Source organism: Triticum urartu, chromosome 4A, assembly GCF_056163025.1.
Source record: "Triticum urartu cultivar PI428250 chromosome 4A, HENAU_Tu73, whole genome shotgun sequence".
NCBI classification, from domain to species: Eukaryota; Viridiplantae; Streptophyta; class Magnoliopsida; order Poales; family Poaceae; genus Triticum; species Triticum urartu.
Genome location: NC_141876.1, coordinates 67,730,211 through 67,802,299, shown reverse-complemented (window position 1 = coordinate 67,802,299; position 72,089 = coordinate 67,730,211). Strand labels below are relative to the sequence as shown.

General features: G+C 47.2%; 1 protein-coding gene across 17 annotated transcripts; it reads left to right on the top strand.

Annotated features, from left to right (window-relative positions):
- Positions 1–27,628: 27,628 nt before the first annotated feature.
- LOC125550700 (uncharacterized) lies at positions 27,629–46,426 on the top strand. 17 transcript variants are annotated; one of them, XM_087517806.1, is made up of 12 exons: positions 27,629–28,040; positions 30,792–30,920; positions 31,267–31,325; positions 31,586–31,721; positions 31,918–32,046; positions 32,134–32,271; positions 43,995–44,325; positions 44,442–44,723; positions 44,836–44,894; positions 44,980–45,016; positions 45,107–45,329; positions 45,562–46,426. In XM_087517806.1, the coding sequence occupies exons 7-12, from the start codon at positions 44,294–44,296 to the stop codon at positions 46,000–46,002; spliced, it is 1,074 nt and encodes a 357-aa protein (XP_087373932.1). In that variant the 5' UTR covers positions 27,629–28,040; positions 30,792–30,920; positions 31,267–31,325; positions 31,586–31,721; positions 31,918–32,046; positions 32,134–32,271; positions 43,995–44,293; the 3' UTR covers positions 46,003–46,426. The 17 variants fall into 17 exon arrangements, 4 of the variants coding, with proteins under 4 accessions (XP_087373932.1, XP_087373934.1, XP_087373933.1 ...); XM_087517808.1 differs by lacking the exon at positions 30,792–30,920 and having other exon boundaries at positions 31,267–31,289; positions 31,626–31,721; XM_087517807.1 differs by lacking the exon at positions 30,792–30,920.
- Positions 46,427–72,089: the final 25,663 nt, after the last annotated feature.

Genomic DNA, 72,089 nt, shown 5'->3' with positions numbered 1-72,089 from the left:
AGGCACAGATTGACAGGTCCCTAGAGGCATATATTCTTTGGCTGTTCGGCAAGACGGTGTTTACAGAGAACCACGTGACCACTGTCGATGCACGACTCATCGGTATTGCACGAGAGATAGCTGATGCACATTGCCCTGGGGATATTCTGCAGAGGAGTTTTGGTTCTGCTGTGTTAGCGGCTACGTACAGAGGCCTGTGCAAAGCTTGCTTGTTGAAGTCTAGAAAATCTAGTCTTGTTGGACGTCCATTATTGTTGCAGCTCTGGTCATACGAGAGAGATTCCCTATTGAACGCCCCTATGTCTACATTGATAAACCTTTTGGTTTGGAGGACTTAGCTAGGGCATATGTGCCTGCTATCGGCGACTTGCCTACTACGGGATTTGTTTGGGCACGACGAGGGGTACTTTTATATTAAGTAACAGCTAATTCAATTATTTCTTGCCATTCAATAGTATTACTAATGCTTAATTGTTGTCATGCATAGAGACAGTATGCGCATAGCCAGGTTAGGGGATGCTACCCGTCCTTCATGGCGCAGTTTGATAGTTTGCACGAGGATCAAGTTATCTAGGAGCCATACTCGCCTCAGGCTATATCATCAAGGTGCCCAGTTGGGATTTCTGGATTGTGCACTAGAGATCGACACTATTGGATGACCAAGGCCAAGTTGGTGTTCGATGTGACGGTTGAGGAGATGGCTCTTCATAGGGTGATGAGACAGTTCGGTCTATATCAAGAGCCCGAGACTCCAGATATTCCACATTTGCCAGAACACGTGCACAAGTAAGTACTAATACTATTTTAGTTGTGAGCTCTGCATTCATAATATACCTAATCATGTATCGTGTATGTCAATCTCAGGGACAGTCACCTAGGAGGAAACAAGTCCATGGCTTATTGGCTTAACAGCATTACCCCTTACGTTGACGAATGGACTACCGCGCCGACAAATATCTGGGGTGAGGTTCGACCCTTTAACTGGGAAATGTTCGGGTTGTATCTGCAGCGTTACCGACATACAACGAGGATCTACTTGGTTCCATCGGCTGCTCCTGATCAGATCGAAGCCCCTCTCACCAGCGATATGTACCCAACTACCTCTGTTGTGGGAACCAGACACCATGCTGTACGTGCCTTGGTTCTCATATGTTAATTCTTTTGTTAACCTGGACATATTCGCTTAGTTATCTATTCGTGGTGTCTATCATACAACAAGAATATAATTGGTTAACTCTTCGTGTACAGGGTGACTTGACAGTACAGGCGCGAGAGGAGGTTTCCGCCTTAATGCAGTGCTTTCAGAGGGGAGAAACTATCCCACCGTGAGAGGGCGTCTCATGGTTGAGGTGTCTTGATGACAAGCTATGCGGGATTTATGCAGCTGTGACGTGTAGACGGTCTTCGGATGTTGCACTTCCTCCTCCAGCACATCGTCCGCCACGTCCCTCTGTACAGCATTCGGAACCACGACCCTCTATGCACCATTCAGAACCACGACCCTCTGTGCACCGTGCAGAACCTCATCCTTCACAGCCAGGGAGCTCTTCCTGGCATCAGCCACCTCCTTCACAGCCAAGGAGCGCTTACTGGCATCAGCAGATGGAACTAGGTAACATTACTCACTACATTCTTTTTCAATAGTGTAGTAATCGTTCCTGCATTCTCAGCAATCCCTGATGCTTACTGGTGGTGCTTCGTTCATGCATTTGTATCAATTTTACATGTTTTACTTTACCGCAGGCGGCAACCAGTCGCAACCGTTCATGCATTCAATGCAGTCACCGATGCTTAGTGGTGGTGCTTCGTACTTTGAGGGCGAGGGCGAGGATGATGACCAAGCTACAAACATTTATGGTTTCTCGCAGACAGTGTTTCACACCCCACCACCACCACCACCGACGCAGGAGACACAGACCGTGATAGACGAGGTTAACTATGGTCGTGGTTATCGCGATCCTCGTCCACCGCCTCAGCGCTTATCGCCTTCCGGTCCTCGCCCGAGGAAGACCCAAACTCGTCGTCATCCCCCGCAGTGATATGCTTATCTATCTATGTATGACTCATTATCTATGTTAGTTTCAGACTATTCGCAGTTGTGAGTTAGTATTTATGTATGAGACATGCTTCATGTATGTGTTACTATCGCACTTGCTTTTATCTTATCAGGAGACATATATTGTTTTATGTATGCGAGAGACATATTACTATTAATTCGCATTCTTATTCCAGTTACATTTCCAAAGAGACTACAACCGAAATTCAAATGAAATTCAAATAGAACATAATGCCCTACAATAATACAGTACAAACTAATAATGCAAGTACATCTGAATGAAACGGTACAACTGGAATACATCTTACATACTACATGAAGTCATCATCGTCATCCTCCATTGATGCATCCCTCTTGCCCTTCGACGATGCGGTCCTCTTGCCCTCCATCGATGCAGAACTCTTGCCCTTGGTCGATGCAGAACTCTTGCCCTTCAACGATGCAGAACCCAGAAGCGGCGGCATGAAGATATCATCTTCGTCCTCGCTCTCCTCAGTCCATAAAAATGTATTCTTTGTTGTAGTCCTTCCGAGAGTTTCACTCTTCGGCTCCACCACCTTCTTCCACCTTTCATGCAACCTCAGAAGTTCTTTACATACCTCCTCATAGGTCCTTTCAGGCCACCCAGACGTACGTAATTCGTGAGCCAGCTTATTCATTATGGTGTCACTACCGGTGAGTTCGTCCCATGGAACTATCCTATTGTCCATCCTGAAATCGGTAGCTAGACTCGGAAGATCTTTTTCATCTCAGGGTGAAAACTATGATCGAATGGATAATGGGACATCTCGACTACACTACACTGGAATGCTTATCCACCTCCGCCTGAAGGGGGTTTTATAGATAGAGAGGAGAAAATGGCGAGAAAGAATGACTGCGGTATGGCGGGAATGTATGGCGGGAAACGGGTGGCGGAAAATAGATTTGGGCCTAATGTATTGTAACACCCTCGATGCGACTATATCTCCCACGTGTCGAGGCACGACTTAGAGGCATAATCGCATTGAAGGCATATGTCGCAAGTGAGGTAATCTTCACACAGCCCATGTAATATATAAGGGAAAGAGATACATAGTTGGCTTACAATCGCCACTTCACACAAATACATGAATAAAGCATTACATCAACCAAATACAAACAGGGTCCGACTACGGAACCAAAATAAAAGAAGAACCCCAAATGCGACAAAGGTCCCCGATCGACCCCAACTGGGCTCCACTACTGATCAACTAGAACGAAACAACACAATGACAAGATCTTCATCGAGCTCCTCCTGAGCTTGGCTGCGTCATCTGCACGGACTCATCGGCACCTGCAAGCTGGTTTTGGAAGTATCTGTGAGCCACGGGGACTCAGCAATCTCGCACCCTCGCGATCAAGACTATTTAAGCTTATGGGTAAGGTAAAGGTATGAGGTGGAGCTGCAGCAAGCGACTAGCATATATGGTGGCTAACATACGCAAATGAGAGCGAGAAGAGAAGGCAAAGCACGGTCGATAAAAGTATGATCAAGAAGTGATCCTAGACTACCTACGTCAAGCATAACTCCAACAACCGTGTTCACTTCCCGGACTCCGCCGGAAAGAGACCATCACGGTTACACACGCTGTTGATATATTTTAATTAAGGTCAAGTTCAGGTTTTCTACAACCGGACGTTAACAAATTCCCATCTGCCCATAACCGCGGGCACGGCTTTCGAAAGTTCAAATCCTTGCAGGGTGTCCCAACTTAGCCCATCACAAGCTCTCACGGTCAACGAAGGAATAGACCTCCACCCGAGACGTTCCGATCAGACTCGGTATCCCGGTACAACAAGACATTTCGACAGGGTAAAACTAAACCAGCAACACCGCCCGATGTGCCGACATCCTGATGGGAGCTGCACATATCTCGTTCTCAGGGCACACCGGATTGTCTAAACTTCCGGTAGGCCAGCCCAGAGTTGCCCCTGGTAGCCACCGGCGGCTGACAGTTTGGACCAACACTTAGACAAGCACTGGCCCGGGGGGGTTAAAAATAAGATGACCCTCGGGATGCGCGACTCCCAAGGGAAAAAAAGGCTGGGTGGCAAATGGTAAAACCAAGGTTGGGCATTGCTGGCAAAGCTTTACTTAAGGCGAACTGTCAAGGGGTTCCCATTATAGCCCAACCGCGTAAGGGACGCAAAATCCGGGAACATAACACCGATATGACGGAAACTAGGGCGGCAAGAGTGGAACAAAACACTAGGCATAAGGCCGAGCCTTCCACCCTTTACCAAGTATATAGATGCATTAATTAAATCAGATATATAGTGATATCCCAACAAGTAAATAAATATTCCAACAAGGAACGGCCTCCAATCTTCACCTGCAACTAGCAACGCTATAAGAGGGGCTGAGCAAAGCGGTAACATGGCCAATCAACGGTTTGCTAGGACATGGTGGGTTAGAGGTTTGACATGGCAATTTGGGAGGCTGACAAGCAAATGGTAGGCATCGTAGCATTGGCATGGCAAAGAGCGAGCAAACTAGCATAGCAAAGATAGTAGTGATTTCAAGGGTATGATCATCTTGCCTGAAATCCCGCAAGGAAGAAGAACGAGTCCATGAAGAAGACAAACGGACGAAGTCGAACGGATCCTCACAACATGACGTTATCGGAACCAACCCGAAGAAGCACACCGAAAAGAAGCAAACAATCATGGTAAACAACCATCACATAATCATGGCATGATGCACAATCAAGTATGATGCATGTCCGATTTAAATATGCATGGCATGGCAAAGTGCACAAGCAAAACTACAAATTAAGTGGAAGCTCAATATGCAACGAGTTGCATATTGACGGAGCACCACATCAATTATTTAGTTCTCTCTCGTTTATGTACCCCAACAATATTAAATGTTGATTAACATGGCAAGAGGTGAAGCACAACAGAACTACCTATCTAGGCAAGTTTAAATGAGGCCGGAAGCAACGAACAACAATTCCGGTAAATCCTCATATGCATATTTTAAGGTTTGGTACTGTTCGGCCCTAAACCAAATTTTAGAGTTGTTAAACATGCAAGAAGATTCCACCACGTTAAACTAGGCAAAATTCTACCCCATTTACATATAAAGATTATTAAAAACGGAGCTATGATTATTTAGTTATGAATTAAATCATTTTAGCATGGCATAGGAGCAAATTAATGCAAACAACATTTTAAATATTTAAACATGGATGAAAATGACATATTATTAATCTACGCAAAATTCTGAGCAAGTTTCATATATAAAACATTTTAATCCGATGCACGGTTCATGAGTTATTAAATGCATGAACATGAGGGTCTAAACTGTAAAACTGCAACCTCCGGAATAATAGACAAATCGTCCACACACTGAAAAAAACATCACGGGCCAAATCTGGCTTAGCCCAGCAGCAGGGAAAAAAATAGCAAGAGGAGGGGGCGCTGGGGCGGCTCACCCTGGGCCTCGGCCCGTTAGCAGAGAGGAGGAGGCAGGAGCTGGAGATGGCCTTGGGAGGCGCTGGGCCTCGAGGCGCGGACCGGGACGCGTAGGAGGCAGGCCAGGCGCGGGCGGCGCACTGGGTCGGACGTAGGGGAGCTGGGCCTGGACGAAGGGGAGTTGGGCCTGGACGAAGGGGAGCTGGATCTGGCGAAGGGGAGGCGGGCTGTGCGAGGGGGATCTCTTCCCCGACCTCCCGCCGAGGCCGAGGCGACCCATGGTGGCGGCGGCAGAGTCCGGTGATGGCCTGAGGCGGCGGGGCGAGGCAGATCCGGCAGGCGGGCACGGCGGGGCCTGCGGGAATGGACGGATCCGGGCACGGGGAGCCCGGATCTGGCCGCGGTGGTGAAGATCCGGCGACGAACGAGGTGGCGGCGGGGAACTCCGGTGATGACCAGCAAAGGGACGGCGGCGCTGCGCTGATCCGGCAAGGCGAAGGGGAGGCGGGCGCGCGTGGGCTGCGACGGCGCTGCAGATGGGCTCCGCGGGCCCCTCTCGAGCCTGGCAGGGCCGCGGGAGGTTGGGGGAGGACAGGGGCGACGTGGCGGCTTCCTGGTGGTGGAGGGCGGCGGCTGCGGCGGCGCTGGCCGCACAGGTGGCGCCAAGTGGCGGAGGCGATGTGGTCGGGCGCGGAAAACGAGGCAGAGGGGAGAGGATTAGGGTTGCACCGTGAAATTTTGGAAGGGATCACGTATTTATAGGCATAAGGAGCTAGGAGAGTCCAAACGAGGTGCGGTTTTCGGCCACGCGATCGTGATCGAACGACCGAGATGATGGAGCAGAGTTAGATGGGTTTTGGGCCAAATTGGAGGGGTGTTGGGCTGCAACACACACGAGGCCTTTTCGGTCCCTCGGTTAACCGTTGGAGTATCAAACGAAGTCCAAATGATACGAAACTTGACAGGCGGTCTACCGGTGATAAACCAAGGCCGCTTGGCAAGTCTTGGTCCAATCCGGAAATGTTTAACCCCCACCCAAGAAAGAAAGGTAGAATGACCACCGGAGGAGAATGAAGCGCCGAATTGCAAAACGGACAACGGGGCAAATGCTCGGATGTGTGAGACGAACACGTATGCAAATGAAATGCGCATGATGACATGATAAGATGCAACACGCAAGCAAATGACACGACAACGAAAACGAATAACTGAACGACACCTGGCACATCGGTCTCGGGGCGTTACAACACTCCACCACTACGAGAGGATCTTGTCCCGAGATCTAGAATGGCACCGGAGGGAAAACGGAGGAGAAAGAGAAGAGGGAAACTAAGTTGCTTCTTTGACAAACGAGTGAAACCAAGAACCTTGCAAGGTTGAACAAATTCGAGAAAAGAATACAATGAAGGTGAACAAGGTCGAAAACACTCCGTTAGAAAAGAGGGACAAAGAGCATTGGGAAAACCTTGAGGTTGAAGGGAAGATATATATATAGAAAAAACACTCCGGTTAAGACAAGATAGAGAAGGAATAAGACTGATATAATTTGGACAGCACTCCGGTTGAGAAGGGATGCAAAATTTGATAAGATGAGAGAGCCCGAAAGAAAAACACGACACTCCGGTTGAATGGATAAGCAAAGAAAAGAATACTATCATGACAAAACAAGAAGATGGGTAGAAGAGAGCAACATCACAATGCCTCCGGAACAAACGAATAGAAGATAGACAGTTGAGACAGGGGAATGGAGAAGAAAATGCCAACTTTTGCCATAAAAGAGCTTGAGAAGGCATCCTTAGAAGAAGGGTCGAACGGTGTTGTTGTGAAAACCCACAACGAAAAGAATAAGCTTGATATGGTCTTGTGAAATGCATCTCAACTTATGAGGTGACAACCTGCCAAACAAGATTGGATTGACAAGAACAAGAAGACGAGAAACTATCTCACCGAGAGGATAAAGAAGAACTTGGGTCCTTTATAAACAACATAGATAGCAACAAGCCATAGGGAAGGCTTTAGGTGAAGTATAACCCAAGATAACTCCAATGGCAAGATTGATGAATTTAAAATACCTCATTCTTAACAACGTGTGAATCATGAAACATGAACTCAAATTATCAAGAATGACATAATACCATCTCCAATGATACGGAAGAAAGAATTGCACTCCGGATTACAATATGAAGAAAGCTTGAGCTCCCTAGAAATGAATCTTGATGAAAACTTTGAGAAGGAATTAAATCCTTGATGAATCGTCCTGTAGAACATCCATGAAGAACTCCAGTAAACAAAATGAATGAAAAGAAAGAGAAATTGAAAACACAAGGTGAATCCTTGCAATGATTTGGATGAACCTCCGTGGTGATATAATTGCGAGAGGTAGGAACTCCGGGAAAATATAAGATGAACAATTGAGATCAAGAATTTTGATGAGCCTCCGGAATAGGGAATTAATCATTAGGATGAAACAAGAATAAGAATTACATTATGCGTATCCTTCACCAATTAAATTGTGACCAACAACGGCTTCCACATATTACTTATACTCTTTGAAAAGGATTAAGATAGATATAGCATAAACTCAATGGACCACCGGTAGGATTTGAAAGAACAAAAGAATGCATTGATATGATAACGAATGACGAGAGCTCTTGAATGAACCACCATAAGAATTTAAATGAACGAAGTAAAGATAAAGAAATATCGGGAAGAATTAGAAAATAAACGAAGATGCTTGAGAGAATTTCGATCCATGAGAACGAAGAGATCACGAGCTGATTAAAGATCACTTGAACAAAGCACCGGTAAAATTGGAGAACGAGAGCTGAAAGCTGAGAATGAACAAGTCTTCTGAAATGATGGACTCCGGATAATCAAACTGAAAATACCCTTGAAATGCTCCGGATGGGTGAAAAGAATTCTCACAATCGAATATAATTATGAGAGGATGGCAACAAGGTGGAATCACGAATCTTGAAGAGAATGGAGCAATATATGGAGGAACAAACCTTCTTCGGTCTTCAAAATCTGAGAATGACGATGAGAAATACCATCATGACTTATTTAGGCACTCCGGAAGAATCAAAATGAAGAGGTTGAGCCCGCGATGAAAAGAATTTGAAAGGTTTTAGAGGAGGACATTTGACTGATGGCAATTCATTCTTACGTCAAAACTTTTGAAAAGAATTTGAGAATAACTCCGGGAAAATAAGAAGAGTCAGGTAAGATCCTGGGAAAAAAAACCTATGGGTTAAGGCCCACTCAAAAGAAGCACCGTTGAAATGATTTAAAGAGAGAGATTGCACCGGTTGAATTAAATGGCTTGAATGAGATAACATCCTTGAAAGAGTTTGAACGAAAGCAGAGTGTAAGCACGAATCTTCGGGATTTCTTGAGCACTCCGGAACAATTGAATAGCAAGCGGGGAAGATTAAGAGGTGCACCGGCATAAGAAGGTATTTGAAACGAGGAAAAGATATGATCAACACCGAAAGCTTGAATTGGTTCCGCCAGAGAAGAAAATGAGTGACGCGAGACGAATTTGAAGCTTCGTTAGCATCTTGATGAGAATCACCGGATAAGAATATTGAAGGAGAAGAATGGAGAGACTTCACATTAATAAGATGGATACTCGATTAAGAGATCTGAATCCTTGAATAAAAAGGGTGGGAGGGTGGTAAAAACAAATGCAACTTGAGATGGATGAAACGAACACCGTTGAGAAGAAGAGATAATTGATCTTACTGATGTTGAAATGATTGGATCCACTTGAGGAGGAGCACACCGGTTAAAAAGGATTGACAGCACAATCTCGATGATCAAGAAGGATTGGTATTCACACCGAAGTATGAGAACACCATTTGGGGAAGGTATGGAATCAACATTTGACTTTGAAGCAACTCGAATACCACAACTCAAAACAAAACAAAGGATTGGCTTGCAGAATAAGCCAGAACAAACATATGATAGAGATTTCGTCCGAAGTTTTCGTGGTGGGGCCTACACGGGCTCGATCATACAGCACCATCATGTACAAGGCAGTGCACATGACATATGAAGCGTCCCCGAGTCGGCATAGCCAAGGACTCTTTAAGACACAACGAGACCACTGTAAAACCGACCGTGAATAGGCGGACCACTAGACGTCGAACCCCAATTTCATATCATACATCTGTCGGAAAGAAATCCTAAGAGCTACTTGAATTCCCACCTATGAAACTCCCGAACCTTTCCGGTTATGCAATCAGGTGTTGGGGATACAGGGGAAGCATAATATCTCACCCAAATCTAGCAAATCCTACATCCAGCTGTATCCATCCTTCAACACATAACCAAGAAACCTTCGGAAATCATCTACCTCAACCTTCGAAAAGCATCTGTTATACAAGTTATGGCGATACTCCCGAACTCCCGCCCCAGTACTGGGTGGCGTCGAGGTTATCTCACCAACGAACTGCATAAAAGAGATTTTCGATGTCGGCATACTAAACTCAGGTATTCCAGAATTGCAACGATAAAATTATGACGACAACACCTCAGAGCTCAACTCCCCGGGACACTTCCACAAAACCCCTGACAGGAGGCACCAAGACAATGTTCTCATCATAAAACCATCGGAACGATTCCAAGATACCCGCGTGATCCTAAAAAAAATTTAGTGAAATTTGAGAAGAGAAGAGTCAAAACTCTACGTCAGGATGCCTTACCAGAGCGATGAGGAGACTGGGAAGTAAAAAGAATTCCTAAGCTCTCCGATATATAATTCCTAAATGACTCAAAACATTTTTCTAGACACAACTCGGCTGCTAAAAATGATCAATCAATGGGGCTCCTAAGGCCGGGGAAGGCTCTGATTACCAACTTGTAACACCCTCGATGCGACTATATCTCCCACGTGTCGAGGCACGACTTAGAGGCATAATCGCATTGAAGGCATATGTCGCAAGTGAGGTAATCTTCACACAGCCCATGTAATATATAAGGGAAAGAGATACATAGTTGGCTTACAATCGCCACTTCACACAAATACATGAATAAAGCATTACATCAACCAAATACAAACAGGGTCCGACTACGGAACCAAAATAAAAGAAGAACCCCAAATGCGACAAAGGTCCCCGATCGACCCCAACTGGGCTCCACTACTGATCAACTAGAACGAAACAACACAATGACAAGATCTTCATCGAGCTCCTCCTGAGCTTGGCTGCGTCATCTGCACGGACTCATCGGCACCTGCAAGCTGGTTTTGGAAGTATCTGTGAGCCACGGGGACTCAGCAATCTCGCACCCTCGCGATCAAGACTATTTAAGCTTATGGGTAAGGTAAAGGTATGAGGTGGAGCTGCAGCAAGCGACTAGCATATATGGTGGCTAACATATGCAAATGAGAGCGAGAAGAGAAGGCAAAGCACGGTCGATAAAAGTATGATCAAGAAGTGATCCTGGACTACCTACGTCAAGCATAACTCCAACAAACGTGTTCACTTCCCGGACTCCGCCGGAAAGAGACCATCACGGTTACACACGCTGTTGATATATTTTAATTAAGGTCAAGTTCAGGTTTCTACAACCGGACGTTAACAAATTCCCATCTGCCCATAACAGCGGGCACGGCTTTCGAAAGTTCAAATCCCTGCAGGGTGTCCCAACTTAGCCCATCACAAGCTCTCACGGTCAACGAAGGAATAGACCTCCACCCGAGACGTTCCGATCAGACTCGGTATCCCGGTAAAACAAGACATTTCGACATGGTAAAACTAAACCAGCAACACCGCCCGATGTGCCGACATCCTGATGGGAGCTGCACATATCTCGTTCTCAGGGCACACCGGATTGTCTAAACTTCCGGTAGGCCAGCCCAGAGTTGCCCCTGGTAGCCACCGGCGGCTGACAGTTTGGACCAACACTTAGACAAGCACTGGCCCGGGGGGGTTAAAAATAAGATGACCCTCAGGATGCGCGACTCCCAAGGGAAAAAAAGGCTGGGTGGCAAATGGTAAAACCAAGGTTGGGCATTGCTGGCAAAGCTTTACTTAAGGCGAACTGTCAAGGGGTTCCCATTATAGCCCAACCGCGTAAGGGACGCAAAATCCGGGAACATAACACCGATATGACGGAAACTAGGGCGGCAAGAGTGGAACAAAACACTAGGCATAAGGCCGAGCCTTCCATCCTTTACCAAGTATATAGATGCATTAATTAAATCAGATATATAGTGATATCCCAACAAGTAAATAAATATTCCAACAAGGAACGGCCTCCAATCTTCACCTGCAACTAGCAACGCTATAAGAGGGGCTGAGCAAAGCGGTAACATGGCCAATCAACGGTTTGCTAGGACATGGTGGGTTAGAGGTTTGACATGGCAATTTGGGAGGCTGACAAGCAAATGGTAGGCATCGTAGCATTGGCATGGCAAAGAGCGAGCAAACTAGCATAGCAAAGATAGTAGTGATTTCAAGGGTATGATCATCTTGCCTGAAATCCCGCAAGGAAGAAGAACGAGTCCATGAAGAAGACAAACGGACGAAGTCGAACGGATCCTCACAACACGACGTTATCGGAACCAACCCGAAGAAGCACACCGGAAAGAAGCAAACAATCATGGTAAACAACCATCACATAATCATGGCATGATGCACAATCAAGTATGATGCATGTCCGATTTAAATATGCATGGCATGGCAAAGTGCACAAGCAAAACTACAAATTAAGTGGAAGCTCAATATGCAACGAGTTGCATATTGACGGAGCACCACATCAATTATTTAGTTCTCTCTCGTTTATGTACCCCAACAATATTAAATGTTGATTAACATGGCAAGAGGTGAAGCACAACAAAACTACCTATCTAGGCAAGTTTAAATGAGGCCGGAAGCAACGAACAACAATTCCGGTAAATCCTCATATGCATATTTTGAGGTTTGGTACTGTTCGGCCCTAAACCAAATTTTAGAGTTGTTAAACATGCAAGAAGATGCCACCACGTTAAACTAGGCAAAATTCTACCCCATTTACATATAAAGATTATTAAAAACGGAGCTACGATTATTTAGTTATGAATTAAATCATTTTAGCATGGCATAGGAGCAAATTAATGCAAACAACATTTTAAATATTTAAACATGGATGAAAATGACATATTATTAATCTACGCAAAATTCTGAGCAAGTTTCATATATAAAACATTTTAATCCGATGCACGGTTCATGAGTTATTAAATGCATGAACATGAGGGTCTAAACTGTAAAACTGCAACCTCCGGAATAATAGACAAATCGTCCACACACTGAAAAAAACATCACGGGCCAAATCTGGCTTAGCCCAGCAGCAGGGAAAAAAATAGCAAGAGGAGGGGGCGCTGGGGCAGCTCACCCTGGGCCTCGGCCCGTTAGCAGAGAGGAGGAGGCAGGAGCTGGAGATGGCTTGGGAGGCGCTGGGCCTTGAGGCGCGGACCGGGACGCGTAGGAGGTAGGCCAGGCGCGGGCGGCGCACTGGGTCGGACGTAGGGGAGCTGGGCCTGGACGAAGGGGAGTTGGGCCTGGACGAAGGGGAGCTGGATCTGGCGAAGGGGAGGCGGGCTGTGCGAGGGGGATCTCTTCCCCGACCTCCCGCCGAGGCCGAGGCGACCCATGGTGGCGGCGGCAGAGTCCGGTGATGGCCTGAGGCGGTGGGGCGAGGCAGATCTGGCAGGCGGGCACGGCGGGGCTTGCGGGAATGGACGGATCCGGGCACGGGGAGCCCGGATCTGGCCGCGGTGGTGAAGATCCGGCGACGAACGAGGTGGTGGCGGGGAACTCCGGTGATGACCGGCAAAGGGGCGGCGGCACTGCGCAGATCCGGCAAGGCGAAGGGGAGGCGGGCGCGCGTGGGCTGCGACGGCGCTGCAGATGGGCTCCGCGGGCCCCTCTCGGGCCTGGCAGGGCCGCGGGAGGTTGGGGGAGGACAGGGGCGACGTGGCGGCTTCCTGGTGGTGGAGGGCGGCGGCTGCGGCGGCGCTGGCCGCACAGGTGGCGCCAAGTGGCGGAGGCGATGTGGTCGGGCGCGGAAAACGAGGCAGAGGGGAGAGGATTAGGGTTGCACCGTGAAATTTTGGAAGGGATCACGTATTTATAGGCATAAGGAGCTAGGAGAGTCCAAACGAGGTGCGGTTTTCGGCCACGCGATCGTGATCGAACGACCGAGATGATGGAGCAGAGTTAGATGGGTTTTGGGCCAAATTGGAGGGGTTCTGGGCCAAATTGGAGGGGTGTTGGGCTGCAACACACACGAGGCCTTTTCGGTCCCTCGGTTAACCGTTGGAGTATCAAACAAAGTCCAAATGATACGAAACTTGACAGGCGGTCTACCGGTGATAAACCAAGGCCGCTTGGCAAGTCTCGGTCCAATCCGGAAATGTTTAACCCCCACCCAAGAAAGAAAGGTAGAATGACCACCGGAGGAGAACGAAGCGCCGGATTGCAAAACGGACAACGGGGCAAATGCTCGGATGCGTGAGACGAACACGTATGCAAATGAAATGCGCATGATGACATGATAAGATGCAACACGCAAGCAAATGACACGGCAACGACAACGAATAACTGAACGACACCTGGCACATCGGTCTCGGGGCGTTACATGTATGAGCCATGCAACTTCGGCCTACACTAGAACAAAAAGGACTTTTCAGCCTACACTTGACCAAAAAGTGTATTTCGGCCTACAGTTGACCAAAAAGTGTATTTCGGTCAAGAGGTGGCCGAAAACAGCCTTTTCGGCAAGGTCCCCACCATTTCGGCCAAGGGAAGGCCGAAAAGCCTACTTCAGCCTAGAGGTGGCCGAAAACTCCTATTTCGGCCAGCGCGTGCCCGACGGGGTGCTACTTTTGATTTTTATCCAAATCATGCTATAGTTTCCGAAAATGCTATAAAATATGTCATAGTTTTGAAAAAATCTGAAGATTCAGGAGGGGCATTGCGACTACGGCCTCTTGCCCCTTCCGCAACAACTCCGAATCTATCAACACCTGCTTTTCACGTGCGCCCAAACTCGTCAGATTTGGGCTGAGCTCAACTCTCTCTGCCATACTACGCCCAACTCCATCACAACCTGCTGGGGGCTCACTGATGAATGACGAAGTCCGATCTACGGTGATCATCGCTATCCTGTGGAATATCTGGAAGCGAAGAAATGCTAAAGTGTTCAGAGCTGAAATACAGGATGCGTACAAGCTGCTCCGCGCCTGTGCAGACGATCTCATGTTATGGTCTAATAGATGCTCCTCCGAGCTAAAGAGGTCTCTTCTCCTAGAGTGGAGATCAATGATGTTGCTCTTAGCTAGGAGAATGTAGCTTTTCTATTTTTTCACCATCCTCTTCACTTGGTTGTAAGTTTCACATTCATTTAATATATTCATTCATGCCGGCGTAAGCCCGCCATTGCAGCGTAAAAAAGTGCAACAGAGGGTACAATACATGACATGAACGCCAAAGGACAAAATCATGGAACCCGGAGCAGGGAGAAAGGGATGCTCAACCCGAGTAAGGGAAGATGCTGTTGGGTTTCGTAGTAATTTCAAAAAAATTCCTACGCACACGCAAGATCATGTGATGCATAGCAACGAGAGGGGGAGTATGATCTACATACCTAGTAGATCGACAACGGAAGCGTTTGGTTGATGTAGTCGTACGTCTTCACGATCCGACCGATCAAGCACCGAAACTACGGCACCTCCGAGTTCTAGCACACGTTCAGCTCGATGACGATCCCCGGACTCCGATCCAGCAAAGTGTCGGGGAAGAGTTCCGTCAGCACGACGGCGTGGTGACGATCTTGATGCACTACAGCAGCAGGGCTTCGCCTAAACTCCGCTACAGTATTATCGAGGACTATGGTGGCTGGGGGCGCCGCACACGGCTAAGGAAAAGATCACGTGGATCAACTTGTGTGTCTCTGGGGTGCTCCTGCCTCCGTATATAAAGGACTAGAGGGGGGAGGCTGGCCGGCCAAGGAGGGCGCGCCAGGAGAGTCCTACTCCCTCTGGGAGTAGGATCCCCCCCCAATCCTAGTTGGAATAGGATTCGCGGAGGGGGGAAAAGAGAGAGAGGGGGCGGCCCCCTCTCCTTGTCCTATTCGGACCAAGGGAGGGGAGGGGCGCGCGACCCATGTAGGGCTGCCTCTTCTCTTTCCACTAAGGCCCATCATGGCCCATTTAGCTCTCCGGGGGGGTCCGGTAACCTCCCGGTACTCCGGTAAAATCCCGATTTCACCCGGAACACTTCCGATATCCAAACATAGGCTTCCAATATATCAATCTTTATGTCTCGACCATTTCGAGACTCCTCGTCATGTCCGTGATCACATCCGGGACTCCGAACAACCTTCGGTACATCAAAATGCATAAACTCATAATATAACAGTCATCGTAACCTTAAGCGTGTGGACCCTACGGGTTCGAGAACAATGTAGACATGACCGAGACACGTCTCCTGTCAATAACCAATAGCGGGACCTGGATGCCCATATTGGCTCCTACATATTCTACGAAGATCTTTATCGGTCAGACCGCATAACAACATACGTCGTTCCCTTTGTCATCGGTATGTTACTTGCCCGAGATTCGATCGTCGGTATTCCAATACCTAGTTCAATCTCGTTGCCGGCAAGTCTCTTTACTCGTTCTGTAATACATCATCCCGCAACTAACTCATTTAGTTACAATGCTTGCAAGGCTTAAGTGATGTGCATTACCGAGAGGGCCCAGAGATACCTCTCCGACAATCGGAGTGACAAAACCTAATCTCGAAATACGCCAACCCAACATGTACCTTTGGAGACAGTTGTAGTACTCCTTTATAATCACCCAGTTACGTTGTGACGTTTGGTAGTACCCAAAGTGTTCCTCCGGTAAACGGGAGTTGCATAATCTCATAGTTATAGGAACATGTATAAGTCATGAAGAAAGCAATAGCAACATACTAAACGATCGGGTGCTAAGCTAATGGAATGGGTAATGTCAATCAGATCATTCTTTTAATGATGTGATCCCGTTAATCAAATAACAACTCATTGTTCATGGTTAGGAAACATAACCATCTTTGATTAACGAGCTAGTCAAGTAGAGGCATACTAGTGACACTTTGTTTGTCTATGTATTCACACATGTATTATGTTTCCGGTTAATACAATTCTAGCATGAATAATAAACATTTATCATGATTATAAGGAAATAAATAATAACTTTATTATTGCCTCTAGGGCATATTTCCTTCAGTCTCGCACTTGCACTAGAGTCAATAATCTAGATTACACAGTAATGATTCTAACACCCATGGAGCCTTGGTGTTGATCATGTTTTGCTCGTGGAAGAGGCTTAGTCAACGGGTCTGCAATATTCAGATCCGTATGTATCTTGCAAATCTCTATGTCTCCCACCTGGACTAGATCCCGGATGGAATTGAAGCGTCTCTTGATGTGCTTGGTTCTCTTGTGAAATCTGGATTCCTTTGCCAAGGCAATTGCACCAGTATTGTCACAAAAGATTTTCATTGGACCCGATGCACTAGGTATGACACCCAGATCGGATATGAACTCCTTCATCCAGACTCCTTCATTTGCTGCTTCCGAAGCAGCTATGTACTCCGCTTCACATGTAGATCCCTCTACAACGCTTTGTTTAGAACTTCACCAACTTACAGCCCCACCATTTAATGTAAACACGTATCCGGTTTGCGATTTAGAATCGTCCGGATCAGTGTCAAAGCTTGCATCAACGTAACCTTTTACGATGAGTTCTTTGTCACCTCCATATATGAGAAACATATCCTTAGTCCTTTTCAGGTATTTCAGGATGTTCTTGACCGCTGTCCAGTGATCCACTCCTGGATTACTTTGGTACCTCCCTGCTAGACTTATAGCAAGGCACACATCAGGTCTGGTACACAGCATTGCATACATGATAGATCCTATGGCTGATGCATAGGGAACATCTTTCATATTCTCTCTATCTTCTGCAGTGGTCGAGCATTGAGTCTTACTCAACTTCACACAGGCAAGAACCCTTTCTTTGCTTGATCCATTTTGAACTTCTTCAAAATTTTGTCAAGGTATGTGGTTTGTGAAAGTCCAATTAAGCATCTTGATCTATCTCTATAGATCTTAATGCCTAATATGTAAGCAGCTTCACCGAGGTCTTTCATAGAAAAACTTTTATTCAAGTATCCCTTTATGCTATCCAGAAATTCTACATCATTTCCAATTAGTAATATGTCATCCACATATAATATCAGAAATGCTACAGAGCTCCCACTCACTTTCTTGTAAATACAGGCTTCTCCAAAAGTCTGCATAAAACCAAATGCTTTGATCACACTATCAAAACGTTTATTCCAACTCCGAGAGGCTTGCACCAGTCCATAAATGGATCGCTGGAGCTTGCACACTTTGTTAGCTCCCTTTGGATCGACAAAACCTTCTGGTTGCATCATATACAACTCTTCTTCCAGAAATCCATTCAGGAATGCAGTTTTGACATCCATCTGCCAAATTTCATAATCATAAAATGCGGCAATTGCTAACATGATTCGGACAGACTTAAGCATCGCTACGGGTGAGAAGGTCTCATCGTAGTCAATCCCTTGAACTTGCCGAAAACCTTTTGCGACAAGTCGAGCTTTGTAGACAGTAATATTACCATCAGCGTCAGTCTTCTTCTTGAAGATCCATTTATTCTCAATTGCTTGCCGATCATCGGGCAAGTCAACCAAAGTCCACACTTTGTTCTCATACATGGATCCCATCTCAGATTTCATGGCTTCAAGCCACTTTGCGGAATCTGGGCTCACCATCGCTTCTTCATAGTTCGTAGGTTCATCATGATCTAGTAGCATGACTTCCAGAACAGGATTACCGTACCACTCTGGCACGGATCTTACTCTGGTTGATCTACGAGGTTCAGTAGTATCTTGTTCTGAAGTTTCATGATCATCATCATTAGCTTCCTCGCTAACTGGTGTAGGTGTCGCAGAAACAGTTTTCTGTGATGTACTACTTTCCAATAAGGGAGTAGGTACAGTTACCTCGTCAAGTTCTACTTTCCTCCCACTCACTTCTTTCGAGAGAAACTCCTTCTCTAGAAAGTTTCCGAATTTAGCAACAAAAGTCTTGCCTTCGGATCTGTTATAGAAGGTGTATCCAATAGTTTCCTTTGGATATCCTATGAAGACACATTTCTCCGATTTGGGTTCGAGCTTATCAGGTTGAAGCTTTTTCACATAAGCATCGCAGCCCCAAACTTTTAGAAACGACAACTTTGGTTTCTTGCCAAACCACAGTTCATAAGGCGTCGTCTCAACGGATTTTGATGGTGCCCTATTTAACGTGAATGCGGCCGTCTCTAGAGCGTATCCCCAAAACGATAGCGGTAAATCAGTAAGAGACATCATAGATCGCACCATATCTAGTAAAGTACGATTACGACGTTCGGACACACCATTACGCTGTGGTGTTCCGGGTGGCGTGAGCTGCGAAACTATTCCGCATTGTTTCAAATGTACACCAAACTCGTAACTCAAATATTCTCCTCCACGATCAGATCGTAGAAACTTTATTTTCTTGTTACGATGATTTTCCACTTCACTCTGAAATACTTTGAACTTTTCAAATGTTTCAGACTTATGTTTCATTAAGTAGATATACCCGTATCTGCTTAAATCATCTGTGGAGGTGAGAAAATAACGATATCCACCACGAGCTTCAATATTCATCGGACCACATACATCTGTATGTATGATTTCCAACAAATCTATTACTCTCTCCATAGTACCGGAGAACGGTGTTTTAGTCATTTTGCCCATGAGGCACGGTTCGCAAGTACCAAGCGATTCATAATCAAGTGGTTCCAAAAGCCCATCAGTATGGAGTTTCTTCATGCGCTTTACACCGATATGACCTAAACGGCAGTGCCACAAATAAGTTGCACTCTCATTATCAACTCTGCATCTTTTGGCTTCAACATTATGAATATGTGTGTTACTACTATCGAGATTCAACAAGAATAGACCACTCTTCAAGGGTGCATGACCATAAAAGATATTACTCATATAAATAGAACAACCATTATTCTCTGATTTAAATGAATAACCGTCTCGCATTAAACAAGATCCAGATATAATGTTCATGCTCAACGTTGGCACCAAATAACAATTATTTAGGTCTAATACTAATCCCGAAGGTAGATGTAGAGGTAGCGTGCCGACCGCGATCACATCGACTTTGGAACCGTTTCCCACGCGCATTGTCACCTCGTCCTTAGCCAATCTTCGCTTAATCCGTAGTCCCTGTTTTGAGTTGCAAATATTAGCAACAGAACCAGTATCAAATACCCAGGTGCTACTGCGAGCATTAGTAAGGTACACATCAATAACATGTATATCACATATACCTTTGTTCACCTTGCCATCCTTCTTATCCGCCAAATATTTGGGGCAGTTCCGCTTCCAGTGACCAGTCTGCTTGCAGTAGAAGCACTCAGTTTCAGGCTTAGGTCCAGACTTGGGTTTCTTCTCTTGAGCAGCAACTTGCTTGTCGTTCTTCTTGAAGTTCCCCTTCTTCTTCCCTTTGCCCTTTTTCTTGAAACTAGTGGTCTTGTTGACCATCAACACTTGATGCTCCTTCTTGATTTCTACCTCCACAGCTTTCAGCATCGCGAAGAGCTCGGGAATAGTCTTATTCATCCCTTGCATATTATAGTTCATCACGAAGCTCTTGTAGCTTGGTGGCAGTGATTGGAGAATTCTGTCAATGACGCAATCATCTGGAAGATTAACTCCCAATTGAATCAAGTGATTATTATACCCAGACATTTTGAGTATATGCTCACTAACAGAACTGTTCTCCTCCATCTTGCAGCTATAGAACTTATTGGAGACTTCATATCTCTCAATCCGGGCATTTGCTTCAAATATTAACTTCAACTCCTGGAACATCTCATATGCTCCATGACGTTCAAAATGTCGTTGAAGTCCCGATTCTAAGCCGTAAAGCATGGCACACTGAACTATCGAGTAGTCATCAGCTTTGCTCTGCCAGACGTTCATAACATCCGGCGTTGCTCCTGCAGCAGGCCTGGCACCCAGCGGTGCTTCCAGGACGTAATTCTTCTGTGCAGCAATGAGGATAATCCTCAAGTTATGGACCCAGTCCGTGTAATTGCTACCATCATCTTTCAACTTTGCTTTCTCAAGGAACGCATTAAAATTCAACGGAACAACAGCACGAGCCATCTATCTACAATCAAACATAAACAAGCAAGATACTAATCAGGTACTAAGTTTCATGATAAATTTAAGTTCAGTTAATTTACTTAAAGAACTCCCACTTAGATAGACATCCCTCTAATCCTCTAAGTGATTACGTGATCCAAATCAACTAAACCATGTCCGATCATCACGTGAGATGGAGTAGTTTCATTGGTGAACATCATTATGTTGATCATATCTACTATATGATTCACGCTCGACCTTTCAGTCTCCGTGTTCCGAGGCCATGTCTGTATATGCTTGGCTCGTCAAGTATAACCTGAGTATTCCGCGTGTGCAACTGTTTTGCACCCGTTGTATCTGAACGTAGAACCTATCACACCCGATCATCACGTGGTGTCTCAGCACGAAGAACTTTCGCAACGGTGCATACTCAGGGAGAACACTTCTTGATAATTAGTGAGAGATCATCTTATAATGCTACCGTCAATCAAAGCAAGATAAGATGCATAAAAGATAAACATCACATGCAATCAATATAAGTGATATGATATGGCCATCATCATCTTGTGCTTGTGATCTCCATCTCCGAAGCACCGTCGTGATCACCATCGTCACCGGCGTGACACCTTGATCTCCATCGTAGCATCTTTGTCGTCTCGCCAAGCTTGTGCTTCCACGACTATCGCTACTGCTTAGTGATAAAGTAAAGCATTACATCGCGATTGCATTGCATACAATAAAGCGACAACCATATGGCTCCTGCCGGTTGCCGATAACTCGGTTACAAAACATGATCATCTCATACAATAAAATTCAGCATCATGTCTTGACCATATCACATCACAACATGCCCTGCAAAAACAAGTTAGACATCCTCTACTTTGTTGTTGCAAGTTTTACGTGGCTGCTACGGGCTTAAGTAAGAACCAATCTCACCTACGCATCAAAACCACAACGATAGTTTGTCAATTTGACTCCGTTTTAACCTTCGCAAGGACCGGGCGTAGCCACACTTGGTTCAACTAAAATTGGATAAACTGTCACCCACAAGCCACCTCTGTGCAAAGCACGTCGGGAGAACCGGTCTCGCGTAAGCGTACGCGTAATGTCAGTCTGGGCCGCTTCATCCAACAATACCGCCGAACCAAAGTATGACATGCTGGTAGGCAGTATGACTTATATCGCCCACAACTCACTTGTGTTCTACTCGTGCATATAACATCAACATATAAAACCTAGGCTCGGATGCCACTGTTGGGTTTCGTAGTAATTTCAAAAAATTTCCTATGCACACGCAAGATCATGTGATGCATAGCAACGAGAGGGGGAGTATGATCTACATACCTTGTAGATCGACAACGGAAGCGTTTGGTTGATGTAGTCGTACGTCTTCACGATCCGACCGATCAAGCACCGAAACTACGGCACCTCCGAGTTCTAGCACACGTTCAACTCGATGACGATCCCCGGACTCCGATCCAGCAAAGTGTCGGGGAAGAGTTCCATCAGCACGACGGCGTGGTGACGATCTTGATGCACCATAGCAGCAGGGCTTCGCCTAAACTCCGCTACAGTATTATCGAGGACTATGGTGGCTGGGGGCGCCGCACACGGCTAAGGAAAAGATCACGTGGATCAACTTGTGTGTCTCTGGGGTGCTCCTGCCTCCGTATATAAAGGACTAGAGGGGGGAGGCTGGCCGGCCAAGGAGAGCGCGCCAGGAGAGTCCTACTCCCTCTGGGAGTAGGATTCCCCCCCCCCCAATCCTAGTTGGAATAGGATTCGCGGAGGGGGGAAAAGAGAGAGAGGGGCCGGCCCCCTCTCCTTGTCCTATTCGGACCAAGGGAGGGGAGGGGCGCGTGGCCCATGTAGGGCTGCCTCTTCTCTTTTCCACTAAGGCCCATCATGGCCCATTTAGCTCTCCGGGGGGTTCCGGTAACCTCCCGGTACTCCGGTAAAATCCCGATTTTACCCGGAACACTTCCGATATCCAAACATAGGCTTCCAATATATCAATCTTTATGTCTCGACCATTTCGAGACTCCTCGTCATGTCCGTGATCACATCTGGGACTCCGAACAACCTTCGGTACATCAAAATGCATAAACTCATAATATAACAGTCATCGTAACCTTAAGCGTGCGGACCCTACGGGTTCGAGAACAATGTAGACATGACCGAGACACGTCTCCTGTCAATAACCAATAGCGGGACCTGGATGCCCATATTGGCTCCTACATATTCTACGAAGATCTTTATCGGTCAGACCGCATAACAACATACGTCGTTCCCTTTGTCATCGGTATGTTACTTGCCCGAGATTCGATCGGCGGTATTCCAATACTTAGTTCAATCTCGTTGCCGGCAAGTCTCTTTACTTGTTCTGTAATACATCATCCCGCAACTAACTCATTTAGTTGCAATGCTTGCAAGGCTTAAGTGATGTGCATTATCGAGAGGGCCCAGAGATACCTCTCCGACAATCGGAGTGACAAAACCTAATCTCGAAATACGCCAACCCAACATGTACCTTTGGAGACACCTGTAGTACTCCTTTATAATCACCCAGTTACGTTGTGACGTTTGGTAGTACCCAAAGTGTTCCTACGGTAAACGGGAGTTGCATAATCTCATAGTTATAGGAACATGTATAAGTCATGAAGAAAGCAATAGCAAGATACTAAACGATCGGGTGCTAAGCTAATGGGATGGGTCATGTCAATCAGATCATTCTTTTAATGACGTGATCCTGTTAATCAAATAACAACTCATTGTTCATGGTTAGGAAACATAACCATCTTTGATTAACGAGCTAGTCAAGTAGAGGCATATTAGTGACACTTTGTTTGTCTATGTATTCACACATGTATTATGTTTCCGGTTAATACAATTCTAGCATGAATAATAAACATTTATCATGATTATAAGGAAATAAATAATAACTTTATTATTGCCTCTAGGGCATATTTCCTTCAGATGCAACTAACCCACTAAGCCTAGAACTAGAGAGGTAGGCCGAACCAACACAACGATGAACATCTTCAAAGCCAACACCGGGGACGCCCTGAGCGAGCAAGATAGCACTTTCAAGAAGGGGACGATGTTGTGATGCCACTGCCATCCGATCCGGAGAAGCAAACCTAGGGTTTCCCCCGATGCTCGGAGAGGGGCATGGATAGAGGCCATGGCAGCGCCTCCAGGAAGGGAAACGACACCCACGAGTGCCGCCGCCACCATCATCGGCAAAGTGAGCATGGATTATCTCCTAGCCTGAGTCTGAGCAATCCCATAACCACCATATCAGGGGTCGAAATATGAGGAAGTCAGGGTGTCGATCGGCCGGCCCTCAGAAGGTGGGAGGTGGGGCTGCAGTCACCGGAAAACACGAGCTCTAGAACCGACTTGGCGTGTAGGTGACGGGGTCGGGAAGGCAGCAAGGTAGAGAGCCGACATGGAGGGATGGGTAGCGACTTATACCGCCGACAAGTCAATAATCGGAAGGGAATGCGGTTCTGAGCCGTCAGAGACGGAGCCGCCGGGACACCGGCGAGGCGAAGTAGCTAGAGGAAGCGTAGCAACCGGAGCGCCGGGGGCAAAAACTGCATCGGCAGGCGACTCCGTCAAGCCATGAAAGCTGGAGAACACAGGTCCATGATTGACGGGATCGGAGTGGTGTCGGCAAGAATCCACCGCTAAGCTTCAACTTACTGCTGCCAAGAGAAACAACCGTGACCAAACACCCGCAGAAGTCGCCATTTTAAATATAATAGACTTCACATGGTACAATATACCTAAGCTTCAACTTACTGCTGCAAAGAGGAACCACTGTTTTTATGAATGAAGTTATCGAAGAGAGTGAGTAACAAATGACAACTAAACAAATATTATGCCAATAATATGTATTATCTCAATAATGAATCTAACCACACCCAAATACTCCAGGAAAAATGGAATGTACTTCTCCCTCCGTTGCTAAATATAAGCCTTTTTAGATATTCCAATACATATTACATACACATATATATAGACATATTTTAGAGTGTAGAACTCATTTTGCTCCGTATGTAGTTCGTATTGAAATCTCTAAAAGGGATTATATCTAGGAATGGAGGGAGTAGAAGCGAATGTGTGCCTTGTTGCTCCGTCGCTTTTTCTTGTCGTTTTTATGCGGTTCTTCTAAAACGTTTGTCCTCACCCTTGATTGGTTCAACATGTGCACTATACTTGTAACTTGTAAGATGGTAATCCATTTTGTAAGGCGGTAATCTATATATGAGTTCATGCTCATCTGCTCCCGATGATCACTAATTCAAAAAAGTAGAAATATATCAAAAATGGCATCCAAGATGCTCGGGTGTGCAATGCTTGGAGATCCGAGGCGGTCGTGCAAAAAAGAAAGAATCGAAGCAATGCATTTTCACCCTAAGTTTGCTACACAACATGGTCAAACCAAAACCCATTGTTTTCTTTTCTTTTTGAGAAACAACCAGAACCCATCGTTACAGAGATAATGAATCTAATTTTCCGTTGCAACCTTTTACATTTTCCATTACAACCTTTTACTTTATAACCGACTACTACATGCAAGTTGAATCATGAAGGGGAATCGACCTCCCAATCATCTTTGAAAAGTGAAGATCTATGCTCACGCACACACCCTAAGAGGAAGACTTCTTATAAAGGCTCTTAAAATATTCCAGAACCATCTAGAAGGGGACCCTGGAAGGTTGTCCCCCTTTTCTTGGGGGCCCAGCCAGCCCGCACGGCAGGTCTTGGCTGATCCCCACCCCTCCCCTTGCTTGGGGGACAAGCCAACCTACAGGTCTTGGTGACTTCCCTTTCTTAGGGGCCAAGGCATGGCACCCCTGGTCGACCAGCCTCCTCCCGCACCTTTATACAAATAGATGCAGGGACACTTCAAAGGCACAAGAAGCCCTAGACCAATCCCCTCTCTCCCATGTAGAGCACGTTGACTCGCTTCTTCTTCCTCTTCTTCTTCCCCATAGCCACGAACTGCTTGTCAAATTTTGACTCCAACCTCGATACCTTGAAGGCATCGTCCACTTCGACGCTAGATCGGGCAGATCTTCTTGGAGGAGAAACTCTTGTGGTCGAGAGGTATAACCTAGCCGCGGGAGTTAGTAGTCCTCAATAACATCTCCTCTTCTTCCTACTGTGTTGAGTTGATCATTAGTATGACTTCGTTACCCACACCTCGATAATGATCTTGGTTGGATCTTGTGCGTTTTTTGTTTTGTTTTACGCAACATGTCCCCCTACAACATACTAGTGGTCGCGTGTTCTGTGGCATGCCACTAGTAGCACGTTATTAGTGACGTGGGTCGTTCGACGCACGCCACTGGTATTTTGGGCACATACCAGTGTTGTGGCTCTTTTTCGGGTGCACTACTAATATTGTTCCTCTATAAGCTTTTCTTCACCAGTGCCAGAGGGAATAACCGGAGTTGGCAACTCCATAATGTCACCATTCGACTAGAGAATACAACTGTTGCGCGTCGGGGGCCGACTGCCAACTACCCAAACAAGATCCTCCCCGAAGGAAGTGGCACTCAGGCGAGCGCCAAGGCTTCAACAAGCGCGATGAAGTTGATGAGCTCTAGGAGGGAAACATATTTTGCAGCTTGTTGGGCCCTCCATCTTCTTCCATCTCTCCTTTGCTTCTACTGCAGCTAGAGAGAATCAAATTGGCCAAAGAGGGGAACTCTAGATCTGGGATGGTATCAAGCAAGGGTTCATATCCTACAAGAAAGCCAACTCTGGCTACCAATACTCTTGCCACTATATATGACCACAATAAGAAGTGGAAGATCTTAACCAAAAGTGGCTTTATTTGAGAAGCTACCTAATCTAATACCCATACTATCAAGATCCGGGCCCTCTCCCCACATCTCGAGCCGCCGAAGCTATCGATGGAGGGAGGACGAAAGGAAAGAGAGCGGGGCAAGCTCAGAAGAACAACAACAACAAAGCACCAGTCACCCAAGGCAAGTCTCTAGTCCCAAAAGGATTCCCAAATGGGTTGTGCTACGCGTCGTGAGCCATCCGATCTGCTCATAGTGTGGTCTCATCACCGCAAACAAGATCATTGTTGCAATTGCAACTTGATCCTTACAAAAGCATCTTGCAACAAGAGCCTTGTTGCAAAAAAGCATTTGCGGCTCCGCAACAAAAGTTTTGTTGCAATCGCACATGACCCTTGTTGCAAAAAAAAATCATCCCTGCTCTCGCCACCGCCAGCTATGTTGGTCGATTCCGATGAGTACTGGCGGCAATCGACGGCGTGCGGCACGCTCCCTGAGGTCGCCTCACTCTGCTCCTTCCTGCCCTCCGGCTAGATGTTGAAGTAGCCGCCGAACACCCACTCCAGCCCGCCCATCTCGACACCCTACCCTCGCCCAGGTCGGTGGCCGCTGCCTCCCCTTCGTCGATTTGGAACAGACTAGCTATTGCGGTGGAAAGGATTGCGACAATGACCCAGTTGCAAACTTAGACGACGGAAGAGGTTGCTCTCGAGCCGTTCGATCGAAATCAGATCCGACGGCCAAAGAGGTGGCCGGCAGCAAAAATGCTAGACATACAAAGACTTACACGCTTTTACACGCTCCTTCCATCTAACAACCAATCACAAACCTCTCTTTCTCCCTGATTTTCAGGAGGGTGGGCCGCCCCGCTCACCTATTGACCAATCAAGATTAACCATCCCGTAAAAGCCTGTAAATCGTTTGTACGTGTAGCATTGCCGGGCCGACACAGATCAGCCGGGTGAGCCGTAGCGTTTCCGTCTGAAAATAGTACTCCCGTTAAATGTTACACGTTTTCTGTTGGACAAAATGTGAATAGCTTGTCGTTGTTTTGGTATTCCGGAACTACCCCTGTCAACATCATCCCTACCTCTGTTCCAGTCCGACCAGACCATGTCCTTCCAGTCGCCCCCAGCCAACCACAGCGGCGCGCGGAACCTCGTCGCCAGCGCTGGCCGGCTGCTCCTGCCTCCGCCACCCTCCCCTGGCTCCGCGGACCTCCTACACCCACCCCCGCAACCTCCACCGTCCTCCCCCGCTCGCCCGCCACTGCGCCACGACCTCCCTTGCTTGCCCCCCACGGCCGCTGCTCACCCCACTCCCCTGGATCGGCTCCGGCGACCTGAAGGTACCTGATCGGCCGTCCTCGCCTGCTCCGGCCGGCGGGCTCCCTTGCCTGACTCGGCCCCGGCGACCTCGACGGCACCGCCCTTCTCCGGCGACCACACCGGCTGGTCCTGCTCCAACGATCGAGTCACGCCGGTACTGTCACGCCCCTGTCCCTGCTGCTTGTGTTGCTGATTTTTTGGTATTGATTGAAGTCGCTGCGTGATTCAGTCAATTCCTTCATCAGATTTCATCACCAATTGGACGGATTTGGTTATATCGGCATGAATCACTTTGGATTTTTTGAGGGAGGGAGTGTATCCCTGTACCTATCTCTTCGGTTTTGTCCCTGAAAAAAAAGTTTTTAATCGAAAATTGGGTCGAAACATGCTGAACGCCGTATACGTACTGAACTCTACCGTATACGTATTCGGGCCCAGACTAAATAAAATGTTGACTTTATTATCGAGAAAGAAAAAAAAATCCAGCAACGTGACATAGAACCAGCCTGATCTTGATAGCGTGCGAGAAAAAAAAAGAGATCGACGCTCGACCACGGCCCACGGGCAGACCCGAAGGAACAGCTGGCGTCGAACCCAAACCTCGCTGCCTCGGTCGGTCGGTAGCCTGTACACCCTATACGTAGAAAATACGCTACCGTATGCGTAGAAAATACGCTACCGTATGCGTAGCGAACACGCTACCATATACGTACCGTAGTCGGACCCGATACACCCTATAATACAGGTCGTCGACGCCCTAATTTGGCAAAAGCTTTTCCGCGCAATCGATCGCAGAGTTTTCGCGCGAACAAGAAACCTCCAGCTCCCCGCTCCGCTCGAATCGCCCCGCCGCCATGGCGCATTACCGGCGCCGCGGCTGCCTGCGCCGTGCCCTCACCATCGCCGGCGGTGTGTCGGCCGGCCTCCTCCTGCTCGCCGGCGGCCATACCTACGCCCACGGCCAGCTCTTCTCGCCGGGCTTGCTGCCCCTCGGCCTCGGCGCCGACTGCTCGCCGTCCTTCGCCCCGCCCCCCTTCGCCCCGCCGCCCTTCGCCCTCTCGCCGCTGCCGCCCTACCTCCTGTCAGACTTGGAGGCCGACGCCTCACCGCCGCAGCCGGAAGCCAACCTCCCGCGGCGCCTTCTGCCCATCCACCGCTCGCCGCCCTGCCTCCCCTCGAACTCGGAATCGGGGGCCGACCGCTCGCCGCCGCAGCACGACGACGCGGATGCTGTCTTGCTCCCGGACTGGGAGGTTCTTGTCCTGACTGACGCTGAGCCTGACGCCAAGGCGACGTGCGCCTTCCAGGGTGGAGCGTCGTCCCCGGCGAGCGCGCTTGGGAGGCTGCCGGGGTCGGGCCGCCACGCCTACATCTGCCCAATGCCCGAGCCTGCCCGGAGCCTCCAGCCGCTCCAAGCGCCCGTGCTGCTCCCCACTTCGGCTTCCTCTGCCGATTGCCCTGGCCGCGCATTGCTGAATTGGACCGGCCGGATCGCGTTCAGCTCTGCAACTCTCGACAGTGGCGATGTTCTTGTCTTTGCAAAGGGCGTCAACCATGTTGCTGGCGGTGTCCAATGCCTGTATCGCTACTGTGGCGAGACCCATGCCGTGGTGGCCTCCTTCCCTGCCATCACGTCCGTACAGCAGGTTACCCGGTGCCCCGCTCCACCGATCCATCTGAACTCTAGGAACACAGAGTTCCGTGTCACCGTGGCAGCCACAGGCGAGCATCCAATCCCCACACTCGTGACTTATCGTCCATGGCAGAGTGAAAGTGGCTTGCCGGTGGCACCGGAAAAGAACCTGATTTGTGCATGCACTATGATTCACAACGTCTCAAAGTTTCTTCGCGAATGGGTGCTGTATCATGCCGCTGTCGGGGTGGACCACTTTATCCTGTACGACAATGGAAGTAAGGATGACTTGGCAGATCAAGTTGCCCAGTTGAGGTCAGCCGGAATCAGCATCTCCACCGTGCCTTGGCCGTGGATCAAAATGCAGGAAGCCGGCTTCTCCCATTGTGCCGCAACGCACCAGAGCTCTTGCAAGTGGATGGCCTTTATTGACGTCGACGAGTTCGTTTTTTCGCCCAACTGGGAACGATCTGAGAAGCCGTCAAAATCGATGCTTGAGGCGATTGTTCAGGTTGATCCAGATGTCGGGCAGGTACATCTGTGGTGCTTTGATTTTGGCCCCTCTGGCCAAACATCACACCCACAGGAGGGCGTCATCCAAGGATACACATGCCGTCTGAAGAGGTTTCTGAGGCACAAATCGCTGGTTCTGCTTGCTGCAGTGGACCATTCTTTGGAGAATGCAATTCACCACTTCACACTGAAGGCTGGTTTCAAAAGTATACGGAGCATGCAGGCACGTGTGAACCATTATAAGTACCAGGCATGGACCGAGTTCAAGCATAAGTTCAAACGACGAGTGTCCGCCTACGTGGCTGACTGGAGAGATCCAATCAACCTTGAGTCCGCTGACCGGGCCCCCGGCTTAGGCGTTGATGGAGTCGAACCGGTTGATTGGGCGCAAAGGTATTGCGACATCAAGGATAACCTGCTTCAGAAATTGAGCTCAAGATGGTTCGGTAATGGATTGGGAAGTCCGGGATCTCAGGATACTTAGGCTTGGCAGTATCTGTAACCTGCGACTGTCTAGAAGGATCCAGAGGTATTAGAGATGGAACTGTAATCTAGTTTAAACCTGTCTCCTTGCCTCCCAAGATCAATCTAGATACCAATCTGTACATCGCTTGCCACGTTCGGCACCTATAAATAAACATCACGCGGCCTCCAATGGAGGTAGAGACGCTTCCACAATTCTCACATGATATCACGAGTCATCTTCCTCTTTTAGCAATTCATCTACATTCATCTGATTATGGCGAGCTCTTCCTCCAGCTGTAGCATTTCATCGACACCGCCACCACCATCTTGGAGGAATTCCTGTCCAGCGCTGACAAGGATGGGAAGCAGCACTGACAAATCCTTTCATAAGGTTCACAGGATGGCAGTTTAAGTTTGTTGAAGGTATTTTTTTGGATTGGTTTCTTGCTCTTCGGCTATTCTCTTAAAATGCTTGGCCGGATTCCGTTGATAGTTAATATATCAATAACTTTAACTCTTCAAGAATTATAATGGAGTATTTTCTAGGTTGTCTTGATCTAGAGCTTCTATCGCCTCTTCAACAATTTATTGGCATAAACTTTTACCTGAAGCTGCCCATCAAATATCTATTCCTAATAGTACTTATACCTGACATCTGTCATGTGTACTGCATACTGTTTGGTACGCTGTCCACTTATCCAGGATTCCATGGTCTGCAGTAATAGTGGATTTGTATTAGTGGAAGCATTATCTAAGTGATATTTTTCAGGTTTGGTATCACTTCTGCTCCAGGTAGGACATCTTTGAGCAGGACACCATGCACAAAAGGTAATAACTGAGAATTCATGGGCAATGTAAAATTTCAGCATGATATTTTCAGGCAGTTGTTACTTGAGTGTCAGACATTTTCTGTGTTCTTGTTTTGTTCTTTTTGTTTGGAATTAATGATTTATCCAATGCTGCACGTTGCATGCACGCCGCAAAAAAAAAAAGCTTCATCTGATTTTGCTAAATGTTCTTTCTTACTGAACTAGCTTCAGGACGGATGGCAGGTTTGCTAACAATTTGATCTTTTTTGTGCATTGCAGGTTTGGTACTAATTTCTTGAAAAAATCGTGCTTTTTGCAGCACCATCCTGTTGAGCCATGAGATTTGAACCAATGAATTCAGATAACATATACCATGTTTATGGATCACTACATGTTCCATTGGAAGTGGAACAATGTGAGATTCCTTTTTTAGTAATCATCTGAACACAGGTTTCATGCTTTTCTGAAATATTCCGTGCCACACATTGTATATTCGCTGCAAACTTCTAAAAAAACTTCTTATTTTTGTTGCTAAATGTTCTCTCTTACTAAACTAGCTTCAGGACAAACAGCAGGTTTGCTAATCATTTGATCCCTTTTGTGCATTGCAGGTTTGCTACTTAATTCTCAAAAAAATCGTGCTTTCGCATCACCATCCTGTGGAACCACGAGGCCTGATCCAATTATTTCAGAGAACATGTACTATGTTTATGGATCACTACATGTTCTGGTGGAACAAGGTGAGATCCTTTTCAGTAACCATTTCATTTGAACACGCATCATGCTTTTCCGAATATAACTGAACATCTATATTTTTAAATTGCAAGTCAGCACCTCCTCGTTTGATTGCTATGGACTTCCTTATTACTACATTATTACTCCAGGGTTTGCTAAGGTTCTATTTTAATCATACGATGAGCATGGGGTCCACAACATACTCACATAGTTACAAATCTGAAGCACTGGTTAGTTTTTTGGCTTGCAGTATGAATCAGAACTGGGTACTTTTATCTGTTACGAATAATTTAAATATATTTTTAGTGATCTTGTGTGCTTTTATAAAAATCTGAAGGTGGTCATGATTAGGCTGACCAGTAGGCTTTTCTTCTGTGTGAACAGAAGAAGGAAGATGGTACCTAACAGAACCAAAGTAATTGATTCTTTATGTACATTCGTAGAAATAAAACAGAATAGATAAAAGACGTTTTTGCAGTTTAATAAAGTAATTGATTCTTTATATTTTGGTTACAGGGGTAGTAGTTCTGACATCATTTTGGAAATAGCATCCAGTTACTTCCCTTTTTTCTTACCATGTGCTTGCAGAGTAGTTCTGATATCATTTTGTAAATAGCATTCAGGTAGTCATGCCGAGTTTTCTATGATCCAAATAAGAGGACACTTGCCTTTGTTTTAACATACAGATTAAATGTTCATAAGTATACTATTCTGATTGGTTAGTCAATGTATAGATAATAGTTTGGTGCATGCCGACTCTTATTCTCTTATCCTTTCTTAAGGAGCACTTCTAAGAGCAACTCCAACGCGCCGACCCAAACAGACGCGCGCTTTGTCCGCTTTTCGTCCGTTTGGGTCAGCCGCCCGCTCGGCGTCCGCCCCGTTTTACGTGCGCGACCCTTTTCATGTCCGCCCATAAATTTTAAAAGGCCTGCGGCTGTAGATTATGCCAGCGGCCATCCCATCGCCCGGAGTTCATGCCGGCGCCATGCCAGCGGCCGGCATACAATGCCAGCGCCATGCCAACGGCCGGCATACAATGCCAGCCTCCAAAAAAGCCACCACGCAGTTCATGTTGGCGCACTTGCCAGCGGCCGACACACATGCGAGCACAAAAAAGGGCGGGAGTTCGACCACGCCATCTTGGTCGTGGTCATGCCAGCACACTTGCCGGCATATAAAAAAAGGATGGCGTTCTCCGCCATAGATCACCCGTTGTCGAACTTGAGCATGTCGGCCTGCATCTTCTCGAACCATGGCCTCTTCCTCGGCGACACGGTGTTCAAGTCCACCTTCATGATTTCCACCCTCGTCATCATGCTAGCGAGTGCCACTTCTTTTGCCTTGGTCTTGGCATTGGCGGCCACGATCTTGAACATCTTGGCTTGCTTCTCTGCCTCCATCTCAAGCATCTTGGCTTGCTTCTCTGCATCAAGCTCAAGCATCCTCCTTTTGATCTCCATGAAGGCGTTCATTTGCTCTTCCTTGTCTTGCCGGTGCTTCTCCTCGCTTGTGTCCTTCTTGCTCATCATGCCCTCCAAAGTGGCATGCAAGGCAATCGACGCCACATCGCGCTTGTCCTCCTTCTTGGAGTTGGTCTTCCCCCGCGGCCGTGGCTTCTCGCCCTCCCCAAGCTCCTCGACGGCTTCTCCCCCCCCCCCCCCCCCACACGCGCCTTGGCGGCGGTATATTGAGCCTTAAACTTCTCCTCCCCATTGATGACCATCCAGCAATGGGAGACGTTGAAGGACTTGTCGTCATGTTGCCTCCACAGCTTGGAATGCCTACAAATGAATAGCATGCAAGCATATGGGCAAATGGACATGCAAGCATAACGAAAACGGATACGAAGAGGGGCGCATGTATACCATATCTTTGATGCCGATGCCGCTCACGGGGCGTGCCCGGATGCTCTCAAGGGTGGCGCAAAACTTGTTACACTCTTGTTGTATCACCCTCCATCGCTTCAAGAGAGACACCCACCCACGCTGGCTCTCCATTTTGTACAGCGCAAACTTCTTGCGTTCATGGTACTCACGATGAACACGAAGCCAAAAGGTTGATGCCTTTTGCTCAGCTGAAAGGATCGATATGGTTGACTAGAGGGGGGGGGGTGAATAGGCAACTAACAATTTTAGCTTTTCTTTACCAAATTAAACTTAGCATCAAAATAGGTTGCCTAGATATGCAATTAGGTGAGCAACCTATATGATGCAACAACAACTAGCACACAAGCAAGCAAGGGATACAACACAATATAACCTTGCACAAGTAAAGGTAAGAGATAACCAAGAGTGGAGCCGATGGAGACGAGGATGTGTTACCGAAGTTCCTTCCCTTTGAGAGGAAGTACGTCTCCGTTGGAGTGGTGTGGAGGCACAATGCTCCCCAAGAAGCCACTAGGGCCATCGTATTCTCCTCACGCCCTCACACAATGCGAGATCCCGTGATTCCACTATTTGTGCCCTTGAAGGCAACGACCGAACCTTTACAAACAAGGTTGGGGCTATCTTCACAACCTAATTGGAGGCTCCCAACGATACCGCGGAGCTTCGCCACAATGGAATGTGGCTCTGAGGTGACCTCAACCGTCTAGGGTGCTCAAACACCCAAGAGTAACAAGATTCACAAGGGATTAGTGGGGGGAATCAAATTTCTCTTGGTGGAAGTGTGGATCAGGGCCTTCTCAACCAATCCCTAGAAAATCAACAAGTTTGATTGGCTAGGGAGAGAGATCGGGCGAAAATGAGCTTTGGAGCAACAATGGAGCTTGGGGGAAAAGAGGTAGGTCAACTTGGAGAAGACCTTCTTTTATAGTGGGGGAACTAATCCAACCGTTACCCCCCCCCCCTTCAGCCCGCACAGAGCGGTACTACCGCAGAGATTGAGAGCAGAAGACACAGGGGGAGAACGGGAGAGAAAAAGAGGGTATGTGCGACACTAGTAGCAGTGGTAGCCGCGGTACTACCGCTCACGGGCGGTACTACCGCTGCTACTGCCACTACTACTGCCGCACAACCCGACACGAGAAAAGACCTCCTCGAATCGAGGCGGTAGCGGTGCCGAACCAGGACGGTACTGCCGCCGATGCACCCAAGCGGTACTACCGCTGTAGGACAGCGGTACTACCGCGCTGGCGGCGGCACTACCGCTATCTCCTCACAATCTCCACTTCCGTTGAAACAACAAACTCCAAGGAGAGGAAAGGAGCTGGACGTGCAAAAATGACGTGTACGTGTTGATTCCACCCTAGCCTTTCCATTGCGGACCCCCTCTTGATAGTACGGTGTCTCCTACGACTCAAGTCCACCAAAACAACGAAAGAGACTACACCGTCTTCACTTAAAGCTCCGAGGGGAAAGAATCGTCTCGTGCCAAGGAATGAATCTTTGAAATACTCAACGCACACGATTAGTCCGCAAAAACATTGTCATTAATCACCAAAATTACTTAGAGAGAGACATGCCCTAACAATCTCCCATTTTTTTGGTGGATTGATGACAACACGGGATTTGCACAAAGGAATGACAAGAGAATAAGTGAATCCCAGAGACTACAAAATATAGACGGGCTCCCCCTAAATGTGTGCACTTAAATAGAAGTGCCTTTGGATGCAAAGTACACACATTAGGATCAACACTCCCCCTATATTTTATAGTCTGACAACATTTGCATCAAAGATGAGACATATATGAGCTAGGATGCAATAGAGTAGCAAGTGAGCAAAGTAGACATATGAGATAAGCATGAACTCACAAACTACTAAAGTACTCGACATACAGAGATAATAATAGGATAGGGTAGCATATGTCTCACACCATATGATAGGGTACCAGGTCTCATGAGCACAAACCAAACCAAAAGCAAATGACGAGAAAAGAGTTTGCGCGAGAGAAAGACAAGGCAAATGAGACACACTCGCAACTCGACAATGACAACGACAAATCCCTAAACTCTCTCCCCCTTTGGCAGCGAGACACCAAAAAGGCAAAGAGTGCTGCTACGATCACAGGTGATAACATAACTGATGATCTCCGTCATCACATCCCCGCGTGATCGGCCGCTCCTCCGTCATCGGCAGGGGGCTGCTCGGTGTCTGAGTCTGTCCATGGGCAGTGCTGTTGAATCCACTCCTCATCGGTGATCTTGCCCTCAGTTTCGCTGGCAACTGTTGTACCTAACTGACGCATGAGCTCCTTGTGACGGCTCCTGGCCTTCTTCTCAGACACATGAGCCATATACTGTCCATCAGACTCCATGCAGAAAAGTTTCTTCATCTTGCGCTTGAGCTTCTTTGCCCATGAGGGCGCCGCTCCAGAGGGCTCATAATCCTCATCATCATCAGCATCGGCCTCTGCCTCGACCTCGTCAACTCCAGACGGAATCCCAGACTTCGGAACCGAAGTGCCCCAGTTCTCCTTCTTCCTCAGACGCTTGATCTCATGAGGGATCAACTCGCCAGTCTCCAGCACGACAGCAGGAAAAGTGTGCTCCCAAGCCTTCTCAGTAAGCAACATGAGAAAAGGCCCATAGATGGGGCACTTGCGCTCGGAGATAGCGGAGAGAAGCTCAGACCACATGACATGAGAGATATCCAAGGACTCGCCATTTTTTTCTTCCTTCTCATGCTGACAGAAAAGTAACATGTCCACGAGAAACGAGTAACCATATCCAAGTTCCCAATGCGTGGGAAAAGAGTCTCCCTGAAGATGCGATGAATGATGTCCAGGTAGACATGCAGCTCATACGTCTCCTTCTGCGTCTCGGGGTTAATCTTCATAGTGCAGAACGGCCAGAGAGCTTGCTTGTGAATAGAAGTTGTCTTCTGGTGAGGACGAAAGCCAACCGGGTTCTCAAGCCCTTGATCTTCAATCCCAAACAATTCCATGAACGCCTTTCATTTGACAGACAAAAGTTTGCCATTAGTCATCCAAGTCAAGGTCCTTTCCGCATCAGTGCCCAGATGAACCGTGGCATAAAATTGAGCCACCAAATCCGCATCAAAGTCCTTGTTGAACTCCATGATCCTGAGAATATTCAGCTTAGTACACATCTGCAGCGCTTCGCCAAAGTAGGCAGGATCCTTCTCCATATAGGCAATGTCGATGGAGCGGACATCAACATAAAGATTCTTCTTCGCTTTGATCACATCAAAATAGATTGCCCACTGAAACGGGTAGTTGACCAAAGTGGGTTCTTCATCTTCCGCATATGGGTTGCGCCGGCGCCTTTCCCAGAACTCCTTTGCAGTCATCTTTGTCACAGACTTGGCCCTAGGCTTGGGCTTGTTCGCAACAGTCTTCTTGGGCTGAGAAGGAGGAGGCACACTTGAGGAAGCAGCCCCTGACTCGGAAGTGCGATAGCGCTTTGAAGTACAACGCCCGGGGTTGACACGGCGGACAGGTTGCTCTGAAGGGCCATCACCTGGAACCAAACACACGAAAGCAAGAAACAACACGAAAGAACGAGCATAAGCCACTAGAGAAAGCAACAAGGATCAATAGTTGGTACGGGTATGATGGAAGTTGGCCTCCAGCGGTAGTACCATGCTCAGGCAGCGGTAGTGCCGCTCAAGCGGTAGTACCGCTCTAGGCGGGGAACGGCGGTTCCTCTACTGCCGCTGCCAAATCCGGTATTGTCGGGATGCCAAGTTCAAAAATAAACCTACCAAACATCAATCCAAATGGTCTAGAATCCTTCACCATCCTACTCAAGCCTCGATTTGGCCAAAAGTCGAAGAATGCAAAGCCTATTGCCCCTAAAGACTAGATCTGAAACCTAGAAGCAAAGAGAAAGAGATCGGGGGCAATACCAGCATTCATGTCTAGAGGAAGGTGTGGGGATTGATCCCACCGGAGGAAAAGGTGAAAGATGGCTCGAAGGAGGCGGCCCACCCGCGGCGAGTTCGTTGCTGGTGCACGAAGAGGACCAGAGGGTCGAGTGAATGGGCGTGGGGGAGAAATAAACTCCCTGCGCCCCAACATAACCCCCTAGTCCCGCCTCGCAGCGGTAGTACCGCTCGGGCGGGCGGTAGTACCGCTTGATGTATATCAGCAGTAGTACCGTGCGCCTCGAGCGGTAGTACCGTCCAGCCAAAAACTCGAAGACACAATAGAAAAAGGCTTAGCTCAAGCAACAAGAATACACGAAGAGGCGAGGGAGCAAACACAAAGGCAGAAAAACGCCCATGAGAGGACAAGAACCAAACACCACACAACTCTCAAAGAGAGGGCGGTGGCCGAGGCCACCTATGTTTGAGTCAAGTGATATGGCACCGCGAAGATTTTAACCTTGGGCCCATGACCAAAACTCATTTTGAAGCACAAGTACCATAAAAATGGCTAATGTGAAAGACGTGATCAATTTATGCATAATGGGGGGAGGAAGAGTTCATTGAGAGAACAATACTCCCCCTATGTCCATGCCTACACCTAAACAAGACATCAAGATGAGTATGGTGGGGTGTGCAAAGGTTCAAGCCACATTGCTCAAATCAATGATATTTAGCTCATGCCTTAACTCACGAAATCTTGCTTCATCCAAGGGCTTCGTGAAAATATCTGCAAGGTTATCATGAGTGTTGACATAGTTGAGCTCGATCTCCCCTCGCCTAATGTGATCCCGGATGAAGTGATGCCGAATCTCAATATACTTCGTCTTGAAGTGTTGCACCGGGTTGAGAGAAATCTTGATGGAACTTTCATTGTCACACCAAAGAGGCACTTTGTCACAAATGACATCGTAATCCTTTAAAGTTTGCCTCGTCCATAGAAGTTGAGCACAACAACTACCGGTGGCCACATACTCCGCTTCGGTGGAGAGAGAGACACGCAACTTTGCTTCTTAGAAGTCCAACTCACCAAAGAGCAACCGAGAAATTGGCACCCTCCGGAAGTTGACTTCCTATCCACTTTGTCTCCCGCCCAATCCGAGTCCGAAAAGCCCACAAGATTGAAGTTAGCTCCTCTTGGGTACCATAAGCCAAAGTTTGGGGTATGAGCTAAATATTGAAAGATTCACTTGACCACCACATAGTGGCTTTACTTAGGTGCGGTTTGAAACCGTGCACAAATTCCCACGCTCAACATGATATCCGATCTAGATGCACAAAGGTAAAGCAAGGAGCCAATCATGGAACGATATACCTTTTGATCCACCGCTTTACCATTGGAATCTATGTCAAGTTGGCATTTGACGGGCATAGGAGTGGAAGCCGGCTTGACATCACTTAGCTTGAATCTCTTGAGCATGTCTTGAGTGTATTTGGCTTGGTTGATGAAGGTTCCTTCTCTTTTTTGTTTGATTTCGAACCCGAGAAAGAGCTTCAACTCTCCCATCATGGACATCTTAAACTTCGAGGCCATGAGAGCAGCAAACTCCTCATTGAAAGCTTTGTTAGGAGAACCAAGAATAATATCATCAACATATAGTTGGCATACAAACAACTCCCTTTTGACCTTCTTAGTAAAAAGAGTGGGGTCGATTTTCCCAATTTCAAACCCACGATCTTGCAACAACTCTGTAAGGTGCTCATACCATGCACGTGGGGCTTGTTTAAGGCCATAGAGTGCCTTATCGAGTCGGTACACATGATTGGGGAACTCGGGATCCTCAAACCCCGGGGGTTGTTTGACATACACCAACTCATTAATAGGACCATTAAGAAAAACACTCTTCACATCCATTTGTTGCAACTTGAAGTTATGATGAGAAGCATAAGCAATCAATAAACGAATGGATTCAAGGCGAGCAACAGGAGCAAAGGTTTCATCGTAGTCGATACCCTCGACTTGGGAGTAGCCTTGTGCTACCAAACGAGCCTTGTTGCGAACGATAATCACATGAGCATCTTACTTGTTCTTGAATATCCACTTGGTTCCAATGACATTATGGTTCTCCTTTGGCCTTGGCACCAATCTCCACACCTTGTTGTGCTCAAAGTTGTTGAGTTCTTCATGCATGGCATTAAGCCAACCCGGATCCTCGAGCGCCTCATAGACCTTTTGGGGTTCAACACAAGAGATAAATGCGTGATGTTCACAATAGTTTGCTAATTGTCTATGAGTGCTTACCCCCTTTCTTAAGCTTTCAAGCACATTTTTCATGAGATGATCTTTGGTAGTGAGCTTGGATGCAATCTTGGCGGCACGACGCTCCAATTCCTCCTAAAGAGAGAGTTGAGGAGCGGTAACTTGATCATCTTGAGCGTCGTCTTGAGCTTGTTCTTGATCTTGAGCTTGCTCTTGATCTTGAACTTGCTCGGTGGTAAGAACTTGACCTTGGGTATCACTTGGTGGTTCACCACCATGTTGAGGTTGATCTTGCCCTTGATCTTGTTCATTTGGTTGATGGCCTTCACTTTGTTCTTCGGAAGCGTGTAGGTCTTGGGTTGGTGATGGTTCCACTTGAGTGGAACATTGTCCTTCTCCTTCGGCCACAAGGGGTTCCTCAATGGGTAGGATATAGCCAACACCCATTCTTCTTATGGCTTGGGGAGGAATTTCATCACCTACATCACAAGTACCACTTTGCTCCACTTGGAAGCCATTATTCTCATCAAACTCCACGTTACACGTCTCCTCAATGAGTCTGGTGGACTTGTTGAGGACACGCTAAGCATGATAGTTTGTAGCATAACCAACAAATATGCCCTCATGAGCTCTAGCCTCAAATTTATACAAACGAACACCTTTCTTGAGAATGAAACACTTACAACCGAACACCCGAAAGTACTTGAGGTTGTGCTTGTTGCCGGTAAGTATCTCATATGGAGTCTTGTTCAAGTCTTTGCGGAGATAGAGCCGATTGGATGCATGACAAGCGGCGTTGATGGCTTCGACCCAAAAGTTGTACGGAGACTTGAACTCCGCCATCATGGTCCTTGCCGCGTCCATGAATGTCCGGATCTTCCTCTCTGCAACACCATTTTGTTGAGGGGTGTAAGGTGCGGAATATTGATGCTTGATCCCCTCATCACTAAGAAACTCATCCAAGGTATAGTTCTTGAACTCGGAGCCGTTGTCACTTCTTATTGTCAAGATCTTTGCATTGTGTTGACGTTGAGCTTCATTTGCAAAGTCGATGACGGTTTGTTGGGTCTCACTCTTCCTCTTGAAGAAATATACCCAATTGTATCTTGAATAATCATCCACAATCACCAAGCAATACTTTCTACCCCCAAGACTATCAAAGGATGAAGGCCCAATGTGACGCCCTCGATTCAATCATACACTAATCATACACGTAAATGTGTACGATCAAGATCAATGACTCACGGGAAGATATCACAACACAACTCTAGACACAAATTAAAATAATACGAGCTTTATATTACAAGCCAGGGGCCTCGAGGGCTCGAATACACAAGAGTCAGCGGAAGCAATAATATCTGAGTACAAACATAAGTTAAACAAGTTCTGCCTTAAGAAGGCTAGCACAAACATCAACGATCGAAAAGGCAAGGCCTCCTGCCTGGGAGCCTCCTAACTACTCCTGGTCGTCGACGGCCTCCACGCAGTAGTAGGCACCCTTGGTGTAGTAGTAGTCGTCGTCGTCGAAGGTGGCGCCTGGCTCCTGGGCTCCACCATCTGGTTGCAGCATCCGAGAAGAATGGAAAGAGGTGGAAAATGGGAAGCAAAGCAACCGTGAGTACTCATCCAAAGTACTCGCAAGCAAGGATCTACACTACATATGCATCGGTATCAATGAAATGGTAGTATCTATGGACTGAACTGTAGAATGCCAGAAGAGAAAGGGAAAGCCTAGCCTATCGAAGACTAGCATCTTCAAGCAGCTCCAAGCATCTTGCAGCATTCAGAAGAGTATAGAATAGCAGTTTATATTTAGTAAACATGTTGTAACATTAGCGCCCAGAGATCACTTCCTCGACTCCCTGCGAGGAAACAATTCCGGAGCCATCATTTTCATTACATGCCTCAACATCCAGTTCTAGTTGTATCGATCGGGATACAACTCCGAGCTTCCATTACCGTGTAGACGGCTATTCAAATAGATAGAATACTTCCATGCAGGGGTGCACCAACTTACCCAACACGCTCGATCAACTCCGGCCGGACACCATCAAGTCATGACCGGCCTCGGCCGATCAACACGCCGCAGTCCTACCTAGGCTCAATAGAGAGGCCAGCACGCCGATCTACATCCTAAGCGTACAGGGGTCTTGGGCCCATCGCCCTTTGCACTCCTGCATGTTGCGTGGGCCCGATGAGCAGACCTAGCCTCCCTTATACAAGAGAAGGCGTTCTAGTCCAACCCGGCGCGCGCCGCTTCATCGCTGACGTCCGTTGAGCTTTCGGCTGATACATACGGCGCAGAGTGCCCATACTTATTCCCGCGTGGTGGTTAGTGTGAAAAGGCCATAGGCCTACTCGGATCAAATATCCAAACCGTTAGTGTCTTGTTACTGTGCGGTAACAAGCAGAGACACGATCATGTGACCCCGTCACCCCGTCTCACGGACTTGCGGCAAGGGCTAAGAATGCCCGGCCGCGCCGCGTGGAAAACCTGCGGGTATCCTCCAGATCAACCCGACTTCACATCACTCGCGGGTACCCCTCGGGGCCGACCCGATGTCATCATGGTTCTGTGGTAAGTCAAAGTAACCGTGTGTCTGAAACAGCAAGGGGGAAACCTGAGGAATCACCCTCGTTGGTCCACACTTGAGGGGTTGCATGACAGAGTCGTTATCGGGAGTGGTGAAGGAGGAACCACCTTCGATTACCACGACCGAATAACTACACTACAGGGTTAACATCAGAAGTGTTGGCGAGGTATCACCCTCGGCACTCGATAGTAACTCTGCAGAGTCGTACAACTAGGGGGGGGGGGGTGATGTGCGGTGTCGGGGCCTGGACGTCGATCACGTTGATCGAGTCATCAAACATAAAGCGGGGCAACTGGGACAAGGTGGGGGTCACTGATGGATCTCTAACCAGCCTATACTAAGCAGTTTAGAATAAGCAGGTAAGGTATGAAAACAGGTAACAAAAACAGGCTATGCATCAGAGTAGGATCATACAGAAAGTAGTAGCAGTTTTAATGCAAGCATAAGAGATAAGGGAATGGGCGATATTGAATGATCAATAGGGGGTTTGCTTGCCTGGAAGCTCCGTTGAGAAGGAAGGGTCGTCGTCGACGTAGTTAATCACAGTGGCACCGGCAGCTATCTCGAGGTCTACCAGAGAGAAGAGGGGGAAGAAACAATAAATATAATGCAAACAAAGCATCACAAAGCATAACATGGCAAAACGCGGTGCTAGGGGTGACCTAACGCAGTACTAGGTGCTACTGGCGAAGGGGGAAAACATCCGAGAAAGCATTCCCGGTGTTAGGCATTGTCCGACAGATGAAACGGATGGGGACGGTTCCATGTTCGCTATGCTAGGGGCACGTGACAGATGAACATAATGCGTATTCGGGATCGTCATATTTTTCTGAGCAACTTTCATGTATAAAACATTTTCATTTGAGTTACGGATTATTTTATATGATTTTTCAAAGATTTAAACAATATTTCGGAATTTTGTATTTATTTTTAATCCGAATTGACCAAGTCAATTTGACTGGTCAAATGGGAAGGTGTGGCCCACATGGCATTGACTAAACCTAAACAAATAAATAAAATCTAACTTAGTTAAAAGGGGGGCACATGTCATCTACACATTTGACTAGTAAACAAATAAGCTAACCTAATCTAACTAATTAGGGCCGGCCCCATACATGTCATCTACTCCCTCCGTCCGAAAATACTTGTCATTGAAATTGATGTATCTAGATGTATTTTAGTTTTAGATACATCCATTTTCATCCATTTTGATGACAAGTATTTCCGGAAGGAGGGTATGTGAGCAAATTAATTTACTTCGGACATCCACCACAATAAGCTCAGTAATTTTAGTTCATATTCTGATGACAGTTATCTGTTTGCAAACAGGTGCATAGCCTTGTGCTAGGTACTGACAGTCCTCTTCTGGATGTACTTCGGGCTGTACTACTTCCTCGACAAGTTCGCCGGCGACACGTGCACGGCCCTCGAGGAGTACCAGCTGAACCCCAAGAACAGCATGCTGGGCGCCATCATACCCTGCAGCGAGAAGATGTCCGGCAGCGTCATCCTGCACGATGTTGGTGCAGGCATACACGACATCATAGACCAGGTACTCCAAAAGTAACGAAAGAAAAGGAGACGGTGCCATCGATGATTTTCTTGACAGATGCCATCTTGTGTCTGTCATGCTTATCATTCTTCTTGCAGTTTTTGCCATGTAAGTTTCAGCTCGGCGGTAGTTCTATCAAATTCTCACATGATATGCAACCATTGCAAAACCAAAAATCTTCGTCGAAACGTTGTGACTCATCTACTGCCACGCTTTATTTGCAGAGTTGCATCGGCAATTGCGCTTCAGGGTGCTGTGCGATTTCATTCTAGAGCAGAGTCCATCAAAGATATCGTCGGGAGAACAGCGCTTGAAGCGACGGCGACGATTTACAACATTACAGGAGCCATTGAGAGGATGCAGAACATATCGAAGCTATACAACATTAGTAGCCAATCCTTTGATCATCTGAACTCCACAGTAAAGGCACTGAACTCTGAAGCTGTGGAAATTCAGGCGAAGGCCGAAAAGAACATGCGCTTGGTCAGCAAAGGCATCAACACATTGTAAGAACTTTTTACATGATAAGCATGGTAGATACTATACTACATTAGTAGTTCTTGAATCTTATGAAACCTCAAAATCATCATGGGAACTAATACAGCTGATAATTTTCAGAGAACTTGTCATCATTTTAACCGTGACGCTGAATCTTGTCGTGGTCCTTGTCTTGCTAGGTAAGTGATCATTGTGAAATGTTTCTCAGTGGGCATAAATTCTCTTACTTCAAAATAAAATTAACACGTTGCTTCTTTATTGTAGTGGGAAGACCTTTGAGGCTACAGAAGTTGTACTATATGTGAGTAAATATCATTTACTTCAGACATCCACCACAATAAGCTGAATAATTTTAGTTCATATTCTGATGACAGTTATCTGTTTGCAACAGGTGCATAGCCTTGTGCTGGGTACTGACAGTCCTCTTCTGGATGTACTTCGGACTGTACTACTTCCTCGACAAGTTCGCCGGCGACACGTGCGCGGCCCTCGAGGAGTACCAGCTGAACCCCAAGAACAGCATGCTGGGCGCCATCATACCCTGCAGCGAGAAGATGTCCGGCAGCGTCATCCTGCACGATGTTGGTGCAGGCATACACGACATCATAGACCAGGTACTCCAAAAGTAACGAAAGAAAAGGAGACGGTGCCATCGATGATTTTCTTGACAGATGCCATCTTGTGTCTGTCATGCTTATCATTCTTCTTGCAGTTTTTGCCATGTAAACTCAGGTAAACAAACAAGCAGCTCAGCCGCAGCAAATGCTTCCAGGAACCAAAGCGTCTGAAGCGGAAATCTGATCTTGACGGCATGGCACTGATTGTTCTCGCGCTGTTGTTGTGAAGATCCTGCGGAGGCTGACGTGCTCGGAGTTGGGCGGTGGCGCCAACTGTGCGCCGGCCGACCTCTCGTCGGCGATCGACTACGACAAGGTGCAGACGTACACGAGCTCCATCCAGAACGTGCTGGACATCTTCCCGGGCACGGAGCGGCTGGTGAGCTGCGAGCTGGTGAAGGCCGGCTTCGCGGACATCGTGGGCAACCAGTGCGCGCCGCTGCGGCGCGGCGCCCGGGCGACGTGGGCCGCGCTCGCCGCCCTGTCGACGGCCATGGCACTGCTCGTGCTCGCCTCGGCGGCGTGCGGCGGCGTTGGGGGGTCGCGCCACGCTGGCGACGACCGCCACTCGGTGCGGCACCTCACGTCGTCGTCCAACTCGGAGGTATCGGAGACCGAGTTCGCCGAGATGCACGCCAAGAAAGTGCGAGTGAAGATCGTCGGGCCGTGAGAGGGAGGTCAAATTATTTTTGCTGTGCTCTTTGCTATTTGCAGGTGATAGTTGGGAGAGAGTATACGGCCGGCGGGAGAGACTGGTCCCGAAGAGATCATCCATCGCCGGCGCGCCATTGACGCGAAATGTTTGCTTTCTTTTCGTGCGTGGTTGTCACACCTGCATCCCACTGATGATGCAGTGGACAAGGAAAGAGTGGACCCACTCGCCAGACATGTAGGCCCACGGGCAGAGCTGTGTGTGTGTGGTTACTTAAGTGTGCGTGGTAGGCAGAGAGAGGGCATGTGTGTATTGAGTGAACTCTTTATCTCACCTAACCTTCTCTGTATCTCACCTCCTTCTCCTGTACCTCACCTTCTTCTTTCTCAAGCAACAAGCTGAACTCGATCTATTTTCCCGATGCACCCTTGTTTCGATCCTAGCAACCCTGGGTTTGTTACAAACTGGTAATCAGAGCCACTTCCCTTTTTCCCCCAATTTTTTTCCCGCCAGTTCGTGCTCACATCCTCTCGATCGGACCGTAATATCCACCGCTGTGGGTGCCAATTCACTCCGGCGAGTTTGCCCAAAATCCCCAGCGGGGTTGGACCGATTTGGAGCGAGGGCGACGGCGCCGCCATCCAAACCTTCTGCTCAAACCCGCCACATCCTCGTAGCCATGTCGGAAACCTCGGGAGAGATCAAATCGTTGTTGGAATCGCTCTTGAGATGCAGGTCTCGAGCGACCTCACGCACCTCCGCCGCGAGATGGACCTGACGCAGGCGGACGTCGATTAGGTGCGCCAGCAGCGCCCCGACCCCGACAAGCAGCAGGAGGCTGCCTCCTCCCACCAGCACCAGTTCATGCCCAGGGGAGGCGCTCCACACGTGTCCTCGGCCACGCCCCTACAAGAACAACAAAGGGGCTCCGGAGTTCAGGGGCCGGTCGCACGTCTCGTCAATGACGGCCCGCCCCTCATCCCGCAACGCCCCATGGTCACCATCACCGGGGCAGGCCAGATGCCGCCACCAGCTTCTCCTTGCGGGCTTCCTCAGGCGCTGCACGCGGACGACTACTACGTCAAGCCCCCAAAGCATGACTTCCCCAAGTTCGACGGCAACGCACCTTATCTCTGGATCGATCGCTGCGAGTCGTACTTCGAGTTGTACAGGGTGCCGCCGCATAATTGGGTGATCACGGCCTCCCTCTACATCGAAGGCCACACGGCGCATTGGCTCCAAGCATACCGTCAAGCACATCGGGCGCTCTCATGGGAGGCATTCTGCATCGCCCTCAAGGAAGAATTCGGCCCTGATGAGTTCGAGATGGAGATGCACAAATTACTGCAACTCCGTCAGACTGGCTCTGTGGCAGACTACAGGCTTGCGTTCGAGGGTCACATGTACCACCTGCTTGCACTCGACGGCACGCTCAGTAACAAGTTCTTCATCACCCAGTTTCTGCTCGGACTGCGCGACGATTTACGGGCAGCAGTACGACTCCAAGCACCCACGAGCATCACTCGCGCCTCCGTGCTCGCAAGAATTCAGGAAAAAGAAGCAGATGCACATCGTCCGCGACCACGCGTGTTTCCGGTGGGGCGCCCACCAACACACCCCATCGCTCTGCCTCCTCGACCACAGGCTGCACCGTGACCTGCCGCTGCCCCCGCCGCTGCTGGAGGGGATGACTTCGCGCGAGAGCGGTAACTACGCGATCATCGTCGTGCGCATGGCCTCTGCTTCCGTTGCGGCGATCGTTACTCCAGAGAGCACCGCTGCAAACAAGCCACGCAGTTGCTGACAATACACATGGGTGAGCACGGCGAGATCCTCACTGAAGATGCAATTCAGGCCATGGAGCTCTTGGATGACCAAGGCGCAGCCCCAGCAGACCAGGAGTGTTGTGTCCTGTCAACGCAAGCGGTCTCAGGCACGGAGACGCCGCGCACAATCCGTCTTCGCGCACTAGTGGGAAATCAAGTGATGCTCCTCCTTGTCGACTCCGGCAGTACACACAGTTTCATCTCGGCATCTTTCGCCGAGAGGATTGCAACGACAACAACACCCCTGCCGCCGGTGGACGTTCGCGTGGCCAACGGTGAGCGTCTGGTCTGCGACAAGCTGGTGCCCGGAGTTAAATGGTGGCTGCAGGGGCACACCTTCACTACGGATATGCGCCAGCTCACGCTCGGGGCGTACGACGGCGTGTTAGGCATGGACTGGTTGGAACAATTCAGCCCAATAAGCTGCCATTGGCTCAACAAGACGCTCACATTCGAGCATGAAGGCGCCACGATCACTCTGCAAGGTGTCCGACAGAGCGCAGTTCAGTCCTTGGAGCCAATTGAACCAGAAAAGTTCAACAAATGGCAAGCAGGAAATGACATATGGTACATGGCACTCATTGATCGCCATCCACCCTCTAGTGACACCGTTAGCACGTTGCCAGTGGGTATTCAGACGGTCCTCAATGAGTACAGCGACGTGTTTGCAGAACCAAAGAAACTGCCACCACACCGTCAATATGATCATGCCATTACATTGGTGGAAGGAGCACAACCAGCAAACTCACGACCCTACCGATACTCGCCATTGCAGAAAGATGAGATCGAGCGGCAAGTCAGAGAAATGCTTAACTCCGGGGTGATCACGCATAGCATGAGCCCTTACGCAGCCCTGGTTCTCTTGGTAAAAAAGAAGGATGGCTCATGGCGCTTCTGCGTCGACTATCGTCGCCTAAACGACACCACTGTGAAGAATCGTTTTCCCCTTCCCATCGTAGATGAGTTGCTGGATGAACTTGCTGGTGCCCGTTATTTTTCCAAACTTGATTTACGGGCGGGCTACCACCAAATACGGATGAGAGAAGGCGACGAAGAAAAGACGGCATTCAATACTCACCATGGACACTTCCATTTTCAAGTCATGCCGTTCGGCTTGACAAACGCACCAGCCACCTTTCAGTGCCTCATGAACCAGATCTTCTCCAAGTATGTACGCAAGTTTGTGATCATTTTTCTCGATGACATCTTGGTGTTTAGTGAATCACTACAGGAGCACGAGGAGCATCTTCGGTTGGTGTTTGATCTTCTTCGAGAGCACCAACTTTTCGCCAAATTGTCCAAGTGCTCGTTTGCTCAGGAGAGCATCGACTACCTTGGTCACGTCATCTCAAGCACCGGAGTGGCAACAGATGCGGAGAAAACTCAGGCCATGCTCAACTGGCCGACACCCTCCACACCAACTGAGTTGCGTGGGTTCCTTGGCCTCACCGGCTACTACAGAAAATTTGTAGCCCGGTATGGCATCATCGCCAAGCCATTGACGAATTTGCTGACGAAGAAAGGATTCCAGTGGACTGAACAAGCGCAGGCCGCCTTCGACCTCCTCAAACGCGCCATGGCCAGTGCCCCAGTGCTCACATTGCCAGACTTCACCAAACCGTTCAGCATAGAGACTGACGCCTGTGACACGGGGATCGGTGCCGTGCTCGTGCAAGAAGGACACCCGGTGGCGTACTTCAGCAAGGCCTTGGGTGTGCGCAACCAGAAGCTTTCAGCTTACGAGAAGGAATTTTTAGCCGTCATGATGGCGGTGGACAAGTGGCGAGCTTATTTGCAACGCGGCCAGTTCACCATTGTCACTGATCACAAAAGTCTGTGCCACCTGGGTGATCAACAACTCGAGACAGATTTGCAACGCAAAGCAATGTCCAAGTTGGTTGGCCTGCAGTTTAAGTTTCAGTACCGGCGCGGAGTGGACAAAGGAGCGGCAGATGCCTTGTCACGGGTGGGCGCAGCACTGGATGTGGCCGCGCTCTCGCTGTGTCAGCCTACCTGGGTACAGGAAGTGGCCAATTCATATGCCACAGACTCTGATGCTCAGGAGAAACTAACGCGGCTCGCCATCCACAGTCCCGACGAGGAAGGGTTCGAGCTGCACAAGGGGCTGATTCGACGCCAAGATCGCCTTTGGATTGGAAGCAACACAACTCTGCGCACCAAACTGATCAGTGCGCTGCACGACAGCGCGATCGGTGGGCATTCAGGCAACACAGCAACTTACCAGCGCTTGAAGAAGAGGTTTCTCTGGACTGGCATGAAACGGGAGGTGGAGGACTATGTGAAACAATGCTTAATCTGTCAGCAGGCTAAACATGAGCATCGCCGACCGGCCGGACTGTTGGCTCCTCTCCCCATTCCCACGGCGCCATGGCAGGACCTCACCATGGACTTTGTCGAGGGGTTGCCAAAGTCTGAAGGGCACGACTCGATCATGGTGGTCGTTGACCGGCTGACAAAATTCGCACACTTCATCCCTCTTCATCATCCATTCAACGCGGCGCAGGTGGCGCGCGTCTTTTGGGACAATGTCGTCAAGCTCCACGGCCTCCCGAACTCTATCGTCTCCGACCGCGACCGCGTCTTCACCAGCGCGCTCTGGCGAGAGCTCTTCACCACGGCGGGCACCAAACTGTTGTACTCTATGGCGTACCATCCCCAAACCGATGGCCAAAGTGAGCGCGTCAACCAATGCATGGAGATGTACCTCCGTTGCATGATCCATGACGCGCCGCACCGTTGGCGTCGCTGGCTTCCAACGGCGGAGTTCTGGTACAACTCTACCTTTCATTCGTCAATCAATTCTTCCCCCTTTAAGGCGCTCTACGGTGTGGAACCCAACCTCGGCGCCATGGCCCTCTGGGACGACAAGACAACCCCGGTCCTCGATGCCGAGCACTGGGACTGGGGTGCACACACGGCTCGTCTACAAGCACAGATCCTTCGTGCGCAGCACCGGTTCAAGAAGCAAGCCGACCGCCATCGCACGGAGCACGAATTCGAGGTGGGCGACTCTGTGCTTCTCAAACTACAGCCATATGCGCAATCCTCTGTCGTCAATCGACCGTGCGCCAAGTTGGCGTACAAATTCTTCGGGCCCTTCAAGATTCTGGCACGCATCGGCAAGCTCGCGTACAAGCTGGAGCTACCCACTGACAGCCGCATCCACGACGTCTTCCACGTCTCGCAACTGAAGCCCTTCACACCCAATTACTCGCCGGTGTTCTCCGAGCTTCCACGACCACCGGACTTGTCCATCACCGACAACGAGCCAGCGGAAATCATGGAGCGCAGGATGGTCAAGAAGGGCGATCAAGCGCTGGTCCAGGTCCGCATTCGTTGGTCTTCTTCAGCGTCGGGCACAACCTGGGAGGACTATGAAACACTACGGCAACGATTTCCGGCGGCGAGTATTTGGCGCGAGCGGATGACCGGTCAAGACCAGACAACGCCTGAAGATGAAACACAAATGGAAGACGGGGCTTTCTCTGAAGAAGAGGGGCATGTCACACCTGCATCCCACTGATGATGCAGTGGACAAGGAAAGAGTGGACCCACTCGCCAGACATGTAGGCCCACGGGCAGAGCTGTGTGTGTGTGGTTACTTAAGTGTGCGTGGTAGGCAGAGAGAGGGCATGTGTGTATTGAGTGAACTCTTTATCTCACCTAACCTTCTCTGTATCTCACCTCCTTCTCCTGTACCTCACCTTCTTCTTTCTCAAGCAACAAGCTGAACTCGATCTATTTTCCCGATGCACCCTTGTTTCGATCCTAGCAACCCTGGGTTCGTTACAGTGGTCTGGAGAATCCAGCCATACACATGCAATCTTGGTATAGGAGAGGAAAAACGAAGAAATTGATGTAATCCTGTATATGACTGGCAAAAATGATACTGTTCGTATATAATTTTTTTTAATCAGAGCCCGATTTATTATTTTACAAGAGACTTTTTTTTCACCAATACGCAAAGCTTGCGTATCTTTCATTGATAGAATAAAAGAGAACGAGTACAACAAATAGTGGGGAACTTCCTGTCAATCAGAAAATTAATGCGTATGTGACTTCCAGCGGAAAACCCGGAAACCTCCTGGAGGCGATTAGGGTTACCGCGTGGATTCTTGACGGCGCATGCTGATCGCATCGGCGGGGCGATCTTCGCCGCCGGGAAAGGATGGCTTCCACGTCCACAAACGGTGGGCAGAAGGATATCAGCTCCATGTCACCACAAACGACAAGAGCTCGACTGGCGGAAGCCCTCAGGAAACTAGAGATCTGCGAGGAAGAGGCCACGCCTCTGGTGATCGACGATTGCGCCGAGGGCAAGATACCAAAGTGGACATTGGCGGGGCGGGTCTTACATCGCAACACTCTTCATATGCAGACCATCTCCAATGCCCTACGGCCAGCATAGGGGAACCCTGAAGACCTAGCTTTCAGATCTGTTGGTACAAACACGTTTGTGGCAGAATTTGCTACCCAGCAGGATTATGATCGCGTGTGGGATGGGTCATCGTGGCATGTTAGAAAGCATGCTATTATATTATCAGAGTTCGATGAATGCATGAGGCCGTCTGAACTCCAATTCAATCGGCTCCAAGTCTGGGTAAGAGTTGTTAACTTACCGTTCAATCTTCGTGATGATGTTTGGGGTAAAGCAATTGCTAAGCAGATTGACAAACAAGCTTCAGCCATCAAGTTTGATCACGAGGGAGGTTTCCTAAGGGCAAGGGTCACGTTGGATGTCACCAAACCCTTGAGGCGATGGATCTTTATTGAGTCCGCAAGGCGGGGGAGCACGGATCAATATGATATTCAATATGAAAAGATTCCACACTTTTGCTTCTCTTGTGGCCGGTTAGGTCACTCTGATCTGCTATGTCCGACCCCCGGGGCACGAGACGCCAATGGGGATCTTCCCTTTGGTAAGGGCCTCCGGCCGCCGGAAGAGTGTAAGCGTGCTACATCCAGCGAGGGCTCGAACAAGGAGCAGTTTTCTGCCAAAGCTTCAAAACAGAACACAATGCAGTCGAGTACCGCAAAGGAGAAGGGGACTGAAGTTAACTCTCCGGTGAAGAAAAATTCACACAAGCATAAGGGAGGTGATGGAGGCCCAAAGCAAGCTTATAGACGAGTTGAAACACCCCTGTTAACTAACACAGTTGCAGACAGGGGAGGGTTGCAACTTGTTATTCGTGATAAATAGGAGACTCAAGGAAACGAGACTCTTGATGAGGATGATGGTATTCTGGAAAGGGATAGCAAGAAGAAAAAAAAACTACACCTGAAAATTCTGGGACGTCGGCAGCGGCTGCAGAGCAGCCCTGCCCGTCCCAATGAATTGCATGAGTTGGAACTGTCGAGGGTTTGGGAACCCTGAGATAGTTCGCGAGCTTCGCAAGATTGTGAAGCAGGAAGGCCCCGCCCTCCTCTTCGTGATGGAAACGAAGATTAGGGGGGAAACGAGTGGAAAGTTTGCAGCCCCTCTTGGGGTTTGCCGGAAGTTTTGTTATTGATAGCGATGGTTTGAGTGGTGGCATTGGTTTTCTTTGGTCAGAGGACGTTCTAGTGGAACTAAAGAATTACAGCAAAGCTCACAATGATGTGAGAGTCCGGAGGAAAGAGCATGATCATACCTCTTGGCAATTCACGAGTTTTTACGGAGAACCTCGCTCTGAAAATAGATATCAGAGTTGGGAGTCTCTACGTACGCTGCATGGGATACCTCATGATGGATGGATCTACATGGGGGATTTCAACGAGACAATGTATGCGGAAGAGCACTTTAGTGTTCACGCGCGCCCTACACGTCAGATGCAAGCTTTTCGTGAGGTTATCGATTTTTGTTCCTTCCAAGATCTAGGTTGGAGAGGAGTCCCTTTTACATGGGATAATAGACAACAGGGTGCTTCAAATGTAAAAGCTCGTCTTGATAGAACACTAGCAAATAATGAGTTTATGCAATTGTTTTAGTACACCTGTGTGAAACACATTAGTTCTACCGCTTCGGATCACTGTTACGTCCTTGTGGAATTGAGGTCAAACACACCTAACAGGTGGCCTTCCGGTAGGCGCCCCTTTAGGTACGAAAATGTTTGGCAGTCCCACTCGCAGTATGATCAACTGGTGAAAGATTTATAGCATACAGGGGCTGGCCAAAATGGTCTGGATGGAGTAATGGATGCCCTAAGCTCTGTCCAGAACAAACTTGGCTCGTGGGGCGACCGCGAGTTTGGAAATATGGCAAAAAAGTTCAGAAACTACAGAAAAATCTTGAGCGTTTGAGGGCACAGTCGATTGGCAGGGGGTCTTCGAATGAGGAACTTTCCGCTACATCTCAGCTCAAAGAGGCATTATGGCAGGAGGATATCTGGATTAAGCAACGATCCAGGATTACATATGTTCGCGCTGGTGATAGGAACACTCAATTTTTTCATGCCCGTGCGACGCAGCGACGCAGAATGAATAGAATCACTTCCCTTCAATGGAATGACGGGCTGATCTGTGATGATCGATAGGAAGTGAAATCAGAGATACTTGAGTTCTACCAGAATATGTACCTTTCCCAAGGCTACAAACATATGTCAGAACTTCTACAGTTTGTTCCTACTCGGCTAACAGAAGAGATGAATACTTCCCTTGAGAAAGATTTTACCGCCAAGGAGGTAAAAGCTGCACTCTTCCAAATTGCCCCATCAAAGGCGCCGGGAGTTAATGGCTTCACGGCTGGGTTCTCCCAACGTCACTAGATTATACTTGGCAATGATATTACGATGGCCATTTTGGACTTTTTGAATGGTGGGGAACTCCCTATGGGTCTGAATGATACATCCATTACCCTAATACCCAAGGTACGAAACCCACAGAAACTTTCTCAGTATCGCCCTATTTCCCCATGCCAGGTTCTCTACAAAATTGCAGCTAAGGCAATCACCAACAGACTTTGGGGTCTTATGGACGAGATAATAGGGGCTGAGCAAAGTGCATTTGTACCGGGACGTTTAATCACAGATAACGTCTTGGTGGCATATGAAAGTATACATGCAATGAAGAAGCGGAGGAAATGTAAGAAGGCTATTTGCGTGGTGACACTTGATATGCTCAAAGCTTATGACCACGTCGAATGGCATTATCTTGAAGCCATGATGATCAAGTTGGGCTTCTGTGATAAGTTTGTACGCTTGATCATGAAGTGTGTTTCATCAGTATGGTTTTCCATCAAGGTGAATGGCAATCTACTCCCTTTTTTCACACCCTCCAAAGGTATTCAGCAGGGGGATCCGGTGTCACCATTTCTCTTCTTAATCTATGCCGAAAGGTTTACTGCACCGATGAACAATTTTGGTGGCTCTCAAGTTGATCGTGGGATTCGTGTGAGTGTCAGATCCCCTTGGGTAAATCATTTACTTTTTGCAGATGATAGTCTCATCTTTCTCGGTGCGCAGCTGGCAAGTGCGGGCAGGTTGAATGAGATATTATGTATATACGCAGAATGCTCGGGCCAAGCTGTGAACAAGGAGAAAAGCTCTATTTATTTCAGCCCCAATGCCACCCAACCAGTATGTGATGCTATGAAACAAGAGTTGGGTATATTTATTGAAGCATTCACAGAGCGATATCTTGGCTTGCCAACGGCAGTTGGCTGGATCACTAGTGGATCCTTTGATCATATTGGCGAGAGGACTCGTGGAAATATGCAGGGTTGGACGGAACGTTTTCTTGCATGTGCAGGGAGGGAAATCTTGTTAAAATCAGTCATACAGGCCATCCCCGCCTACATCATGTCTTGTTTTCAGCTTACAAAGAAAGTTTGCAAGCAGCTCACATCCTCTATGGCTCGTTTTTGGTGGAGCAGTTCGATTGACAGAAGATCCTTGCATTGGATGTCATGGGAGAGTCTGTCCGCACCGAAGGAACATGTAGGGATGGGATTCAAAGAGTTCGGAAATTTTAATTTAGCTCTTTTGGGCAAACATGGCTGGCGATTTTTGACTCAGCCGGACTCTTTATGTTCTCAAGTATTGAGAGGTAAATATTTCCTTGATGGGGATTTTATGCGAGCACATGCTCCTTCATCGGCGTCGGTAACATGGAAAGCTATTATCGCAGGGCACACGACACTGGAGAAGGGGCTCACTAAACGTGTTGGTAGCGGCCAGACTATCTCCATATGGAACGACCGCTGGATACCTACCACACAATCGCTCAAGCCCATGGGCAGACAGGGGACTGATCATCTTGAGATGGTCTCCGACCTTATCGATGATCATACCGGAATATGGGACATTGAGTTGGTACGAAGGAATTTTGTTGCACCTGATGCTGAGGCCATACTGAATATACCAATTCGGGCAGGTGGTGGTGACGACTTTCTGGCTTGGGCTTTAGAAAGGTCAGGCGAGTACTCTGTGAAATCAGCCTATCGCGCTCTTGTGACCCGGAATGAGCATCCTACTCTATGGGAAGGGACGGTAGTGGGAACTTCATTGACATGAAGACAGGTATGGACCGCCTTATGGAAGCTCAAGGTCATTCCGAGAGTTTGGGTTTTTTGGTGGCGAGTGTTGCAAGGGATTCTTCCTAACTACGCCACCATGCGCTACAGACATATAAGAACATCATCCTTGTGTGACCTATGTAAGGCCGCCGAGGAAGATTTGATGCATGCTCTCGTCCATTGTTCTCATGCCAAAAGCTTTTGGAATGCTTCGAAGGAAATCTTGGGCTTGAAGCTTCCACGTCTACACCCAGAGACATGGACAAGGGATCTTGTGGTGGACAATTCATTCACCGAACCAGATAGATGCAGGATGATCACTATTATGCATGCAATCTGGAATTCACATAATCGCTGGACCCATGATGAGGATGGGTACAACCCGGTGCAAGCAATTAAACGGGCAAGAGATGATCTAGCCTTGCTAGAAGTACCAAATACTCATTGTGTTGGTCAAATGGGGTAGTGTTGGCGCCCGCAGGGTCCTAGTTGGGTAAAGATCAATACGAATAGAGCTATCGATACTCAGGCACAAGTGGGAGGAGCAGGAGGCATGGTGCAAACCTTTACCTGTGGTGTTACAGATCCACTTATCGCCGAAGTGCAAGCATTGCGAGAGGGAGTTATTTTTGCTCAGCTCAGAGGTTTCTCGCATGTTGTCATGGAGGTTGATTGTTTAGAGGTCGTAAACCTCTGGCTATCACGTCACAACGAAAGATCATTGCTGGCGCCTATCTTTGATGAAATTAGGAACCGAACTTTAAATTTTGCTTCCTTTTTGGTTCAACACACTCCCAGGGACTTTAATGGCTCTGTGGATCTTTGTGCTAAACGTGCTACTTCTTTAGCAGTGTCAGATTGTTGGATGGACTCTTGTCCTTCCTTCCTTGTTATCAGCTTCATTGCTGATTGTAACCGGATTTCTCTGATGCAATAAAGATCCCATATTTCCCGTAAAAAAAAACAAATAGTGCAATACATGACATAATGCGAAAGGGCATAATCATGGAACCTGGAGAAGAAAGACAAGTCCTCAACCCGAGTAAGAGAAATACGCAACTAAACCCACCAAGCCTAGAACTAGAGAGGTAGGTTGAACCAACACAACGATAAACATCTCCAAAGCCACACAGGGGACGCCCTGAGCGAGCAAGATAGCACTTTCAAGAAGAGAACGACGTTGTGACCCCGCCGTCATTCGATACAGAGAAGCAGACCTAGGGTTTCCCCCGATGCTCGAGGAGGGGCACGGATAAAGGCCATGGTAGCGCCTCCAAGAAGGGAAACGACACCCACAAGTGTTGCCACCGCCAGCATCGGCAAGGCGAGCATGGATTTATCTAGCCTTAGTCTAAGCAATCCCATAACCACCATATCAGAGTTCAAATATGAGGAAGTCCGCGTGCCGGTCGATCGTCCCCTAGAAGGTGGGAGGTGCGGATGCACCTGCCGTCGCCGAGAAACAATAGATGTGGAATCGACTTGGCATGTAGGTGACAGGGTCGGGAAGGCAGCAGGGTAAAGAGCCGACACGGAGGGACGAGTAGCGATTGATGGCACCGGCAAGTTAAGAATCAAAAGGAAATGCTGAAAGTGCAACTAATAACTGGGTGGTTTCGGTAATTCTTAACAACATATAGCTCATTGAACTAATACTCTTTCAAGATGATCATTTCAGAAAGTTCAATGATAGGCATGGCATGGACTAGAGATGTAGACCCCTCAAAATGCTAAGGACACATATTGGCTCAAGCTCAAGACTCTACATTTTCATTTTAGTGATCCAAGATCACATTGAGTCCATAGGAAAAGCCAATGCTATTAAAAGGGGATAAGATGTTGCTTAATGGCTTGCTTGCTCAAAATGCTTAGTGATATGCTCCAAAAGCCCTCAACCACTTTCTCACATCCACATATGTCCCAAACCTAAAGAAAAACTCAGCCTCACCGATTTGATCTATCCGGCGCCACCGAGTTCATTTGACATAGCCATAGCCAGAAACCGTAATCAGTTCGGTCTCACCGATAGGGATCTCGGTCTCACCGAGATGGGATTGCAACCTCTCTGTTTCCCTTCATAACGTTTTGGTCTAACCGAGATGAGCGACCGGTCCCACCGAGTTCACAATGCAAACTCTTTGTTTCCTTTTCGTAAAGTTTCGGTCTCACCGAAATGAGCGATCGGTCCCACCGAGTTTGCCCGACCAACTCTCTGTTTGCCTATTACAAAAATCGGTCTCATCTAGTTCATGTGATCGGTCTCACCGAGATTACGTTATGCCCTAACCCTAATGAAATTTGTCACACCGAGTTGACATGTCGGTCCCACCGAAAATCCTAACATTCACATTTTGAACTAAATCGGTCTGACCAAGTTTAACTATCCGGTCCCACCGAGTTTGGTAAATTCTGTGTAATGGTTAGATTTTGTGTGGAGGCTATATATACCCCTCCACCCTTCCTCCATTCATGGAGAGAGCCATCAGAACGTGCCTACACTTCCAGCATTCATTTTCTGAGAGAGAGAACCACCTACTCATGTGTTGAGACCAAGACATTCCAATCCAACCAAAAGAATCTTGGTCTCTAGCCTTCCCTAAGTTGCTTTCCACTCAAATCATCTTTCCACCAAATCAAAATATGTGTGAGAGAGTTGAGTATTGGGGAGACTATCATTTGAAGCACAAGAGCAAGGAGTTCATCATCAACACACCATCTATTACCTTTTGGAGAGTGGTGTCTCCTAGATTGGTTAGGTGTCACTTGGGGCCTTCGTCAAGATTGTGGAGTTGAACCAAGGAGTTTGTAAGGGCAAGGATATCACCTACTTCGTGAAGATCTACCCAAGTTAGGCAAGTCCTTCGTGGGCGATGGCCATGGTGGGATAGACAAGGTTGCTTCTTCGTGGACCCTTCGTGGGTGGAGCCCTCCATGGACTCGCGCAACCGTTACCCTTCATGGCTTGAAGTCTCCATCAACGTGGATGTACGATAGCACCACCTATCGGAACCACGCCAAAAATCTCCATGTCTACATTGTGTTTGCTCCCTCCAAACTCCTCCCCTTTACATTCATATGCAATGATTTACATTCCGCTGCTATACTCTTAGATTTGCATGTGTAGGTTGATTGCTTGACTTATGATAAGTGGCTAAAATCTGCCAAGACTTAAAATTAAGAAAAGGCTAGATTTTTATTTGGTCAAGTAGTCTAATCACCCCCCTCTAGACATACTTTCGACCCTACAAGTGGTATCAGAGCTTTGGTCTCCATTTTCCTTGATTTCCATAGATTTGGTGATCATAGCCTTAGTTTCACAACCTAGGAGAGTATGGCGTCTAGCGAGGGAAATTACCACCGTAGAGGTCCTTACTTCGATGGTACAAGTTTTGCTAGTTGGAAGCATAAGATGAAAATGCATATTCTTGGACATGACCCCGCCGTTTGGGCTATTGTGTGTATTGGCTTGCAAGGTGAATTATTTGATGGGAGAGAACCAAATCGTGAAGCTACCGCGGAAGAATTGAGAATGCTGCAATACAATGCTCAAGGTTGCGATATTCTCTTCAACGGATTGTGCTCCGAAGAATTCAACAAAATCAGCCGTCTTGAGAGTGCAAAGGAAATTTGGGATACTTTGTTTGATATGCACGAAGGTACCGACTCCGTCAAGGGATCCAAATTGGATGTGCTTCAAAGTCAGCTTGACAAGTTCAAAATGAAGGATGCTGAAGGTGTCACTGAAATGTACTCTAGGCTTGCTCTCATCACAAATGAGATTGCCGGCTTAGGAAGTGAAGAGATGACCGACAGATTCATCATCAAGAAGATCCTAAGAGCCTTGGATGGAAAATATGATACCGTGTGCACATTGATCCAAATGATGCCCAATTATAAAGATCTCAAGCCAACGGAAGTCATTGGGAGAATTGATGCTCATGAGATGTCACTCAAGGATAAAGAAGAGCTTCACAATAAGTCAAGTGGTGCTTACAAAGCTTCATGTGATGATCCTACATCATCAAGTGAGAAACAAGTCTTCAATGAGGAATTGAGCCTAATGGTGAAGAACTTCAACAAGTTCTACAAGAGTAAAAGCAAAGAAAGAAGTTCCAAGTCAAGGTCCTACAATGATAAAAGATCTTCTAGTCGTGAGCGTAATTGCTACAATTGTGGAAGACCCGGACACTACTCCAATGAGTGTACAGCTCCCTACAAAAGAAGAGAAGACTCACCTAAAAGGAGAAGTAGAAGATAAGAATCACCTTTGAGAGAGAGAAGGACTAGAGATGATCGTTATGAACGAAGAACCTCACACAGAAGCAAGGATTCGGAAAGGAAGGACAAGTCATCAAGGAGATACACAAAATGAAGACATCAAGCTCACATTGGTGAATGGGTATCCAGCTCCGACTCCGACCACCACTCCGAGAGAAGTTATCACTCTGACTCAGAATATACTCAAGATGAATGTGTTGCCGGTCTAGTGTTTGTGACAACCAACTCCCATGAAATATTTGACTCACCAAATGAAGGAATTGGAAGATGCTTCATGGCTAAAGGCCCAAAGGTATCACACCCCGAGTATGTTGATTTCAATAGTGGTGAAGATGATTTGCTATGTGATGATGATTTACTTGTTGACAACTCTAGTGATGAAAACTATGATGAACTTGCTATTAATCATGCTAATCAAGATAAAACGAATGACGATGATAAGAAGGAGATTGAGCGTCTAACTAAAGAACTAAACACTCTTAAGTTAGCTCATGAAACTACCTTGGAAGATCATCAAGAGCTTCTAAAGACTCATGAGAAGCTACGCTTTGAAAAGCTCAATCTAGAGCAATAGCATGGGTTATTAAAAGAAATCAATGATGATCTCTGTAAGAAAAGTTCTTCTTACATTGCCAAGCGTTTACTCTTGTCTACTTATATGCCACAAGTAAAATCTAGTAACAAGAGCAAGAAAGATTCTTCTTCTAGTAGTAACAATAATCACGTTAAATCCAATGTTGTTGCTTCTAGTAGTTCTCTTGATTCCACTAATGACTCTCTTAGCCAAGCTACACTTGAGCAAGAAAATAGCTTATTGAAGGGAAATATAGAGAAAGGTGTTTAAAATAGCCTTGCCAGAAGTAAACAATTTGAGGAAATTGTACGCAAGCAAGGAAGGCACTGGAAGAATCAAGGCGTTGGTTTTGAACGAAAGTTCAATGCCAATGGAGTTGAGTGGGAAGAAGATCAATACCCCAAGACGAAGTTTGTTCCTCAACAAGAGAAGTATGATCCTACTTCTTTCAAGGGAACACAAGCTCAAGATGATCTTCCACCACAAGACCACAAGCAAAAAGGCAAGGACAAGCTTCAAGAGGAGATTGATGCATTTGAAGAAGCTCCCAAGGCCTTGGTCAAGTGGGTTCCCAAGACTACATCAAGTTCTACTTCATCAAGTACGACTACAACTCCAAGGATTCCTATCAAGTTGATGTGGATCCCGAAGAAGAATAACTAGAGAGTTCTTGAGGGTGACTCCGCCAACATACTTCACTCATATCATTTTGGCGAGAACAAGTGCAAACAACTTCCACATCTTGCACTAGTTCAAGGAGTCACAAACCCTCTTGTTGGTAAGACAAGGTACAAGGTAATCTAATGCTTTCATGGACATCATCTTGTGTATACTTCATTCTATGTCTATGGATATCCTTGTTTGTTCCTTGTGGACCTAACCCGTGTAGGTATTGAAAGTGCAACTCACTCCAATGGATTGCTCCAAATGATCTACATCAACATTGAGCATCCACATCTTCAACATCTACATGAATTCTTCATCGACAAAACCCAAGGTTACTTCATCCCTCTTAGGGGGGATATGACATATATGGGGAGCTTTACTCTAAGAATTGAGCTAAAGCAACTCTAATGGTGTGAGCCAACAATGCTTTATGTAAAAGTGGTAACCCCACTTGCGCTTAAACGATGAGTATGGCCTATGATCAAATGTTCTCATTTGACCCCTAAGTCAATAAACTCATATATAGATGACCTAGTCATCGCCAATTGCTTGATAGATGCCAGAGTGTTTGTGCATGCTTTGCCACATATTACATTTTCCATTTTATTGTGTGAGCATGTTGATTGCATATTTTTCCCATTCAAGGACATCCATTTGTTGCTTTGATTGTTTGTCTCTTCTTCTTTTGCCAAATGGATGGACAAGAATGCCTAAGAACCTCCTCTATCTATCTATGCTTTTCTCGTCTCAAACTCTATTCATGCTACATCACAAAGTTTGATCAAGTCAAATTCAAACCCTCTGGGTGACGAGCACTCGGAGTCACCGATTCATCATAGACTTAAACTTCCAAAACCTCTCTATGCATTTCGGTCTGACCGTTTCATCCTTTTCGGTCATACCAAGTTCACTAAGTTGATCTAGGTTTTCAATCTCGGTGCAACCGATTAGAACCATTCGGTCACACCGAGTTGCAGTAACCGCTTGCGATTCTGCATCTCGGTGCCATCGAGTTGTTCCACTCGGTCACACCGACAGGATCAGGATATATATACTGACGGGGTCAAATTTTGGAAATTTCTCCAAAACCCTTTCGCCCGCGTGTGTCCTGCTCTGCCGACTCGGGTCTCCGGATCGTCCTCTCGTCACCAGCAACCTCCCACCACTAGTCTCCATCACCGCCAACGGAAATCTTCACCGTCGTTGCCGCCGTAGCGAGCTCATCGCCGAGTTAGGGTATGAGTTCGAATCTTTGTGCAATCCTTACCACTGGTTCTTAGCACAAAGTAAATGCCATGATTCTTACCACGTATGAGATCATCCTATCCAACAAAAACTTCCTTTAGATTAGTTTTGATTCAAAAACTTAGGGTTAGGTTTCCGTCAAACTCATCTCGGACCGACCGAGTTGTGAAAATCGGTCTCACCGATTTGGCTTAGGCCATTGCACTTGCAACTTTTGGTTTGACCGAAACTTGCAAATCGGTGTGACCGAGTTTAACTCTTAGTAAAACCCTAGCAATCTCGGAGTCATCGAACTATGTCTCGGTCTGACCGATTCCACTAGTTTAGACTCCAAAATTGCTTCGGTGTCACCGAGTTTAATAATTCGGTAGCTCCGAAATGCTTTCTGTGGAAAACTAAAACTAAGTTTTTGACTCATTTGTTTTGCAAAACCTCTACACTTTGTGATGCTCATCCACTCTATCTCATTTATAACTATTCATAGGGTCAGCCTTCAGTTTGCAGTATCAGACATGTCAGATCAGAGTGATAGCCAGAACAAGTCTGAGGAGCAGGTAAATCTAAGTGAGGGCACTAGTCCCTCTGACAGTTATGATGATGGCAGCAGAAGTACTCCTAGCAACCTGCCTAAGGCTGCTACTAGGCAGAGGAGGAAGAGAAATTCTAATTCAGAGGATGAAGACTACATTGCTGCTGAGGAGGAGGTCAGCTCCAAAAACAAGGTTGTCAAGAAGGAATTTGGCACAGTTGCGTCAACAAAGCCTGGTATGCACAAGAAGGCTCCTGCCAAGAGAGTGCCCACTTCAAAAGCCAGAGCCTCAACTCTTGAAACTTCCAAATCAACTGTTGAAGAGGCTGCTGGTGAGGGCAAGAAGAGGAAGGAAAGGGTAAAGAAGACCATGGCCAAAGTTATTGGCAAGCCCTCGATGATGATTCAGTCCGATGAGGAGGAAGATGAAGAAGACGATGCTGCACCAGTACCTAAAGCACAAAAGCTGATGGGGGATGCCATCAAGTCTGGGGCTGCTCCTTCAAAGCCCAAGACTTCCCCCAAAGCTTCTGCTCCAGCCCCCAAGACTGCACCAAAGAGGAGCACAAGAAATATACCAGCTGCTGAGAAGAACAAGGCCCTAGTGCCTGAAGTTGAAGAAGAAGAAGAAGATGAAGCCCAAGTGCTCAATAAGTTAAAGCCAAATATCCCTGGCCATGATGACAATCATCCAGTAGCTGAGAACATGAAAATCAGAAAGGATGCAGGTCTCAACTTGTGGAGACAATCAGATCCATATGCTGTGAGGAGAAGGTCTGTTGTGGACTATAGGTTTCACACCAAGGAGCATCAGGACTTCTATGAGACAGTTCTATTAGATAAGAAGCCCATAGTGTGTGACATGAAGTGGGTAGACTGGAAGTACATCGACAGAAATGAAGACCACTTCCCAGGAGTGCATGAAAGTTTCAGACTCAATGGAGTAGACACTTTTGTGGGTCAGAAATTGACCAAGTGGAATGATGAGCTCATTATGCAACTCTACTCTACAACTCATTTCTATCCTAATGGAAGAATTGTATGGATGTCTGAAGGTACAAGGTACCAATCAACAGTTGTTGAATGGGCCAAGCTGATAAATGCCCCTACAGAGCTTGAGGATGACATAGATGTCTATTCCAAGAGAAAGAAAGATCACAACTCCATGGCCAACATGTACAAGGAGATTCCTGACAAAGCCTTGGAGACTCACAAGCTAGGCTCTGTATATTATCTGTTGTCTGGACTGGCCACTATCAACACCATCTTGAGGCACACCTTGTTGCCCAAGTCAGGAGATCACAGGATGATCAGAGGCCACTCCATCAATTTGCTTCAGTTGTTTGATGTGCCCCATAAGTTTAAGGTGATGAGTTTGATTGTTGAAACTAAAGGAAATATGCCCTAGAGGCAATAATAAAGTTGTTATTTATATTTCCTTATATCATGATAAATGTTTATTATTCATTCTATAATTGTATTAACCGGAAACTTAGTACATGTGTGAATACATAGACAAACAAAGTGTCACTAGTATGCCTTTACTTGACTAGCTCGTTAATCAAAGATGGTTATGTTTCCTAACCATAGACACGAGTTGTCATTTGATCAATGGGATCACATCATTAGATAATGATATGATTGACTTGACCCATCCATTAGCTTTGCACGATGATTGTTTAGTTTACTGCTATTGCTTTCTCCATAACTTATACATGTTCCTATAACTATGAGATTATGCAACTCCCGAATACCATAGGAACACTTAGTGTGCTATCAAACGTCACAATGTAACTGGGTGACTATAAAGATGCTCTACAGGTGTCTCCGATGGTGTTTGTTGAGTTGGCATAGATCAAGACTAGGATTTGTCACTCCGTGTATCGGAGAGGTATCTCTGGGCCCTCTCGGTAATGCACATCACTATAAGCCTTGCAAGCAATGTAACTAATGAGTTAGTTACGAAATGTAGCATTACGGAATGAGGAAAGAGACTTGCCGGTAACGAGATTGAACTAGGTATTGAGATACCGACGATCGAATCTCGGGCAAGTAACATACCGATGACAAAGGGAACAACGTATGTTGTTATGGAGTTTGACCGATAAAGATCTTAATGGAATATGTAGGAACCAATATGAGCATCCAGGTTCCGCTATTGGTTATTGACCGGAGATGAGTCTCGGTCATGTATACATAGTTCTCGAACCCGTAGGGTCCGCACGCATAACGTTCGGTGATGATCGATATTATGAATTTATGTGTTTTGATGTATCGAAGGTAGTTTGGAGTCCCTGATATGATCACAGACATGACGATGAGTCTTGGAATAGTCGAGACATAAAGATCGATATATTGGAAGCCTATGTTTGGACATCAGAATGGTTCCGGGTGAGTTCGGGCATATACCGGAGTACCGGGAGGTTACCGGAACCCCCCGGGAAGTATATGGGCCTTATTGGGCCATAGAGGGAAAGAGGAGAAGGGAGCCTAGGAGGGCCCCCCCAAGCCCAATCTGAATTGGGTGGGGGGCCGACCCCCTTTCCTTCCCCCTCTCCCCCTTCCTTCCTCTCCTAATCCAACTAGGGAAGGGGGAGGATCCTACTCCCGGTGGGAGTAGGACTCCCTTTGGGTGCGCCATAGAGGGGCCGACGCTCCCCCTCCTCCACTCCTTTATATACGGGGGAGGGGGCACCCCATAGACACACAAGTTGATCTCTTAGCCGCGCACGGTGCCCTCCTCCACAGATCTCCGCCTCGGTCATATCGTTGTAGTGCTTAGGCGAAGCCCTGCGTCGGTAACTTCATCATCACCGTCATCACATCGTCGTGCTGACGAAGCTCTTCCCCGACACTCAGCTGGATCTAGAGTTCGTGGGACATCACCGAGTTGAACGTGTGCAGATCGCGGAGGTGTCGTACCTTCGGTGCTAGCATCGGTTGGATTGTGAAGACGTACGACTACATCAACCGCGTTGTCATAACGCTTCTACTTACGGTCTACGAGGGTACGTGGACAACACTCTTCCCTTCTTGTCGCTATGCATCACCTAGATGGATCTTGCGTGTGCGTAGGAATTTTTTTTGAAATTACTGCGTTCCCCAACAGTGGCATTCGAGCCAGGTCTATGTGTAGATGTTATATGCACGAGTAGAACACAAAGGATTTGTGGGCGTGGGTATATACATATTGCTTGTCGTCACTAGTTGATTCTTGATTCATCGGTATTGTTGGATGAAGCGGCTCAGACCGACATTACAAGTACACTTACGCGAGACTGGTTCTACCGACGTGCTTCACACATAGGTGGCTAGTGGGTGTGTGTTTCTCCAACTTTAGTTGAATCGGATTCAATGAACAGGGTTCTTTCTGAAGATCAAAAAGCAATCACAATACCGTGTTGTGGTTTTTGATGTGTAGGTAAGAACGATTCTTGCTCAGCCCGTAGCAGCCACGTAAAACTTGCAACAACAAAGTAGAGGATGTCTAACTTGTTTTTGCAGGGCATGTTGTGATGTGATATGGTCAAGACATGATGCTAAATTTTATTGTATGATATGATCATGTTTTGTAATAGAGTTATCGGCAACTGGCAGGAGCCATATGGTTGTCACTTTATTGTATGAAATGCAATCGCCATGTAATTGCTTTACTTTATCACTAAGTGGTAGCGATAGTTGTAGAAGCAATAGTTGATGAGACGACAACGATGCTTCAATGGAGATCAAGGTGTCAAGCCGGTGATGATGGTGATCATGACGGTGCTTTGGAGATGGAGATCAAAGGCACAAGATGATGATGGCCATATCATATCACTTATATTGATTGCATGTGATGTTTATCCTTTATGCATCTTATTTTGCTTAGTTCGACGGTAGCATTATAAGATGATCTCTCACTAAATTTAAAGGTATAAGTGTTCTCCCTGAGTATGCACCATTGCTACAGTTCATCTTGCCGAGACACCACGTGATGATCGGGTGTGATAAGCTCTACGTTCACATACAACGGGTGCAAGCCAGTTTTGCACACGTGGAATACTCGGGTTAAATTTGACGAGCCTAGCATATGCAGATATGGCCTCGGAACACTGAGACCAAAAGGTCGAGCGTGAATCATATAGTAGATATGATCAACATAGTGATGTTCACCATTGAAAACTACTCCATCTCACGTGATGATCGGACATGGTTTAGTTGATATGGATCATGTGATCACTTAGATGATTAGAGCGATGTCTATCTAAGTGGGAGTTCTTAAGTAATTTGATTAATCGAACTTTAATTTATCATGAACTTAGTACCTGATAGTATTTTGCATGTCTATGTTGTTGTAGATAGATGGCTCGTGTTGTTGTTCCGTTGAATTTTAATGTGTTCCTAGAGAAAGCTAAGTTGAAAGATGATGGTAGAAACTACATGGAATAGGTCCGTAGCTTGATGTCTACTACACAACCTTCTTCTTGTAGACGTTGTTGGGCCTCCAACTGCAGAGGTTTGTAGGACAGTAGCAAATTTCCCTCAAGTGGATGACCTAAGGTTTATCAATCTGTAGGAGGCATAGGATGACGATGGTCTCTCTCAAGCAACCCTGCAACCAAATAACAAAGAGTCTCTTGTGTCCCCAACACACCCAATACAATGGTAAATTGTATAGGTGCACTAGTTCGGCGAATAGATGGTGATACAAGTGCAATATGGATGGTAGATAAAGGTTTTTGTAATCTGAAAATATAAAAACAGCAAGGTAACTAATGATAAAAGTGAGCGCAAACGGTATTGCAATGCTAGGAAACAAGGCTTAGGGTTCATACTTTCACTAGTGCAAGTCCTCTCAACAATAATAACATAATTGGATCACATAACTATCCCTCAACATGCAACAAAGAGTCACTCCAAAGTCACTAATAGCGGAGAACAAATGAAGAGATTATGGTAGGGTACGAAACCACCTCAAAGTTATTCTTTCCAATCAATCTGTTGGGCTATTCCTATAAGTGTCACAAACAGCCCTAGAGTTCGTACTAGAATAACACATTAAGACACAAATCAACCAAAACCCTAATGTCACCTAGATACTCCAATGTCACCTCAAGTATCCGTGGGTATGATTATACGATATGCATCACACAATCTCAGATTCATCTACTCAACCAACACATAGAACCTCAAAGAGTGCCCCAAAGTTTCTACCGGAGAATCACGACGAAAATGTGTGCCAATACCTATGCATAGGTTCATGGGCGAAACCCACAAGTTGATCACCAAAACATACATCAAGTGAATCACGTGGTATCCCATAGTCACCACAGATACGCACGGCAAGACATACATCAAGTGTTCTCAAATATTTAAAGACTCAATCCGATAAGATAACTTCAAAGGGGAAACTCAATCCATTACAAGAGAGTAGAGGGGGGAAGAAACATCATAGGATCCAAATATAATAACAAAGCTCGCGATACATCAAGATCGTATCATCTCAAGAACACGACAGAGAGAGATCAAACACATAGCTACTGGTACATACCCTCAGCCCCGAGGGAGAACTACTCCCTCCTCGTCATGGAGAGCACGAGGTTGATGAAGATGGCCACTGGAGAGGGATTGCCCCCTCCAGCAGGGTGCCAGAACGGGTCTAGATTGGTTTTTGGTGGCTACAGAGGCTTCTGGCGGCGGAACTCCCGATCTATTGTGTTCTCCGATCGTTTTAGGGTATATGGAGACATATAGGCGGAAGAAGTACGTCAGGGGAGCCACGAGGGGCCCACGAGGGTGGAGGGCGCGCCCAGGGGGGGTGGGTGCGCCCCTTCCTCGTGTCCTCCTCGTTGCTTCCCTTACGTGGATTCCATGTCTCTCGGGTTTCTTTCCTTCCAAAAATAAGTTCCGTGAAGTTTCAGGTCAATTGGACTCCGTTTGATATTCCTTTTTCTTCGAAACCGTAAAACAAGGAAAAAACATAAACTGGCACTGGACTCTAGGTTAATAGGTTAGTCCCAAAAATCATATAAAATAACATATAAATGCACATAAAACATCCAAGGTTGATAATATAATAGCATGGAACAATCAAAAATTATAGATACGTTGGAGACGTATCAGCATCCCCAAGCTTAATTCCTGCTCGTCCTCAAGTAGGTAAATGATAAAAACAGAATTTTTGATGTGGAATGCTACCTAACATATTTCTCTAAGTAATTCTTCTTTATTGTGGCATGAATGTTCAGATCCATAAGATTCAAGACAAAAGTTTAATATTGACATAAAAATAATAATACTTCAAGCATACTAACTAAGCAATCATGTCTTCTCAAAATAACATGGCCAAAGAAAGCTATCCCTACAAAATCATATAGTCTGGCAATTCTCCATCTTCACCACACAACATATTTAAATCATGCACAACCCCGATGACAAGCCAAGCAATTGTTTCATACTTTTGATGTTTTCAAACTTTTTCAATCTTCACACAATACATGAGCATGAGCCATGGATATAGCACTATAGGTGAAATAGAAGGGTGGTTGTGGAGAAGACAAAAAGGAGAAGATAGTCTCACATCAACTAGGCGTATCAACGGGCTATGGAGATGCCCATCAATAGATATCAATGTGAGTGGGTAGGGATTGCCATGCAACGGATGCACTAGAGCTATAAATGTATATGAAAGCTCAACAAAAGAAACTAGTGGGTGTGCATCCAACTCGCTTGCTCACGAAGACCTAGGGAATTTTGAGGAAGCCCATCATTGGAATATACAAGCCAAGTTCTATAATGAAAGATTCCCACTAGTGTATGAAAGTGACAACATAGGAGACTCTCTATCATGAAGATCATGATGCTACTTTGAAGCACAAGTGTGGTAAAAGGATAGTAGCATTGCCCCTTCTCTCTTTTTCTCTCATTTTTTTATTTTTATTTTTTTATTTGGGCCTTCTCTTTTTTTATGGCCTCTTTTCTCTTCTTTTTTTATCTGGGCTTCTTTGGCCTCTTTTATTTATTTATTTTTGTCCGGAGTCTCATCCCGACTTGTGGGGGAATCATAGTCTCCATCATCCTTTCCTCACTAGGACAATGCTCTAATAATGATGATCATCACACTTTTATTTACTTACAACTCAAGAATTACAACTCGATACTTAGAACAAGATATGACTCTATATGAATGCCTCCGGCGGTGTACCGGGATGTGCAATGATGCATGAGTGATATGTATGAAAGAATTATGAATGGTGGCTTTGCCACAAATACAATGTCAACTGCATGATCATGCAAAGCAATATGACAATGATGGAGCATGTCATAATAAACGGAACGGTGGAAGGTTGCATGGCAATATATCTCGGAATGGCTATGGAAATGCCATGATAGGTAGGTATGGTGGCTGTTTTGAGGAAGGTATATGGTGGGTTTATGGTACCGACGAAAGTTGCGCGGTGTCGTGGTTCTAGGTCTGACAGTAGAATGGGGGGTAGGAATGTAGAGGCAAGATCCTAGCTATGGAGGAGTTGTACACACGAGTTTTACGAGTTCAGGCCCTTCTCGGAGGAAGTAACAGCCCTACGTCTCGGAGCCCGGAGGCGGTCGACTGGATTATACGCGTGTGAGTTACAGGGGGTGCGAACCCTTGTCCTTGAGGAGGGGGGTGGCTTATATAGAGTTCGCCAGACCCCTCCCGCCCTCAGTTACAAAGGGTTTAAGGTACATAAAGGTAGAGACGTTACTGGTAATGCCTGCAATAAAAGTACATAAATGACCATTAAAGCTATGACTTAAATCTCGACCGTTGCAGAGTGAGTGGCTCTTAGTCTTCTGGAAGTCGAGTGGTTGTTCGTATGGTCGAGCGTCTTCAAAACTGTCGAGTGGAACATGGCTTTATGGTCGAGTGGACGATGATTCTTCTTTGACTGCTTCTGGTTCTTTAAGGGATGTCCTTGGGGAGGGTATCTTGATCAGATCCATGAACCTACCCTAGGTACATAGCTTCATCATTAGCCCCTGAATGGATCAGGGTTTGAGTGAGGAAGGAGTTGAGAACACTTCTGACCCATTCTTCGTGCTATGGGTATATCTTGCTCTGGATCGATGAACTGAGGGGATAACATCAACTTTTTCAGTCACCTTGGTCCATTCTTAGTTTTTGTCGAGTGAACTTTCACGGTAGAGTCCCGAATGACGATGTGGAGGATGTTTTCCGTCTGACGAGTTGCTCTGCTCTCCGCGGATTTCGCGGGATTCGAATTTTGGGAAGTGCGCCGGACGGGCGAGGCCGTGGTAATCGGGACAAATTAGGCAGGTCGCCTCGATCCTCGTGCCACCTTTTTCGCCACGTATCGCGCGCGCGACTGTTGCGGGATTTGTTTAGATCGTCTGGGCCTACAAGTCAATCGCTCGGGAATGACCTTATAAAAGACACCGGACCGGGCCTTTGAACAGTGCGCCCTCATTCTCTTTCTTCTTCCTCAGACTTCTCCG

What these genes read in the sequence shown, in the direction of transcription:
- LOC125550700 (XM_087517808.1), top strand. Translation starts at nt 44,294, where the DNA reads ATGCTTATCATTCTTCTTGCAGTTTTTGCCAT. An exon ending in CTTCTTGCAGTTTTTGCCAT is followed by an intron (nt 44,326 to 44,441) that starts GTAAGTTTCAGC and finishes CTTTATTTGCAG; the next exon opens with AGTTGCATCGGCAATTGCGC. An exon ending in CGTGGTCCTTGTCTTGCTAG is followed by an intron (nt 44,895 to 44,979) that starts GTAAGTGATCAT and finishes TCTTTATTGTAG; the next exon opens with TGGGAAGACCTTTGAGGCTA.